At 35.2% G+C, this 51,805-nt stretch overlaps 1 protein-coding gene and 1 long non-coding RNA gene across 4 annotated transcripts; one reads left to right on the forward strand and one right to left on the reverse strand.

Moving 5' to 3' along the window:
* The first annotated feature begins 1,445 nt into the window (after window positions 1-1,445).
* LOC138693317 (zinc finger protein 665-like) lies at window positions 1,446-42,450 on the forward strand. Of its 3 annotated transcripts, none has more exons than XM_069817203.1 (5): window positions 1,446-1,978; window positions 6,805-6,902; window positions 11,379-11,516; window positions 14,155-14,237; window positions 37,988-42,450. In XM_069817203.1, the coding sequence occupies exons 2-5, from the start codon at window positions 6,810-6,812 to the stop codon at window positions 39,912-39,914; spliced, it is 2,241 nt and encodes a 746-aa protein (XP_069673304.1). In that variant the 5' UTR covers window positions 1,446-1,978; window positions 6,805-6,809; the 3' UTR covers window positions 39,915-42,450. The 3 variants fall into 3 exon arrangements, with proteins under 3 accessions (XP_069673304.1, XP_069673305.1, XP_069673307.1); XM_069817204.1 differs by lacking the exon at window positions 37,988-42,450 and adding an exon at window positions 20,086-22,394 and having other exon boundaries at window positions 1,451-1,978; XM_069817206.1 differs by lacking the exon at window positions 37,988-42,450 and adding an exon at window positions 22,403-24,320 and having other exon boundaries at window positions 1,452-1,978.
* A 4,901-nt stretch (window positions 42,451-47,351) lies between these two features.
* Window positions 47,352-50,919, reverse strand: LOC138693292 (uncharacterized). The gene is made up of 5 exons (XR_011330273.1): window positions 50,737-50,919; window positions 49,108-49,216; window positions 48,809-49,014; window positions 48,649-48,727; window positions 47,352-47,570 (listed from the first exon to the last, which is right to left on the reverse strand). It is a non-coding gene; the product is annotated as an uncharacterized lncRNA (long non-coding RNA).
* Between the last annotated feature and the right edge of the window lie 886 nt (window positions 50,920-51,805).

The following is a 51,805-nucleotide window of genomic DNA, read 5'->3' on the forward strand; positions in this document are numbered from 1 at the left end:
CCAAAGAGGATTTCAACTTGGATAACATACAGTAGCTACATTTATCGACATTCAGCAAGCTTTTGATACTGTCTGGCACACTGGTTTATTATATAAACTTCACAATCTCATCATTCCTATAAATTATATTCAACTTATCGCCAGTTACCTTACCGATAGAACTTTTCGTGTTCAAAATGGACGCTGTCTCTCCAACGCTCACGTCATAACTGCAGGAGTTCCTCAAGGATCAGTTTTAAGTCCAACCCTGTACTGTGCATATGTCCGTGATATACCAATTCATCCCAAATGTAATCTTACGCTATACGCTGATGATACTGTTATTTATACGAAACATATAAACATTCATTTTGCTTGTCTACAAATGCAGGAAGCCTTAAATATTATTACACAATGGTCCACAAAATGGCGTCTTAAGATAAATGGCTCCAAGTCGCATGCAGTTGTTTTCACACGAAGATTTCTGCGGCAAGTACAGCCCTTAACCATTCAAAATGAAAACATACCTTTCACAACTACCGTCAAATATCTTGGAGTTTTTCTTGATAAGAGACTTACTTTTAAACATCACGTCTCACATATTCGTGAGAAGGCCTTCCAACGATATATGCTTCTTTACTCAATTTCAAGAGCTATACATCTTTAAACGTCAAAACCATGTTATACAAAGTTTTAATTCGATCCTACATGCCATTCTGTTGCGAAATATGGGCTCAAGCAAATGCGCGACATCTTCAACGACTAGACGGTCTTCAACGATCCATCTGTCGAACCATCACTGGAGCGGACTACCTCATCCGAAATAGCCAACTGTACGACGATCTTGGCATACTGTACTTCTCAGCTTATATCAAAACTCTTCGTACAAAATTTCTAGCATCCCTCCACAACCATCCAAATCCACTAATAAGTAGAAATATACCGATTCCTCTTACATGACATTATCAATTTGCTCCCTCTACTGTTGGTAGAGTTACGTTGCCTTGGAATATTTAAGCTGAAACTTGCCATATGATTTCCTACACTTCTTTTAAAAGGAAAGGGTCAAATCCGACCTGGTACTTAAGAAGAAACAATCTGTTCAAAAAAAAAAAAAAAGTCAGGGGAACGCTATGCTCCTCGCATCATCAACACCATCGTTGCAATCGATATGGATACACTTAGCCGTGTGTGGGACGAATTGAACTATCGGCTTGATGTCTGCAGGGTCACAAGGGAAGCCCATATCGAGCACCTGTAAGGTATGATTAAAAACTTGGAGAGTTTCTCCATATACTGCTATATATAAAATTTTTCTACGTTGAATCGTTTGCCCACAAATAATTTTCATAATCAGGGAAGTCATTTATATTCACGCTGTAATATATATATATATATATATATATATATATATATATATATATATATATATATATATATCTCTTAGGAACCTGAGAAATGTACGACAATTTTCATATGTTGGTACGACGGTTCCAATTCCTGTATCTGGCAACCCTGGCCATCTCGAACGGTTGATGATCTTGCCCCGAGCCTCTCGTAGCAATTTCGCGTTCCCGCCACGTCTCGCCCTGATGATGACATAGGCCTAAAACAATAAAATACTCATCAATAAACCGCATAAGTAATGAATCAATAATCCGGATTGTGTAAATACCCCGATGTTTATATGTTGATCTTTTATTTATTTAATTTTAGTGTAGCTGGGTTACGTAGCATCGGCCTAATAGTTCTTGATCGATTTCTGTGATCACGGATCACTTGATTGTAATAAAAGCTGGAGGACTAACCTCCATCTAGACTCTTTTTTAAATTGAAAATGGTACCACGGCCACCTTGATCACTTTATCCTGAACATCCTGTGAAATGAATATGTAATATATTATTATCCCAATTATTATGAATATGGAACGTGGCTAATGCTGCAGATCGACAGCTGAAATAGATATAGGCTATAAAACCATCATATTCTTGCACAAAGGTAAGCATATTGTTACACTGTATTCCATATAAGCGTAAGTAACGTGAGCAATTCTTCACAACCGGACTTTCACCCAATCTAATGCTAGTTTACACGGCGAAAGTTTAGAGCGAGGGAAGGTCTAAGTATCAGGAGAGCTATCTAACGGAATGTTTACACGGTGACAGAATATAGCTTCTCTAAACCCATTAGCGAGCTCTCAAAGATTTATATAACTCTGAACTCACTCTACGGACCGTTTACATGGTGCAGACAGTTTAGAGTGAAAGAAAGTGTTGAGAGCATGTAGAGAAGAACAGGCTGGTCAGTGTGCTTACAACTATGGCAGAAACACAATGTATTGCTCATGTAAAATGTATTAAGTTTCTTTGATTATGTTGGATAAGATAGTGTGTGTGAATTGAACAACAGGAAGGTAGTGCCTGAATTTATAATATGCAATATCTTTTCATATCAAGAATGACAACCATTTAATTTAATATAATTGAGACGTAGAAGTTTTGAAATTATGTCTATTGACCATAAAATATTGTACGAAGAATTTAATACGCAACGGTGAGTCCTTTAAATGCCCCAAATATCAACGTCAGTAAGTGTTCTGCTACGAATATCTAGAACCGTACAGCGCTCTGAGCGGCGGAATTTGCGCGTGTACATTTACACGGCGAGCGTTTAGAGAAGAGAGCTAGAGATGATAGCTGAGTATAGCTCGTGCGGAACCTGGTGAAGCTTGGAGGGAGAGAGCAGTAAGAAAACGTTTAGTTTCTTAACTTAAAAATGTTAATGTGTCTCCCCTTGGTAACACGGCACATATCAAGCCTATAGTCAAGTTCCACGTAGGTACGCGGATTTTCCGATCACTAGATTCAGAGATTATGTCTGTTCACCTTACCAGAAAGTTGAAAAGTGACGTCGTCAGAAAACACCACGGAACGAATAAATTTAATCATCGTTTTCAATTAAAAACTGCATACTTGTGCAAAAAAATTTCTTCGTAGCACTTTGTCCTCTAGTTTTAGGGCTTGCAGCAACTGTAGTGGGTACGGATGAAATCGCAACCACTTGCGAAGAGTCGTGCCTTCAAATCGGTGTACCATTTACGGATTTTAGGCCCACTTGATTGATCTGGGCCAAACTTTGTTCGGTAATGCCTTTGCACATTAATAACCGACTGGTTCTGTTCTCTATAGCAGCCATTTCGCCTCAGCAATGAACAAATTTGTTTATATGCGCTATTATAAGGCAGTGTTACCAAGTGGGAAAACAATGTTAATACGACTAAACTTTTTGAGTTTCTCTTTCCGTTAGTGCTGTTTTCATGCATCTTTGATTCACAGAACGTAAATTACATGTGTGCCGACTTGAGCTATAATTTGCACATTTTTGATCAAGACTATCAACTCTGCCCTTCGTGCAATTATAGTATTCTATATGAATAAATAAATAATGACCCGCCGAACAATATTAGTAATGCAAGTGCTATGCACTGTCAGGTTACACAACTGCTGACACACTACTCAGAAGTTAAATGAGTGCATGTGTCATATAAACGCACTGACCAGTCTATTCTTCTCTAAATGCTCTCTCCCAACACTTTCTCTCACTCTAAACTGTCTGCACCATGTAAACAGTCGGGAGAGCAACATTAGAGTTTAAAGTTATATAAATCTCATGAGAGCTTGCTAATGTGTTTAGAGAAGCTATATTCTGTCACCGTGTAAACACTCCGTTAGATAATTCTCCTGGTTCTTCAGAACTTCGCTCTGAACTGTCGCCATGTAAACGTAGCATGATTATTACTTTAGACCTGTATTTCAAGAGTTATGCGCCAGCTTGTATAATCTCGTACGCAACAGTCGCGAGAGTTAACGAAAAAGTTCAACTTAGCTGAATAATTTAGAGTAGCTATAATGAGAGCTGACAGTATATGCGACTTCTCTGTCCAAGGTGTTTACACGGCGAGAGCAGTTTTGAAGGCCGCTCTATTTAGACTCTCTATTTAGATATTAGAGTCAACTAGATACCTGCTCTCACAACCGTTTACACGGTGATACTCAGCTATAATCTCTAGCTCTCTTCTCTAAACTGTCGCCGTGTAAACGTAGCATAAGAGCACTGTACAAGGCAACTTGGCATCTCTAAAATTTCTCTTATAACTCCTTGATTGAAACAGATTAATTAGACAGAGACAGCAATACCCTCACCAACAGTCTGCTTGCAGACAGGAAAGAGCCTCCAGTTTTGTATAGAGCTCACTGGCACTGACATGTACTGCCAACATAACACACCAGACATCACTATGTTTTGTCGAGCGCTGCACTCAATCGCTATCATATTAATCTTCACATACACCACCGGGATAGAGTGCCTTGACGTCTTCTATAATAGCGTAGAAAGAATCTCGGCTGAGCCGTGAGCAATCCTTCTGCCATAAGTATTCCCAGAGGCGATTACTCAGGCCATCCTTTTGCATGCCTCCCCGAGACAGACGTTGTCTACGTGCAAGCCAAGTGTTTTCGATCAGATTAGTGCATGCACCAGTCACTGGCTCTAAAGTTCAGGCTGTGATTGTCATATGACGGACTGTTTAAAAAAAACATATAGGAAATAAAAGCCTAACCTAACCTGACCTGTCACAGTTCTGTATATGCAAGGCATAATAAAAGCCTAAACTAACCTAACCTAATCTGTCACAGATTCGTGCATGCAAGGCATAACAGAAGCCAAAACTAACTTAAACTGTCACAGTTTCGTACATGCCTGGCATAACAAAAATCTAACCTAACCTAATCTGTCAGTTTCGTGCATTGCAAGGCATAACAGAAGCCAAAACTAACTTAAATTGTCACAGTTTCGTACATGACTGGCATAACAAAAGTCTAAACTAACCTAACCTGTCACAGTTTGATTTATGGAAGGTATAATAAAAGCATAACCTAACCTGTCACAGTTTCGTACATGCAAGGCATAATAAAAGCTTAAACTAACGTAACCTGTCACAGATTCGTGTATGGAAGGCATAACATAAGCCAAAAGTAACATAACCTGTCACATGTTTCGTATATACCTGACATAACAAAAGTCTTAACTAACCTAACCTGTCACAGTTTCGTTTATGCAAGGTATAATAAAGACCTAAACTTACCTAACATAACTGTCACAGTTTCGTATATGCAAGGCATAATAAAAGCCTAAAGTAACCTAACCTAACCTGTCACAGTTTCGTATATACATGGCATAATAAAAATCTACCCTGTCATAAAATCCATTTTCTTACCTGTACACAAAGTGGACACTCCATATTTGCGGAAAGCAGACCTTTCTCTTGATAGCTAGCACAGTTGTGCTTCTTTAGTTCTAATAATGCTCAGCGAAGTAAGATTAACGTAACGAACTACGGCAGTCATTTCGATAAAGCATTAACTATCAATTATCCTGCAGAAATCGTCATATTACAAGTGATTATATTTATATTTTTAAATTTCCGCTGAAAAATTGGAAACTAGGATGAAAGTTTGGTATTGTCATTTAAGTTATGTTACTATGATATGTAAGACAGTTGAAGGTGCATATCCACAGCAGGAAGGGAACTACCTCTGCACTCGCTTAACCTTCTATTGTTTTGCATTATCGTTGAATTGCTAGTATAATATACAGGGTGGACCACTCGATGTACCTAATTTCAATTGTATGTGACTGGTAGGCCTAAACAGTTGAAGATAGAAACTGCAATAACGTTTATATGAAAGGAGAACTCAACAAGTTTCGATATGCACATCACCATATATCTACGTGAGCTCCAGCTGTCACTATGACGATATCGAGGTGATGAACGATGTCTTGCCAAGCACGTTGGAGCATGTCTTCTGGAATGCTCTCTATAGCCTCTATGATGCGCTCCCGAAGATCACGAAGGTCTCTGACTGGGGTGGGGTACACTTTATTTTTGACGTAGCCCTAGAGAAAGAAATCGAGCGGTTTTAAATCCGGAGATCTCGGGGGGCCAAGCGATCGGTCCTCCCCTACCAATACAACGGCCAGGGAACACGTACAAACGTCATTGAACCAGTGTGGACAGCGCCATCTTGCTGGAAAAAGATGTTAGGCTACAGGTGTTCAGTTTGTGGAAAGAAGAACTGCTCCAGTACGTCAAGATATGTGGTACTGCACATAGTTTTCCCGTGAAGCTCTTCTTAATATCTTCCGCGGGCTTCGCTCATATGCGCATTGAACATTTGCAACCATTTCGTCGGATGTTGTACAACCACCACCATGCTTCTTCAACATCGATCCTGTAGCTAAAAATGTTTCGTGCCACTTCTTAATGCTTTTACCAGTTGGAACATCATGGTTAAACTCTCGCCGATACTCCCTTTGAACTCTGACAATTGATTTAAACTCTGCATACCACAACACAGTTTGCGCTTTCATCTGCGGTGTCGCCATTATGACAATCGATACAATCTACGAACCATCTACCATCTACCGACAGGATTCGAAACTTGTTGAGTTTTCTTTTCATATAAACATTAACTTAAAGTTCTATCTTCAACCCTTCACCAGTCACATACAATAGAAATTAGGTGCATTCGAGTGGTCCACTCTGTATTTCACTGGTTAACATCTTTCTCACAACTTCGTTCTTCAGTTCTCTGGCTTTGTTTGTAAGGTAAATACTGTAATATCTCTAGAATCAACATGGTCATCTGTGCTCGTTTATGTCTGTATTACGGAGATGTGCAGTTATTGTATCAAATGCTGTAAGTGAGTAAAGGTAGCTGACATATTCCATTTCAATTTGATTTTCTTAGTATTGTCTTTTTCAGTCGTGATGGACGTGATCAAGAAGGAACCTGAGATCGACTTTTTGGCAATAAAAAGAAGTAATAACACAGATATGGAAGACCAGAAACCTTTTTCTGAGGTATCTATCTATATTGAGATTGATTACTAATTACTATTTATTTTCTAATTACGTTGTTTATAACAATAGGCCTATAGCTTATCATGTGGCGGGAAAAGCACCCTAGAATGACTGAGCGTGACAGCCTACACAGGGAGGAAGCCGATCAGCCGACTGCTGGCCTCATGTCCGCATACCTCAGTGATGGTGCACTATTGTCCAACCAGTACAGGGATATCTTATGGTTACCATGATGTTCTGCCTTGCTGCTATTGCTGGTCCGCAGAACCACCTGTTGTATTTGCTCAAACTCATCAGAACCCTGGGTGGACTGCGGTATCATACAATGGTTAAAGCTTCATGACAAAATTTCTACCCTGGTGAAGACTCTTTGACTATTGTGCCTCGCAAATTCTATCTTAAACTGGAAGAATAGGTTATTTTTGATGGCATGCTACCAGTTTCATCAGGAAACAGATGATGCTGCTTAAAACATGGCACTCATTTATTTCTTACTGTGGCCATAGCTTTGAATCACAGTTTGAATAGCCTCCATTCGAACTTATCTGCTGTAATAATATGACGCGAAATGTCAGAGGTCGTAGATAATTGCTGCTCGAATCAAAATTTAAGGGAACGAACAGGTGAAAAATGTGGAAAAATGGAAAAAAATACAAATTTTTGTTTTTATGTTCATAATTTTATTTAAATATTCATACTTGTTTTGCTGATTTCGTGTTATTTAGGATGTTATTAAAGTTTTACACTAATTTTGTATTCAATTAGTTGTATATATTAGTGTGAATAAGTTAGTATAAGTGCATTAGGTTAGGAATCGTCACAATAACATTGAAGACCACGTGTATAACTCAACATTTAGCATTTTAGGCATAGTTTTAGTTTTCTAAACATGAATAGACTAAGTGACATTCATAATAAGGGCAAGAAACGATCAAAATATGCTAATAGGGCTAAAAATTTAGCAAATATAAGGTGGAAGAATGCCAAAACTATTGTGGAATGTGTGCAACAAGAAAATGTGTTAGGCCTAGTTGGTGATAATGAAGATCAAGTGTCAAAAGAAACAAATAATAAACAAAGTGCTAGTGAGATAAAGTTGATAAAATATGGCAACTTGCAGGAGAATTCAAATATAAGTGCCCCCCAGTGTAGTGAAGACTACACATTAGTGCATGTAAGTTTGTGGAGTGAACTGTATAAAGGAGTAAAATGTGGTGAATGTGGAATGGATAGTGCAAAAGCTGAGCTTACTGAACCATCAGGCTTTGCATTTAAAGTGATAGTGAAGTGTTATAATTGCAACACAGTGTTGAATGAAATGTATACAAGCCCTAAGGTAGGTAACACTGAGTCAACTCGACCTCCCTTCGATGTAAATAGGAGAATGGTCAACGCCTTTGTTACCATGGGAAAAGGACACTCTGCTATGGAACAACATTGTATGGCTATGGGTATGGCAGGTTTGAGCTCACCATCCTTCAACTCTCACCTGATAAAACTGACGGAAGAAAACAAACTTGTTAGACAACATGTGTTGAGAAATGCTCACTCTGCAGTTAGACGAGCTCACATGGAAGTGGACAGTTCTATTAGTGATAGTGATGTTATAAATATTGGTGTGTCATACGATGGCACATGGATGAAGCGTGGACATACATCAAAGTATGGTTTAGGTTTAATCATAGATATTTTAACAGGGCTAGTGTTAGATTTTGAAATAATGTCAAAATATTGCAGTACTTGTGAAAAGACAGAAAAAAAATGGATGTTGCAAGTGACGAATATAAACAGTGGTATCAAAGTCACAAAGATGCTGGTGTTTGTGAGAAAAATTTTGATGGATCTTCAAATGCCATGGAGATGAAAGCTGCAGAAATTCTCTGGACCCGGTCCATTAGGTTGTGTAATATGAGGTACACAACCTTATTGTCTGACGGGGATGCAAAAACACACCGTCACCTTCAGCAGCTTCAAGTTTATGGTGAAGGCATTGACATTAGAAAAGAAGAATGTGTGAACCACGTTGCTAAGAGAGTAGGTAAAGGTCTACAGAATATTGTTAGGGAATGGAGAGGGACAGATTCCTCAATCGGAGGCAAAAAAAAGGGAAGTCTGACTGCAGAAATGATACCTCGACTGCAAAATTACTACAGAAAGGCCATTATTGATAATATCCCCGATGTAAACAAGATGAAGAAAGCCATCTATGCAACACTTGACCATGCAATGTCCACGGATGACAAGCCCCTGCATTCAAGATGCCCTAGTGGTGAAAAGTCATGGTGCTTCTTCAACCGGGCCATTGCGAAGCAAGAAGCTGTTCCGAAGCATGACTTGAAAACCATGAAGACAGTGTTGCGACCTGATGTTGTGGCTAAAATCATGCCAGTGTACTGTAGACTAGCTAGTGATGAACTTCTTAGCAAGTGCACTGCAGGAAAAACTCAAAATGTGAATGAAAGTGTTCATAGTGTGATATGGCGGAAGTGCCCAAAAGAAATTTTTGTATAAAAAAAAAAAACTTGAAGTGGCTGTTACTTCTGCTGTGACTGAATTTAACATGGGTTGTACAGCAAACATTTCCATGAGAGATTTAGTGTCAACAGTGAAATTATCTCCTGCAGCATACAAAATTGGCAATAGGAGAGACAAGCGTCGACTGCAGCAAGCGGCTACTTCAACCAGTGAGAACTTCAAAACAAGCAGGAAGAAGCTACGTTTGTCAAAAAGTGTCACTGAAAGTAGGAAAAAGCAGCAGGAGGGGTCAACATATCAGGCAGGCGGGTTTTAAGCAATTTCCATAATGTGTAAGTACTCAAACATAGTGTTGTACTTTAAAACTTGATTTTCTCCCTTTTAAATTTTATTACATTTTAACATGTTCAAATTGCTCCATATGATGCATTTCTTAACCAATAGTGATGAAATTTTTACCACAAGCCCACATTACCTAAAGGAAAAAGACTGTCACATGGATTTTTAAAATATTTATTATTTGCCAAGATATAAATTGATTAAGATGCATGAAATCAATTTTTTTCTTTAAATTGGCACTCACCCAGTTTTGAATTTTTTTCTCAGTAACTAAGAAGTGCTAACTAAAAATCATGTGATAGATGTTTTATTATTGTTAGAGGAACTGTTCTATATTTTTTTTAAATTCATAATGTTAAGCGTTCATCATGCAGCATTTTTTAAATATTAATTAGTATTAATTGGTAAATAATTAATTTCTTCAAAACTAATTAAGATACATTGATGAAATTTATAGGGATGTTTTAAATACATATCAGCACTCTGTGGTAAAAATTTCAGTCCATTAGCATCACAAATGCATAATTTGAATATTTCACCTGTTCATTCCCTTAAGAGAACAACTCTGTTATTTTCCGCCACTGATTATCCTCAGATGAAACATCTCATTTTAAAACAAGTTTCACAATTCTTGGCTTACATTTTCTATAATGACTTATCAGTCATACAGAAGTGAAATGTATTTGTATGCGGGAATATAGAAGAAATTAAGCATGTACTAAAACAAAACAATTTTATATTATGGACCTATTCTTTTACATGCTGCATTATGGGCTTTTTGTACAAATTATGTCACTACTGACTCTGGATTGTGTACACGTGTGTTTGTTGACATCAGGATTTAATAATAGAGTAGAGAGGATTAAAATTAGTCACAGGTTACTCGTGAACAACTACTTATGGTAGCTCTCATAATTATACGATGAAAGAGTAATGGAACGGAGAAAAATTCTCTCCAGCACCGGGATTTGAACCTGGGTTTTCAGCTCTACGTGCTGATGCTTTATCCACTAAGCTACACCGGATACCCACCCTGGCGCTGGACAGAACTGTCTCAGTTTTAAGTTCCAACTCTTGGGTTCCCTCTAGTGGCCACCCTCTGCACTACATCATAGATGTGTATGAACGTAGGACTGAAGTCCACACATGTGGTGAGGTGCACTCGTTATGAGTGACTAGTTGGCCGGGATCCGACAGAATAAGCGCTATCTTAAATCACAAAGTGATTTACACATATCATATATATTATTTTAATGCACCGAAGTACATATGATATTTCCATGCAGATATTCATCATACGATGAAAGAGTAATGGAACGGAGAAAAATTCTCTCCGGCGCTAGGATTTGAACCTGGGTTTTCAGCTCTACGTGCTGATGCTTTATCCACTAAGCCACACTGGATACCCACCCCGGTGAACTTAAAACTGAGACGATTCTGTCCAGTAGTGCCAGGGTGGGTATCCAGTGTGGCTTAGTGGATAAAGCATCAGCACGTAGAGCTGAAAACCCAGGTTCAAATCCCGGCTCCAGAGAGAATTTTTCTCCGTTCCATTACTCTTTCATCATATGATGACGCAGAATATCTGCATGGAAATATCATATGTACTTCGGTACATTAAATTAATAAATATATCTCATAATTATGTTTTATGTGTTGCAGGAAGGAAATGTATTAGATCTGCAAGTGATTGAAATAAAAACGGAATGTGTGGACCACAGCTATGATGTAAAAACCGAGATGACATTTGATGAAACTTCTGTGCAAATTGACTTTTCTTTTGTGAAAAGTGAAGCTGAGGTGAGTGCGTTTTATGAAGCATATTGTTCGGTAATTCTTCCTGTGTTAGTTGTTGACTGATGTGGCTGCTAGAGGCAGGTGACCAAGGGTTACGGTTGTTGCTCTCATGATGTCCATTTCTGCATTCTGTAGTCCTTCGTGAATTTTTTCCGTCCAATTTGTGTTTTGTGCCTGGTGTAGGAAATACACTTACTAATTAGATTTCTTGTAAAATTTTGTCTTTAAATTCCTTTGATAACTAAAGTCCACATGATTGTTGTCTGATTCTTGGAACCAATTGGTAGTAAATAAGCATGAAGTCACAATTAACAAAGACATCATCAGAGTTTCTTTGCCGTCCTCCTCCACTCTGCAGTAGCTAACTCACTCATCTGATTGTTACATGGAGAGGAAGAATTAATCATGTAACTCGTGCGATAAACCAACAGACTGGATTGCCAACAATAATATCAAACCAGACTTTAATAGGCCATAAGTGAAGTAATTGTACATAATAGTAGGTGGGAGAGTCCCCCTGAATATTCACACGTGAGACAATTTCTTCAATAGGGATATCCTGAACTAGCACCAACAGATAGTGCACGTGTACTATGAGGGATGCGCTTTGCGTGTGCATTTGTTTTTCGGTATATAAACATTGAGGATCTATGTAGTTTATTAGTATATTAGATACTCTTAAAAACAACTAAAAATGGCAAATTTTTGTTATGTTCTTATATGTAAAAACCAGGGAAAGCTTTTTGTCTTCAATCAGGTCCCGAAATATTCTGTATATATGCTTTAAACTTTAAAAAAAATATAAGTAATAAAATTGGGCCTCGAAATAAATAAATAAAAGTAACTACTTCAAGTAAGGAATTGCTGACTATAGTTTCATTTTGGAAGAGGAAAAAGAAAAATTTATAAGAACATATGCAACCTCGACAGCGAGCTATGTTAGCTTAGATTAGTTGTAGGAGTCTCCGAATTTTGTGTCTACAGTAAACTCTCGATAAACTGGAATGTTTATTATCCAGGACGATCCCTAGTGGAATCCATTTCGTGAATAATGTTTTTAATATACTGTACCCTAATTATTAAAGCCATGTTTTAAGTTCAAATTTTCAAAATCATCCCACACAGTATTCAAAACTGCATGTCCTTAACCTACAAAACACACTAATAATCGTGATACTATTGCGATCATATTATATCATCCTATTAATAATTGCATTTGATCTTTCTGCAACTACAGAAAAAATACAAGGAATTCAATCTCGATAGTCTCTTCCCTATAAAAAAACACATTGGTGGCTGCATATCCTGTTTTTAGCATACGGTTCTTAAATATTAATTATTAAAGAGGGCAATATTCACTTTCGACTTACTTACATACTTACAAATGGCTTTTAAGGAACCCGAAGGTTCATTGCCGCCCTCACATAAGCCCGCCATCGGTCCCTATCCTGTGCAAGATTAATCCAGTCTCTATCATCATATCCCACCTCCCTGAAATCCATTTTAATATTATCCTCCCATCTACGTCTCGGCCTCCCCAAAGGTCTTTTTCCCTCCGGTCTCCCAACTAACACTCTATATGCATTTCTTGATTCGCCCACATGTGCTACATGCCCTGCCCATCTCAAACGTCTGGATTTAATGTTCCTAATTATATGTCAGGTGAAGAATGCAATGCGTGCAGTTCTGCGTTGTGTAACTTTCTCCATTCTTCTGTAACTACATCCCGCTTAGCCCCAAATATTTTCCTAAGCACCTTATTCTCAAACACCCTTAACCTATGTTCCTCTCTCAGAGTGAGAGTATTCACTTTCGACATATTTCCTATTTTTTTATTTGTGCATATTGTTCTCAAAGTTCTCGTTTAGGTTCATGAACATTCAATTTACTTGTATTTATATTCTGCATACTGCAGATTTCCCCACCCATCTCGGAGAATCGCTCAATATTATACAGGTTTACGTTATTATTTATTGTAAATTAAATTAAATTATGAGGTAGGAAAATAGTGAATTATATTAAAGTATACTAGGTTATACAAAATAACTGTAAATATAATTTTGACACGCACAGAAAACCAACAAGCGGGAAAACGTAATCATCTGTAGCATATGGAAAAACATAGCCCACAACATGTTGCCCTGCATGGAACGCTCCTGCCTTCTGACGGTAAAAGTTCGCATAAGATATCCCTATTGTAGTTTACGCTAAGGAAACTGTTTTCCCTGGATTTTCAAATTCTTTTAGAGTTTTACTAACCTTCGTTCGTTTAGATTAGTTCTATGCTTCCTATAAATCAGGAAATACCTGAAATAGTTGCACAATTCCGTGCCAGAAATTTTCCATCACCAATTTTAACATAACAGTTTCATCAACTGTCAAGTTGCTCTTCCTGAATCCTACTCGCCTGTGACCAACTCAGAATATGATTTAAGTGTCGTTTTCTAATTGACTTATCGTTTATGCAATTGTTACTTAAAATGAGATATTTCTTGGAAAATGCCATAATATTTTGTTTCTATATTTCTTAAATATCTCCATTCTACACTAATGAAGTTTGAATTGTTTACTGGATTAGGTATGATTTAAAATCAAGTCTGCTGCATTGAAGCTACCTTTCTTTTTACATAATAATTTGCAGGAGGGGGCACATGAGTTAAATACAGTGGAGGAGGAGGTCAAACTGGAAATAATGGAAGAAGAGGATGAAGTCTTAACTGAGAGGTGAGTGAAGTGTGTGGGGCTTTACTTCGTTATTGGTTTCATTGCTTTACTGAAAGAATAATGACGAAGAATAGAAATTTGTAATTAGTTTGAACACAATTGTTGTTCAAATGAAGGACTCAATAGTCTGAATTGCCATGTCTATCTGTAAATCTGTATGTATGTGTATGTATGTATGTATGTATGTATGTATGTATGTATGTATGCCTTTCTCTATGGCTCTCTGTCTCTTTGTCTCTTTATCCATCTCTTTCTGTCTTTTCATCTATTCGTCCGTTTATTTGTGTGTGTGTGTGATTATCTATGTCTCCATCCTTTCCCCTATCCATCCATACATACATTCATCCACCAAAGCATCCACCAATCTGAATATATAAGTTCACTTATGAAAGCAGTTTTTGAGGATATTAACTTCTTTGTAAACGATTTGCTCCCATTCTCCCACTTGCAGTCTCCAAATCTTAAAAGTGGATGACAGTAATGTAATCCCTTCATATCTTCACTTCAAGGTTTCATTATTTGTACATCATTATATAGTGATTCAGTTGCTGGAGCATGTGGAACTAGTCAAGTATTTCTCATTTATTGTCATGCTGGCCAATGAACAAGACAATTTCGAAGAATCTATTAACTCGAAAAACATGTCTACTAAAATAGTAGTTCTGTCACATTTCAAAGCTCGTATTCAAGTCTGTCCGGACCCATAGCTCAAGTACAAAAGCAATCCGTAAAATTACTCGTATATCTACGCTGGTTAATGATGGTAAATGAGTTGCTCCTCGAAGCATCCACTGACACTGTGGAATTTCTGGTAGTGAAACTGTGGAAATATTGGCCAGGAAAGAATATCTTACTAATCAACAGGAAAATGCAGTCTATGTAACTTATACCTGAATGGAACCAGTGCTGGTTGCTATATGAGCATTTTGCTCAGCATAAAATTTAACAAATTCAAATGGTAATCGTACCAAAATACAAGGAGTTGTAAGTTTGTCCCTCTATCTAGCTGACATTTTAAGTGTACCAAAGCATTAGGGTTACTGTGCAACTTCCTTATTTTGGAATGATTGTTGAATTCCATTTGGGATCGCTCTTCAAGCACATGATTCACTGCATGATGCTATCGTATCGATTCAGCCACAGCATCCAGTTCTGAGGAAACCATACCTCCATCTGCCTGTGATGTTCTGCAGCTCCTCAGATTGAAGGCTTCTTTTCGCAATTCATGTGCGTGAATCTGCTGCATCTTTAACCTGAGGGACATACTGCCGTAGATTCCATGACTCGCCAAGGTGGTATCTGTCCGTGGGAGCTACACTCCACCGATCTAACCATAGTCAGTTTATTGAAGCCCCTGCGGCTTCTCTGGATATGTGCAGCTTCCACAGGTAAATGCGATCTGTAGGCGAATCCTGGAACCACGTCCACTATGTACTCCTGGTCAACCTGTAATTATTAAAGATGTTTAATGAAATGATGGTAGTGAAGGCGAAATGAGCCTGAGTCCAACGTCGAAAGTTATTCAGCAATTCTACTTTGAATGGTTGAGAGAAGATCTCGGAAAAAACCGCCAACCAGGATTTGAACCCGGCCTGCTCGTTTCACAGTCACCTTGGCTAACTGTTACTCCACAGTGGTGGAAAGTTTTGGCTATTACCCGCTAGAAGAAACTGCTTCATACAATGCATGGTACTCTGTAGAGAAAATATTTGTTACAACAATAGCTAACTTATGACAGAATAATTATTCTCATGTCTTTGTGAAGTCAGTGGACTTCTAATCCTATTTTCGTTTATTATTGCCTTTTGAACATTCCTAAATGTTTCCTTGAATGCAGATATTGCGTCAGACAACTTATACTCTTGTAAAAAAAAAACATATAATTTGTAGTACAAAAGCGAATTGAACTTTATACGGCTGGGAAATATTAAAACAGGTATAGACATTCTTCCCAAAATATATATATATATATATATATATATATATATATATATATATATATATATAGTGTTACATCAAAAGGCAACTGCAGATCTTATGAAAGAATGTGTTATCGCTTCAACTAGCCATATCAGGCCTCTCAAAACTTGTAACAGGAAAAACGCAATGTTGTGTACTTCAACAAAAATTCTGGTTATGTGATCACCAAAATCACACTATAAATGAAGAGGTAACTGTCAGAACGTGTTTTGTCACATTCCTTTTAAATTCGATATATTGGTACCAACGGTTTCTTTGTCAGCAATTACATCTTGTTCAATGTTATTTGTTCGGCAAGAAACATATTGTCCCATTGAAAAATGGTAAACAAAATCAGGGTTTCAAGCAAAAGAGGTTTTGTCCTCATCTTGTTTTTTAGATCAAAGAGTGTTTTCCCAACTGACCAATGAGTGCTTCTTTTTACAGACAGCTGAGTATACAACTTAGTCAAGTGGCGTGATCAGTGTTACCACTTATCAGTGTGTGATTGTTTGAGGTTAGTTCCACAATGAAGAAGTGTTACTCAGCAAATTAATAAAAGTCTAGTGATTAATAGTCAATTGATCATTGTGTTGTTTCGAAATGGAAGAAGCAGATGGTAGTGTGAATTGGTAAAAATACCAGTGAGATTAAGGAAAGATGAAGCAAAAGTTCTTCAAAGTCCGAAGTAAAAATATTAAGGTAGTCTCAGCTTAGGTAAGCTCTAGTTTTAATTCATGTACATACAATACAAAAAGGTTTTCTTGTATTAAATTTAAACCTAAACATTTAAAACATTCCAGTGAACAGTATTATAAGAAACCTGATAAAACAAGACAGGATAACATTATCGGAAACATGATCCTCACTTACTCAGCAAAAAGACGTAGACCTAGGTCTGTTGGTTTGAGTAAAAAGAAAGAGCCAGGTGGTGAGTACCTTTTTAATGTTTGTTACTTTTTGTTACTTTTTACCAGTATCATTGTACCAATTCACAAAAAAGGGAAACCTGCTCATGATGTTAATAGTTATCGACTAATAGCACTATTAAGCATGATAGCAAAAACCATGGAGTCAATGGTCTCCAACAGATTAACTTGGTATTTAGAATCCCAAAATCTTTTATCACCAAGACAAGCCGGCTTTCGACAACTACACTCTATCAATGAACAAGTCATACGCCTCGGCCAATAAATAAAAGACAGATTTAACAAGAAAGAAGATACCATGGCAATATTTATTGACTTTCAGTTAGCATATGACTCTGTTTGGGGAAATAAATTATTACTAAAACTCCAGAAATTAGGTATCTTCAGCAATATGTTCAGATGGATATCAGAATTCCTTAGTCAACGATTCATTGCCACTAAATTCAATAACTCACTTTCTAGTTACAGACAAACATATCGAGGTCTACCTCAGGGCACTGTCCTCAGCACAACTTTATTCAATATTTATATAATTGACTTACCCTCCCTATTAGAGGAATCAAACATGAAAACAGCACTATTTGCAGATGATATAGTTTTGTGGACTTCCGGATCTTACAGACATAGAGACAAAATTCAAAATTCTGCTCTTAAAGCTCTAAATCAACTACATGAATGGAATACATCAAATTTGATGACACTCAATTTAAGAAAAAGTAACTACCAAATATTTTCTCTCGGTAAAAAAGAAAGAGAATTCAGTATCCAATACAATGGCCAACACCTTCCTAGGACTTATGAATCCAAATATCTTGGAGTTATTTTCGATAGTAAGTTAACATGGAGCAACCATTTGAAAAACATTTCTGAAAAAGCTCGTAAAAGATTCTCCCTTCTAAAATGACTAGCAGGAAAGAAATTGGGATGCTCTAGGAATACTTTGAACACTACATACAAAATGTTTATACAGCCAGTGCTGACATACTGCGGAGAAATTTTAATTACTTCACCTTTCATAAACGACATAGAATATGTTCAAAACCAAGCTCTCAGACTCATTACTGGTGGAATCAAAACAACTCCAATAGATTCTATGAGATTCCTCACTAATATTAACAGCATCAAAATGACAATAGAAGAAAAAGCACTGATTCAATATGGAAAACTTATCAGATTACCAGGAAACAATTGGCATTCATACAGTCCTCTCTGTAGATTGAAAACTCAAAAAAGTTTCATATCCATTGTTCAAGAATTAAAACAGAAAATCAATATCCCAAATTTAAAAGAAAACTTACAGATTAAACCAAACCCTTTAACTCTATTAAATTTAACAGAATAAATACTGAAATCAGAAGTAAACACTGAAATACTGAAACAATTGTCTTTAGAGACAATTAATATTAGGTACCCTCCACAAAACTGGCTTCATTTATACACCGACGGATCCTTGATCTCCAGAGAACAAGGTGCCGGTGCAGGTGTTACGTGCTGTCTCTTCTCACTTTATAGATCTCTTGGATATGGAACAACAAGTTTTGATGGTGAAATCATTGCAATAAGGGAAAGTCTCAGGAATCTTCTATGCCACATCAATAAATTTAGGAATGCAGTTGTCAGACTCCAAAGCAGCTATTCTATCAATAGTCTCTAAACACACACCTTCATCTCAAACAGCAGAAATAACTACAATGCTCTCTCAATTAATATCACTCAATAAAATAATTGTATTCCAATGGAATCCTGGGAAACGAGAATGCGGATGCTTTAGCAAAAAAGGGCAGCACTGCTACTTACAGACCTGTTACTAAATCTACATATTACTCTGTGAAAAGATTTATTAAATCTACATACTTAGGCTTCAACAAACAAAATTTGATAACACAATCCCAAGGGAAAAAATGTAACTCTCTGCATCAAAATCCACAGTTAATTTCCGATTTACCACGAAAATCGTCTGTAGCTGCATTTAGATTGGCAACAGGCCATGATTGTTTGGCCAAACACCTGCATAGAATTGGAATATATCAGTCCCCTAACTGTCCACTGTGCAACTCAAACCAAGAAATGGATTCGGAACACCTCAAAATCTGTGCTTCAGTGGCTGGTCATGATAATATCTTTGAAAAATATTGGAGTGCAAGAGGTCAAATGACTTCATTGTCAAACGCCTGGCATTAGAAAACAACAACAACTTTTTACCAGTAGAAAATAATCGTAAGATTTCCATTTGTAAAAAATGTTTTTTCTCTCAGCAACTAAGATCGGTAGATGAAAGATGTGAATTGCATATTTAAGTCAAGTTTATTTTGTAACATCTTTCTATGAAGATTCGTTTTCACTTAAAAACTTAATATCTTTTCAAGTTTATAATTTTTCATTAAGATGTCATTTAAAGTTTCAATATTAAACAATTTTGTGTTTGAGAAAAACACATTTTTCCCACAGCATTTTTCATTCAAACCACGATTTGTCCAAAACCTCTTCATTCAAACCACGTTTTGTCCATTCAGTTCATGCAAAACATGTTTTATCCAAACTCTAAATCAAAATATACAGAGACGTTTTTTGCCTTTTGTGAAAAAACACGTTTTGAAAATTACCTCCTCATATATAGTAAAATGTTAGTCCAAAATTAAAGCCACAGTCAAAATTGAATGGGAAGATTTAATATATAAAACAGTTTAAAAGAAATTCCAGATAATCTACACAAATCAGCACTCTGAAATTTCAGGCTATCTACTGTACATGACTGTCTTGGAATACTTCCTTCACCAGAATTCATTCTTTGTAAGCAATGAAGAAATGAATGAACAACCCATACAAGTGTGTGCAGGAGTTGAAAGAGAAACATCCTGGGTTACAAGTTATTGCTATGGCTTTAATGTCAAATACAACGCATTAGAAGACACACTTAATTATTTAACTGCTTTATAACACTTTTTTTTTATCTTTAACAGTTACTTCTGTACTCTTCCCTTCTTTAAGTGCAAGATATATGGCAGTGGTGCATAAGTAGTGGTAGCACTGGTAGTACAAAACAGATGATGGCTTGCTTTACAGTACCTACTGAAATCAACGCAATGACAAGTGGTAGTGGGACCCAATAGAGGTTTATATTTTTATCTTTTATGTTTCCTTGATTGTTTTCTTTTAAAATGTGTAATTTATGTTGTTAGAGGGATGGGAAAAATGAATTAACTCTTTTTTTTTTATATTTATTCGTTTATTTGTGGGAATCTGATTCATATTTGTTCGTTATGGGATTAAATTACGTTAAGGATGTCAGTGTAGTATGAAGATTATTAATTGTCACTCAAATCGCACTACTAGTTCTAGAATCAGCAGTAGCTGTCAGCTAATCTTAGCATGAACATTTGTTATTCAAGCTTTCATGCCCCAATCACGATGGAGAGGCACAATGTATGTGTAAAAAACTTCTTACCTCTAAGAAATTAATGTACAGCGACATTATGATATATGTAATTCCTATGAATACAGGAACATCGCAGAAGATTATGGGATGAAAATTATTGATGGTTATAAGAAAAATATTTGAAACTGTAAGTAGTCCAAAATTTTATTGAAAAATTGGATATCTAACTAGAAATTTTAATGTTGTGTAAAAACCTTATTAGAAGTTATAGTCTGGTTATTATTTATTTGTTCAAATTCCATCTCACAGCAGAAGTAATGTCAATAATTGGGAGCACTTATGGGTGCAATCAGTTCTTTCACAAATGAATGTCAACGACACTAGTAAAGACCACATATGGCTGATTCTCATGTAGAGTCCATTATGAGGATAGTTTCCAGTAACACTGACATTGGAAGAAATATTTCTAGAGAATATCGCAAAAATTTAGAAGGTTAACAATTTTCATGAATCAGGACAAACCCGGTTGTTTGCCTGTGCGTGTAAGAATGAAAGAGATTTGTATAATTTTACTTTGATTTTGACAAATTCGTCAATATATAAACATTCTCAAAAGGTGTCAGGATATAGTTTACAGCGTATTTATTCACGAATGAGTATGTTATTCACTTTGTGGTAATAATTGAAATTGTTTGTGTTATAATGCGAAATAATTTTTATTAAGAATTATTGTCAAGTATACCTCCAAAGAAATATTCTTTATCATGATTGCCGAATCATAATTTTTTTTACTGTGGCTATGTATAACCTAGTATTAACTTGGAAATATACATTACTGTAGTAACTTATTCCCTGTATAACGTACACACCTAACGATTTCTCCTACATACTACACACTACAAAACTCACTCAAACCACAGCACTTGCAAAGTGCAATGTGATAGACAGCAGTTCGTAACATTGTCCGTATCTTTGACATGCCTGGTTTACATTAGCAAGACTGTGAGCCAGAGACTTATGAGTAATTCCATGTCAAATCGGATAAAATCAGGCAATAATTTACCTCAGGGTCTTCAATTTTTTTAAAACTCTATTAGTGTATTCTAATGGATAAAATGTAATGCATGTATAGTTTTGTTTGGCAGAGGAAAATCACATTATCGTATTAAATCGAAGTTTTCAAAATTTTGAGCGCATTTCTTTGTATAACCAGCATATCTCTGGTTATATTTATCGTAGAGAATATTTGTATGTATTAATTTGAAGCGAAAAGTCAGCACTTTTTCCTACAATTTTATTTCTCGAATTTAAAATGAAGCATTATTATACATTGTGTTCGTGTAAAATCATATATTAACCTCATCCAATGTTTAAAAATTCTAGAAAAAAATACCATGTAATATCTTCATATCTATTACATAACACTGGAAATTATGGGATGGAATTGCTATTAGTTCTATCAGAATTAAATTATTTACTAGACCAGGTGTGCCTCGTGGAAGTGTGCATGCTGCACAGGTCGCCGGATGCACGTCACTGGCTGAGGCTGAGTCCTTGAGTCGATGTGCACGTGACTTAATGGGTAGTTAACACTTTTAATTAAATTTTACATAGTTTAGAGTTTCGCACGAACACAAATTATTCAGGAGGTTCATTATAAGTAGAATAAAAAATACACAATGGAGTAGAACACAGCACATTAATTTGTATAAATATGAACATGCTTCCCTTCATTTCCAGAAGAGTAAATGTTTGGTTAGGAGCTCTTTTTTCGATAGTGGGATAAAGGAATGGATCATTAAAGTGTCACGTACTCGTTTCATTTTCTCATATCTATTTCTGAATTTCGCCATGTTTTTTGTGTTGATTCTCAGTAAAAAATTTGAACCAAATGTTTTTAGGAATCTTCTGAGCCCAGATAAGTAGTTCTGTTCTTACTGTGATGGAATCCTGACTTAGTTGGAGACGTCTCTTAGTGCAGTGTTCCGCAACCAGTGTGCTACGGCACTAGTATGCCTTCACAAGGTGAAAGATGTGACGCGAAAATTAATTAAAATTAAATTTAAATTTAAATGGTATGGTGACAAAGCATGCCCAGTCACCGAGTGTGTTGTGTGTGGTGAAAATCTCAGGAATGCTGCTATGATTCAAAGTAAATTGAAACATTTGTTTTAACAAAACATTTATTTCTGTCGAGCAAAGATGTTAATTATTTTCGTCAGTTGTTGGAACAGAATAAAAAAACAAGTGATGCTCATGACGACGTTGGTACGTGTTTCGCAAAAAGTAGAAGAAGCTAGCTATAAGGGAGCCGAACTTATCGTAAATGTAAAAAAAAAATAATAAATAAAACACACACACAAAATAGCTGTAACATTGTTAATGCCTACCTGTAAACAAATGACGAAAATAATCCTGGGTTCAGAAGCTGCTGGTGAAATTTAAAAAAATTCCTCTTTATGTTGACACAATCAGCCACCAAGTTAATGACATCAAAGACATTATGAACGAGAAAATAAAGAACAGTTGGAATTTCTCACTTCAGATTGACGAGTCCACCGATATTAGTGGTCACGCACAACTTCTTTCCATCATTGGGTACATTGATGAGGATGTAATTGCAAGTTTTTTTTTTTCTTTTTTCATAGAACTGCCCGAAAGTGCAATCGGTGAAGAAATATTTCTCACAACTAATGAATATGTGTTCCGTAATGAATTAACGTGGAAGGATTGCGTTAGTGTTTGTACAGATGGAACTGCTTCTATGAGAGGCCAAGTATAAGAATTCGTGGTTGAAGTACGTGAAGTAAATCATAAGATACGGACCGACCATTGTCTCATTCACCGCAGAGCCATTGTTGCTAAGTCTTTGCCATATCCTCTGAATATTCTGATGGGCGAAGTAGTAAAAGTAGTGAACTTCATCAAATCGCGGCCCCTAAATACGCGGCTTTTTTCCAATTTGTGTCAGGAAATGGGATTACTCCTGCTACATACGTACAGAAGTGTGATGGTTATCACGAGGTAAAGTGTTAGCTCGAATACTTTTTACTATTAAGAGGCATAAGTATGAGGATTTATTTGCAGATGATGAATGGCTATCTAATAGGCATACCTTTCCGATATTTTCGTGCATTTGAATGAGCGTAACAGAAAAATGCAAGGTAGAAACGAAAATATCTTGACTAATATGAATAAGATTAAAGAATTTGTGAATAAGTTGAATTTGTGGATACAGATTATTGAAAATGGATCATTTGAGATGTTTCCAACTGTATGGCCCCTTGATGTGTTCATGGAAAGAACATTTAGTAATCTTGCAGCAGAAGTTCAAGAATTATTTTGGAGAGTGTTCAAGATTTTGACTGGGTTCGTGATCCATTCATTGTGGATTCAAAACATCTTCCAAACAATATACTCGTACAAGAGGAACTGGCAGATTTAAAAGCAGACAGGACATTGAAATTTAAACTTCTCGAAGTACCTTTGGAAACATTTTGATTGTCACTAGGGAGTGAATATCCGGCTATCTCCGAAATGACAGTTAATATGTTATTGTTATTTTAAACTACATATATGTGTGAAACGGGCTTCTCGATGTTAACTGAAATTAAAACATCAATGAGGGAGAGACTAAAATTTATCGATGAAGAAATGAGGCTTGCACTATTAACGATTCCGCCACGGATCAGCCTTCTGTGTGTAGCAAGACAGGGGCAAGTATCACATTGAAAGTATGAGTAGAGTTATTTACTTTAATATTAAGTGCTTTCTACATTGAATTAAAGTTCATAAATTGTTAATAAATGCAAGAGTCGATTTCTGTTTTACAATAACAACAATAATAATGATAATGATAATAATAATAATAATAATAATAATAATAATAATAATAATGATAATAATAATAATAATAATAATAATAAATTTGATTACATTATGTAATTGTATTAAGAGAGTCATATGTTTTTAAGGGAATTAACATTTTGGTCTGCCATGTTGAGTCTAGGCCTGTCTAGGGTGTGCTGTGAATAGAAGAAGATTGCAGATTGTTTTTGTGCACCTCCAATGTCACTGTCAGGACTTTTTTCTTGTTATTCATTTGAAATAGAGTTGCTTTCAATGTTATGAAATACTGTTATCTTTAAGTTTACTTTTTATTTTTTTTTTATTTTCTAACGCGGATAATGTTTTTGACTGAGTTTTCGTTTCTTGATGGGACTTGCCCCTAATGACACCAACCTTTCATTAACAATGGATATGTTGGCCCTTTTCTCAGCTTCTTTTACAGAAACCATACCAGATGAGTTTGTATCACCTTGTGCACTTTCATGGGTCTTGAGTTCATGAATATTTTGAGAGCTACTCCCCGGTACACACAGCCCACTACTGACGTGTCCAGGGTTAGGAAATTTTGAAATTTTTATCCAACAAATATCACATACTTTCAGTTGACACGACAAATCAATGTTCTCCAACTTCACTTTCACTAACATGGCATGTGTCGCACACCACAAAGACATTTTCTTTTTAAATTTGTAATTTTTTTCATTGAATGGATTAAAACGTATATCATACCGACTTCTATTTGCTTCACTCATTATGTGGCTATTTCACTGAGTTGGTCTATTCCGTATAAACCCTTCAAAGTGAGATTTAAAGTGCACGAGATTCTCCGCGAACAACACAATACTTGAAAGACTGGAGTTAGTTCCGATTCTTCATTCACTTCAGTATTCCAACAAGAGGGCTGTAAATACTGCAAGTACTATAAAACATTTTAGGAAATCATCCTCTACCCTCCCTTTTGTGGCAGGACACGAACACCAAGCTGTTTGTCAATTACATGATAAGCTTTACTTCAGAACGCAGAGTTGTGCATCTCAGATAAACATTCATTTCATATACTTCTAAAAGGAATTCTATTTTAAAACTTGGGTGGCCACCAGAACAAATAACAAGAAAAATGCTATTTTTTTTTTTTTCTTCTTCAGATTTTTAATGTATTAATCTTGGAGCAACAATAACAAATATAAATGACACTCGGGAGGAAATTAAACGCAGAATAAATATGGGAAATGCGTGTTATTATTCGGTTGAGAAGCTTTTGTCATCCAGTCTGCTGTCAAAAAATCTGAAAGTTAGAATTTATAAAACAGTTATATTACCGGTTGTTCTGTATGGCTGTGAAACTTGGACTCTCACTTTGAGAGAGGAACAGAGATTGAGGGTTTTTGAGAATAAGGTTCTTAGGAAAATATTTGGGGCTAAGAGGGATGAAGTTACAGGAGAATGGAGAAAGTTACATAACACAGAACTGCACGCATTGTATTCTTCATCTGACATAATTAGGAACATTAAATCCAGACGTTTGAGATGGGCAGGGCATCTAGCACATATGGGGGAATCCAGAAATGCATATAGAGTGTTAGTTGGGAGGCCAGAGGGGAAAAGACCTTTGGGGAGGCCGAGACGTAGATGGGAGGATAGTATTAAAATGGATTTGAGGGAGGTGGGATATGATGGTAGAGACTGGATTAATCTTGCTCAGGATAGGGACCAATGGTGGGCTTATGTGAAGGCGGCAATGAACGTCCGGGTTCCTTAAAAGTCAGTAAGTAAGTAAGTTTTTATTTTCAAAATTAATGTTAAAAACATCTGAAATTCGTTTCCTTTTAATTTCAATTGTATATGATATTATATAGCATGAAAACCACTTTTTTAACCTTTAAAATGAGCTATGAGTTAAATGTGTACAATATGCAGATTAAGAGAAACAAACATTTATATAAAAACCTTAACCAGCCAATTTCTATAAATGTGACTGTGAATGGACTTCAAAAAAATAATGTTAGATTAAAAATGACACCGTGTGGCTAGTTACTTTCCTGTAGGAAGTGTATAAAAATGTTTGAACTTTTTATAAATTTTTTTTTTTTTTTAAGTGTTCGATTTCATGTATATGCACTCATATGCTAATGTCATCTGTAGTTGAGCCATGTAACACTGTAACGTAATGTAATCATCATCATCATCATCATCATCATCCTGTCAAGTACTAGTCCCAAAAGAACTGTTACGGCCTAAAAAAGCGATTTTCTTGCCATCTTTTCATAGGTCGACCAAGTGACCGTTTCTCATTTGGACAATACTTTATTATTGCCTTAGGGATCCTAGATGAAACCATCCTTGAGACGTGTTCCTTCCAGTTTAACTGATATCTGGAGATATAGGCCAGTATTGATGATACATTAAGTTCTTGAAGGATATCTTCATTTTTCTTTCGATCCCATTTAGTGTTCAGAGCATGAATCTCATCTCGCAAGCTGTTAGTCTGCTTTCATCTTTTGTCGTTAAAGTCCACTCTTCACTCCCATAACATAAAACTGGTCGAGCTATTATTTGATAAAGACGAGTACGAGTTGATTTTTGTACTACTGAAGGTTTTAAAACTCTATTAATGATGCCCATTGATTTGTTGAATATTACAATTTTCTCTGATAAATCCAAATTTTCAACAAAAGAAAGTTAATATCCTAAATAATGAAACTCATTAACTTTTTTTTTTTTTTTTTCCAAAATTGTGTTATTTAAAGAAATTTTGCTTGGTATTGGGTATTTACCACAAAAGGCAATTATTTTTGTTTTGTTAATGGATATTTCCATTGAATATCTTTGAGCTATTAAATTTAAATTATGCTAATTTTAAATTTCTGTTAATAGTGATATATCCGCGTTTTGTTTCTCTAAAATCTTTTACACTGGCATTCATATAAACGTTAGGAGAGAGGCCACAGCCTTGTCTGACTCCTGAGTTTATTTCCGTCCAATGGGTTATTTTTTCTTTTATTTTTACTGCAATGAGGTTTGATTTATAAAGGTTATAAATATTATATATGGTCTGCTTTGAAATCTGATCCTTTGTCAAAATTTCGAATAACAAACTTCTGCTCACTTTATCAAATGCTTTTATAAAATCAATAAATGCCAAATGTGTTTCTATATTAAATTCTTGATGCTTCTCAATCAAAATTTGCATTGTAAAATATCCACCACAGCATGATCTGCCCATCCTGAGGCCATTTTGTTCTTCACTAAATATATCTTCATAATATTTACATGATTTATTCTTAATAATACTAGAATGTAATAAACCCGCCATCTGTTGACACCTGCCCTACCTACAGGCATGAGGGATCCAAAATTGTATGTCATGTGGCCTCAGACTTATTTCGGCACAGTTACAGACCTATGCTGCCACTCATTTCATTTGCAAACGTGGTGTCGAAACTATTATATGTATATTGCACACGAATGATAAGAGACCTGTAGCCAGAATTTATTTTCTGGGGTGGGGGGGGGTCCGAAATTTGGTATATTATTTTTGAAGTGGGATTAATTTCCATCAAGTACCACTTGCTTTTCTTTTTTTCTGTTTCATATGTAAGTTCAAATGAGCATAATGAAGAAAAAAATATTGTGATTACAATGGCGTTGAAAAAATATATACAGTGTGCACCAAAACAAACAGTACTGAAATTATCGCTCATCTGCTGTTCATGTTTCTCTAGCAACGAAGTATGTATTTATTGTATGCAATAATTTGACTTATTATATATTCAGTGTTGTGTTGATTTCTGCAATTATGGTTCTCATAACAGAAGAGAAGGTGTTTATTTTCGAGCATTATTTCCGGTCATATGGAGTACTGAAATTACAAACATACTCTGAAAATCGAGATGTCATTATAACATGCAAGGTGATATAAAACTGGTCCCGTACGACGAAACTTCTCGACGACAGTTAACATTGTTGTGTTATTTGGTGCTGCATTGTTAAATCGCTCCTGGTACTGCTCTTTAACATGGTGCAATTTCGGCCCATTCTGATGCCCCAATCCATATGACTGGAAGTAATGCTCGATGATATACACCTTTTCCTCTGTTCTGACAACCATTTTTCAAATCTTATGTATCAACAATACAACAATGAGTTGAGATAAACTTCACCATGGATACATTACCTACGTACATACGCAGTATGAGTGCGAGAATTTCAGTACTGTTTGTTTTGTCTCATCGTCTATTAAAAAAACGCAATACGAGATCAGTATAAAACGAGTGAAGTATAAAATAAGCAAACTAGAATTGCATATAAGTTACATGTAGATCACTGCTTCAATTCTGCTACTAGTCAAAGTTCATTTTGAATGTTCAAAAAGAGGTTTTCCTTGTTTTTTTTTTTCTCTCACTATAGTTTCACAGTGATGATGATGATGATGATGATGATTATTGACTGAACTATGTGACATCTATCTTATTTTCTACCATTAACAAATATCACATTTTTCCAAATTAAAATAACATTAAAATGCATAAAAACAATGTAAGTTATCATTATCTGGAAAAGTAAAGTTTTGTATAGGCCTACGTGAAACAAGTGAAATAAATACACATATATGTATCACTCCTTATTTTCATTCTTAATTACAAAAATTATTTGAACAATTTCACATCTTTCTTATTTTCTGTTATTAACAAATAGCTTATACAGATTTTCAAGTAATTTAAAATACTATTAACATTAAAATACACGAAAACAGTTAAATATCTAAAAAGTAGTGTCATACATGTGGCATTATGCCAAAGAGACATAAGTGAAGACAGGCAAGATTTAATAATCATTTTCAACCACATAGTCTTGCACAGATTAACAAGTGGAATAAAGACAACTGTCCAATTTGTGTTTTAATCGTAAACTTTAAGATACATTTTTTATGCACAGAATTTATGATTTATTTTCAAATTTCAGTTTATTTTTATCTGGATCATCCTTACTACACTTAAATTCCTTTGCATACAGACCCCCTCATTTATAAAATAATATATTTACAAAAGCACTGTCATGCTATTTCTACTGCTGACCATTTATCATCAACTGTAATTGTTACTGCGTGATGGGTAGACATGAGCAAATCCAGTTAGGCGTTCAATGCACGTTTTATTTCGCAGGAAACTTTTTATTCTTTTCATTGGAGAAAATGATCTTTCTAGCAGTTGAAAACAGGTAGGATTGCTGGCACACACAATAGATAATAGATACCAAGATAGAACTTTGTTTTTGTCACATTCGTTCAGAACAGTCAACAGTCCACTCGGCTTTTCATCTGCTGCTTTTCACTTTTCACACCATAAAAAATACTCAGCTGTGATGTCCTGTCTCTACTTCAACATAAGATGAAGCATTTTTGGTAGCAGGACTTCAACTGATGACAAATCTTTAATTTTTACTAAAGAATTAAATCAGTCCACAAGGAAGAATATCTAAGAAAGGTATGAAGATTGATCGCCTGTAGAATTCTTCTGCAGAATTAGTTGCATGATTGTCTCTTTCAGTTTGCTTCCCTGTTAAACGAGACACCTGAATTTCTGTGTCGAGAACCTCCTCTGCTAACCTCTGAGCTTTATTGAATATGCATTTGAATTGTTGCATTATTAGTGGAACATAAATTCTTGGGTTCTTTACTATATCTTCAGTATATTACTATTTTAAGGAGGAAACTAGATTAGGTTATGGATTTTTGGAGCTAAGTAGAGAAAGGCAATGTTAGACTGAATACATATTCACTAACCAGTATAGAAACTAAGAAGCCCCCTTTCTCTATACTGCCTAGAATTGTAGGAGCAGTGATTGAAACTGACTTGTTCATTCATTCATTCATTCATTCATTCATTCATTCATTCATTCATTCATTCATTCATTTATTTTATTCCATAGATCTTACATGAGCAATGAAGCTTTAGGATGTGGAACATGTCAACATTTTACAATATTACAATTACAATTTTTACAAATTTTTATAGTTTTACAATTTAGTAATTTTCTACAATTTTTACAATTTTGTACAATTTTTTACTTTTTTTTTTTTTTTTTTTTTTTTTTTTTTTTTTTTTTTTTTTTTTTTTTTTTCCATTTTGGCGAGATGTAGTGAGATGAGATGAGGTCCGAGGATTCGCCAAAATATTACCCGGCATTTGCCTTTTCGGTGGGGGAAACCTCGGAAAAACCCAACCAGGTAATCAAATCAAAGGGGGTAATCAAATCAAAGGGGTTGATGCCAAGGACTCGCCATAGACCATCCGGCTTCAGTCCCACGGCTGGGGAAAACCTCCGAAGAAACCAAAGTCCAAAGGGGGATCCAACCCAAGCACGAACGCAGCTCCGGATCAGCAGCCCAGCGAGTCTGCCGACTGAGCTACATCAATGGCTCTACTAAAAGTATACAATACATAGCCAATCAGATTATTAAATTTACAAACGCAAACGATCATTCATAAGTTGAGCTATATTATAATACAAAACAATTTAATTAAATTTAAGGCATAAACAATTCAACCAGTTGTGATATACAGAAATTGATAATACATATCATGCAAACTACTTCAAATTACAAACACAAACAATTTATCAGTAGAGCTATATAGATTACTATTCAATTTAAAGCATATACAATTCATCGGCCAAAACTATACAAATATATACAATACAAAGTAGCATACTTTCATTAAGCTATACAAATTTGTGCAATTAATATCAAGTAGATTAATTCAATTTATAATCATAAACAATTCATCAGTTGAGCTATACATATTACCATTCAATTTACAGTAGGTCTATATACAATTCATCAGTAGAGCTACACAGACTAGTAATCATTTTAAGAACATATACAATTCATCAGCCAAACTATACAAACATATACAATCAAATTAGTTCAATTTACAAACTTATTTTCGTTAAGCTATACAATTCATATGAAGTAGATTAATTCAATTTATAAGCTTAAACAATTCATCAGTTGACCTATGCAGTATACTATTCAATTTACAGTACATACAATTCATCAGTTATGCTAAACAAAAAATACAATACATAGTAAACAGATTAAGTCAATATAAAAACATATTTTAGTTGAGCTATATAAAATTGTACATGTCATTTAAGTAGAATAATTCAATTCGCAAGCATAAACAATTCATCAATTGTGTAGAAGGTATGAGTATGTAGAAATTTGGTTAATTCTTTTCTGAACCTTTTCTCGTTGTTCTTCAAATCTTTAAGATAATTAGGCAGTGCATTGAAGACTGTTATACATGAATAGCGAACTCCTTTTTTAAAACAGCTTAGACTAACAGAGGGTAGATGAAGATCTGATTTATGTCTTGTATTAAAATGATGAATGTCTTGATTAGTACTGAATTTATCTTGGTTCTTAATATACAGCATCATTAGGGAAAGAATGTATTCACAAGGTAAAGTCAAGATTTCTAAGTTTCGGAAAATATTTTTACATGAGGTCCTTTTATGCACACCGGCCATTATTCTTATAGCTTTCTTTTGTAAAACAAAAACGTGTTTAGCTTCAGACGAGTTACCCCAGAATATTAATCCATATTTCATTACAGAGTGAAAATATGCAAAGTATGACATTTTAAGTAAGTTTATATCACCAATAGTAGATAAGGATCTTAATGCATAACAGGCAGAGCTCAATTTACGAGTAATACATTCTATATGCATTTTCCAGTTCAAGTGATTATCCAATTCTAAACCAAGAAACTTTGTGCTTATAGATTCTTTGAGATGAGTTCCATTTAATCGAATACTGTAGGAAACCTGAGCACTATTGTGTGTACTAAATTTGACTGCACTGGTTTTATCAACATTAAGTGCTAGTTTATTTGCATGGAACCATTCATTCATTAGATTCAGCACTGTATTAGAAGTGTTTATAAAATGATCGTATTGTTTGCTTGAAATAATTACACTTGTATCATCTGCAAATAAAATTACATGGGATGAATTGTTTATGGTCAAGGCTAAATCATTAATATAAACTAGAAACAACAATGGACCTAAAATTGACCCCTGCGGAACACCATGTTTAATATTTCTAAATTCTGAATAAGTAACTTTATGACTATTTGGTACATTTATTTCTACTTTTTGTTTTCTATTTGATAAGTACGATGTAAACCAACCCAACAACTCATCTTTAATACCATAAAACTTCAATTTTTTTACTAATATACTATGGTCTACACAATCAAATGCTTTAGCCAAGTCACAAAAAATCCCACCGACATGTAGTTTCGAATTTAATGAATTTAGTATTTCATCCACCAAACTAAAAGCAGCATTCTCTGTCGATTTTTGTTTTCTAAATCCAAACTGTTCTAAAACTAATATATTGTTGGACTCCAGGTAATGATATAATCTATTATACATAACTTTCTCAAACACTTTTGAAAATGTTGTTAATAATGATATGGGTCTGTAATTAGCAATAGTACATTTATCTCCCTTTTTGTATATTGGTTTTACTATTGAATATTTGAGTCTTTCTGGAAAAATACCACACTGCATTGACAAATTGCATAGATAGCTTAATGGAGGGGATAATATTTCAGAACAAGCTTTCAGAACTTTACTTGGAATTTCATCATATCCAGAGGAATATTTTGTTTTTAGTTGTTTTATCACATGCATGATTTCTGCTGTGGTAGTGGGAATAAATTTGAGACCTAAAAACTCGGTGTTAAATGCATCAGTTAGGTAACCAAGTGCAGCATCTTCTGCACAATCTTGAATGTTTAAGTTCTGAATAATATTTATATAGAAGTCGTTAAAATGATTTGCAATTGATTTTGGGTTATCTATTTTACTATCATTGATTTTAATGCAAGTAATATTTTCACTCTTTGAATATCAATTAGTTTCATTTTAATAATATCCCAAATAGTTTTAATCTTATTATCTGAATTTTGTATTTTTTCATTCAGATACATTTTCTTTGCATCTTTTATAACTTTTGTCAAAGTTTTACAGTAATTCTTGTAGTAATTAAGAACATGAGGATCATCATTAAATATAGATTCCTTTTTCTAGCACATGATATTTTAATTCCCTGAGTTATCCACATGTTTTTACTTTTACATTTTTTCACCACCTTGACTGGAAAACATTCATTGAAATAATTCGTAAATGTAGTGAAAAATGCATTAAAGTTAGTATTAATATCAATGGTATCGGTACTATATACATTTTCCCAAGATTCATTTTGTAGACATGTATTTAAATGATGAAGAGATTCAGCATTTATAATCCTTTTTTTTATTTTTAGATTAACATTTTGGAATTTTTACAATGGTGAAGTTCTTTAAGACTGACAACTACATGTGGTAACAAACAACTCAACAGAAGTACTGGCTGTAATTTAATGACTTTTGTATCACACAAACCTAACAGTCGTTCTTTCTTTGCCTCATAAGCAATGTTCATTTTTAACAAGTTATTTGATTGAGAATTATTCTTAAAAAGATTTGAAACATCCTTCACAACACCAAGATTATTTCTCACTAAGGCTACTGTTAGGAATGGGTTACATCAGCTTCTTGTCTATGCGGATGGCGTGAATATGTTAGGAGAAAATCTACAAACGATTAGGGAAAACACGGAAATTTTACTTGAAGCAAATAAGGCAATAGATTTGGAAGTAAACCCCGAAAAGACGAAGTATACGATTATGTCTCGTGACCAGGATATTCTACAAAATGGAAATATAAAAATTGGTGATCTATCCTTCGAAGAAGTGGAAAAATTCAAATATCTTGGAGCAACAGTAACAAATATAAATGACACTCGGGAGGAAATTAAACACAGAATATATATAGGAAATGCGTGTTATTATTCGGTTGAGAAGCTTTTGTCATCTAGTCTGCTGTCAAAAAATCTGAAAGTTAGAATTTATAAAACAGTTATATTACCAGTTGTTCTGTATGATTGTGAAACTTGGACTCTCACTTTGAGAGAGGAACAGAGATTAAGGGTGTTTCAGAATAAGGTTCTTAGAAAAATATTTAGGACTAAAAGGGATGAAGTTACAGGAGAATGGACAAAGTTACACAATGCAGAACTGCACGCATTGTATTCTTCACCTGACATAATTAGGAACATTAAATCCAGACGTTTGAGATGGACAGGGCATGCAGGACGTATGGGTGAATCCCAAATGTATATAGAGTGTTAGTTGGGAGGCCGGAGGGAAAAAGACCTTTGGAGGGCCGAGACGTAGATGGGAGGATAATATTAAATTGGGATTTGAGGGAGGTGGGATATGATGATGGAGACTGGATAAATCTTGCACAGGATAGGGACTGATGGCAGGCTTATGTGAGGGCGGCAATGAACGTCCGGGTTCCTTAAAAGCCAATTGTAAGTAAGTAAATAAGGTTATTGTTAGCGAATCACTAAGAACTAAATTTAAGTGATGGATGCACAGTGCATATACATTGCCTTGGGAAGAAGTGCCCAAACATCATTTATGTGACCACTCTTATTTGCAGTGCCATCATATCCCTGTTCAGCTAATTTGTCCATATGATGAAGAATGGCTGGAGCGGAGAAAAATTCTCTCTGGCACCGGAACTCGAACCTGCGTTTCCAGCTTTATGTGCTGATGCTTTATCCAATAAGCCACATCGGATTTCAGTTCCCATCCCAGATTGAATCCTCTCAGTATAAGTTCCACCTCTTGGTTTCCCTTTAGTGGCCAACCCTCATGCACTGTGTTACAGATGTATGACAGTGACACAGTGTCCAACATACACTGTGCAGTTAGAGCTGAAAACCCTAGTTCCAGTCCCGGTGCCAGAGAGAGTTTTTCTTTGCTCCATCCAGCCTTCATCATATGGTAATGCAGAATTCCTGCACGAAAATATCATATGTGCTTCGATACATCACAATAACTTAATTTGTCCGTGTAAAGTCTCAATTTTTCACAAGTTTGAAGGACAGTTCTGCACAAAACTTGGGAGACATCTTGAACTGGCAAGAAAGAAATAAAATTCTCTCTGAATAAATTATTATCATCACTGTTTTGCACACATCTGACACAAAGTGAGAACTGTTCCTGTCCTGATATATCCAAGGTGTGATCCCCCAAAATAGCGAAACATTCTGCACTATATCTATTGAATTTACAAGTTGCTTTTGTATCAGTTGTCCACAAGCACTTATTATTGTATTCTGAATATCAGGGCTTATGTAAGATGCTTTACACCAACAGATTGTAATATGTTTTCTCAAAACTTTATCTGTGGTGGGATCGGAACCGAAGAAGTGCACGGAATTTCCCATCTTTATGCTATCACGAAAGTGATAGGGCCACTGTCATTGTCTCCTCAGAGTGGAAGCTCATTTTCCCCACACAATATAATAAAGTCTAATATTGGTTTGAAAACAGCCTTTTTTTTTTCTGCTGTTCTTTTTTTGTCCAACTGTCACATCGTCAGTTTCCCCACTATTCACTTTTAAGAAATTATATGGTGCAATTACTGGTGATTTGTGGTACTTGAAGTTTGCATGGCTTTAAAATTTTTCTACGATATTTTTCCATTTTCTAAATGGTGATATAATCAGTGATCCCCTCTTGTGGTGGGTACCCTTTCCTACGCACCCAGAAAAAGAAAACTCACTGTACTTGCAATATGCTCCATCATTGTCTTTGGAATAAGCAAGCCACTCCCATTTCTGTAGCCAATTCAATTGAAACTTTAGTTTCCTGCCTTGCACTTTGCTTAATGTTTCATCAGATACCCCTCAACACATTGGCTTTTAATTCACGTGTATTCGGACTGGCACTGCTTTACTGAATACATTAGAAGACACTGAACCTGTAGCAATACCGGTACTTGAAGATTTATAGGTTTTTTATTTTCAGTAACACTTGTATTCGGAGAACGTGGTATTCGTGCTCATTCGTGGAGGTTATGTGTAGAACCAGTGAACACGCATTATCTTTTGTGAACTCAGACTGTAATTATTCAAAATTGGCAGAGGTCATTAAAAAAATATCTATTGTTGAACTGGATAATTTTCTCTTCATTAGATTATGTCTCAGGTGATTCACCAGCAAAAATTACTTGGATCGCTCAAAACACAGCTACACATATACAGGAAAAACATTTGTGAAACGCGAAGAAAGAAACGGAAGTTAATAAATGATAAAAGTACAGTCGCCAAGCTCAATACGTAGTATATATGCAAACATTAGATAGTTGCTCACCACTAGGATCGCTAATATCGCCTTATTACAGGCAATGCAAAATAGTACCATCACAGTCTATTGTTTCTAGCACCCTCAAAACTCAAGCATCGTGACTGTATATAGTAGACTCTGGTGAAAGTACGTTGTTGGTGTGTGTTCACAAAGTCGCTAAGGTTATATTATAATAATAATAATAATAATAATAATAATAATAATAATAATAATAATAATAATAATAGTTTATTTTAACTGGCAGAGTCAAGGTTATTCGGCCTTCTCTTCCATTCAACCAGTATGATAGAAAATTACTACATTGCTATGAATATAACATAATTAATACAATACAATACAAACAATACAATACTACAATACAATATAATACAATGACAATTCTTTTTATCTTCATAACAACAATAAAATAATTATGTAATAATAATAATAATAATAATAATAATAATAATAATAATAATACCGGTAATAATAATAGTCATTACTATATTAAATTAAATTATTAAACTGGATCACAATTATAACTTCAATTTGACTGCGCCCATAAGAAATCATTTAGCCTTTTCTTGAAAGTGGTTAGTGTCTGGCAGCCCCTAATCTTCTGAGGTAGAGAATTCCATTATATAGAACTGCAATGCATGTAATCGATTAGTCTTTGGTTTTGAAAATTTAATAAAAGTGAAATTTGAGAGTTTATGAAAGATTCATATTAACCTTATTTTGGCTCTGAGAAAAACACTGTTGAATGTTTATTATTTTATTAAAATTTTCGGGGACATTTCGGGGGGGATTCGGACCCCTGGGTGGGGGTCTTCGGTCTGATTACATACATTTCATTAATCACTTTTCATATCATAGATCCTTATTCTAAACAAAAATAAAACATTGAGACAAACACAAATGTAGTAGCCATCCCTCTTAACTCAAATGCGTCAGAAGTAGATTACTGTAATGATTTCGATGTAAGAATTGATAGATTTTTAACACTGTTTATAGTCCGCAGCTGTGGAGTAACAGCACGTCTGACTATGAAACTAACAGCCACGGGTTCAAATCCTGGTTGGGAAAACTTATCAAATTTAGGTTTATTCCGGGGTTTTCCCTCAACCAATTAAGAGCAAATGCTGGGTAACTTTCGGCACTGGACTCTTTAATCATCTCGCTAGCATTATCACCGTCATCTCACTCAGATATTATATAAAACTATATGTGAGAATTTACTTGGCTAGAATTGTATACATCCAAATTCTTTTCACCATTACTTACTAGTTGCTAAGTTTGTGTGTGTGTGTTGGATTCAGTTTTGTTTTTGGTGATTTATTCTGCTTTAGTCTTTATTGCTAGAACTAGGAACAGATTTTCTTCACAGCATTGGAGTACCAGCTTCCTGCCACAGTATTACGGAAGATGAGTGCCTGGAGACAGGTGACACGACATTCAAATGTGATGTTTGTCCTAAGGCGAGGCTCAAAAGCGATGCTCTTTTACACACGTGGAAGAGCCCGTTCATTTGTCATGTTTGTGGAAAAGATTGTTCGCATAGAAAAGATTGTTCGCAGAAAGATCGTCTCAAAAGACACGGACGCGTACACACATGGGAGAAGTCAGTGAGTTCTGATTTCTGTGGAAACAAATTTTCTAAATCCAACGAACTGAAAAGATATTCACATGTGCAGACGGACGAGATGCCATTCGATTGTGATATATGTGCAAAGACATTTTCAAAATCTCGTAATCTAAAACGACATACACTCGTACACACGGGGGAGAAGGCATTCTGTTGTGATATATGTGGAAAGAAATTTTCGCAGTCAGGTAGTCTAAAAAAGCATGCAGTCATACACACAGGGGAGAAGGCATTCAGTTGTGACATATGTGGAAAGAAATTTACGGAATGTGGTAGTGTAAAAAAGCATGCAGTCGTACACACAGGGAAGAAGGCATTCAGTTGTGACATATGTGGAAAGAAATTTTCGGAATCTTGTAGTCTAAAAAAGCATGCACTCGTACACACTGGGGAGAAACCATTTAGATGTCACATATGTGGAAAGAAATTTTCCCAGTCTATTAATCTAAAAAACCATGCACTCGTACACACAGGGGAGAAAGCTTTTATTTGTGAAATATGTGGAAAGAAATTTTCGCAATCAGGTACTCTAAAAAAGCATGCAGTCGTACACACAGGGGAGAAGGCGTTCATTTGTGACATATGTGGAAATAAATTTTCTCACTCTGTTAATCTAAAAAAACATGCAGTCGTACACACAGGGGAGAAGGCATTCAGTTGTGACATATGTGGAAAGAAATTTTCGCAATCCGGTAGTCTAAAAAAGCATACACTCGTACACACAGGGGAGAAGGCATTCAGTTGTGACATATGTGGAAAGAAATTTTCAGAATCTGGTAGTCTAAAAAAGCATGCACTCGTACACACGGGGGAGAAACCATTCAGCTGTGATTTATGTGGAAAGAAATTTTCCCAGTCTGGTGGTTTAAAAAGGCATACACTCGTGCACACAGGGCAGAAGACTTTCAGTTGTGAAATATGTGGAAAGAAGTTTTCGGAATCTGATAGTCTAAAAAAGCATGCAGTCGTACACACAGGGGAGAAGGCATTCAGTTGTGATATATGTGGAAAAAAATTTTCGCAATCCTGTAATCTAAAAATGCATGCACTCGTACACACAGGTGAGAAGACATTCAGTTGTGATATATGTGGAAAGAAATTTTCGCAGTCAGGTAGTCTAAAAACGCATGTACTCGTACACACAGGGGAGAAGGCATTCAGTTGTGACATATGTGGAAAGAAATTTTCGCAATCTGGTAATCTAAAGAAACATGCACTAGTGCACAAGGGGGTGAAACCATTCAGTTGTGAATTATGTGGAAAGAAATTTTCGGAATCTGATGGTCTAAAAAAGCATGCAGTTGTACATACAGGAGTGAAGGCATTCAATTGTAATATATGTGGAAAGAAATTTTCGCAATCTTGTAATCTAAAAATGCATGCACTCGTACACACAGGGGAGAAAGCATTCAGTTGTGATATATGTGGAAAGACATTTTCGCAATCAGGTAGTCTAAAAACGCATGCACTCGTACACACAGGGGAGAAGGCATTCAGTTGTGACATATGTGGAAAGATATTTTCGCAATCTGGTAATCTGAAAAGGCATACACTCTTACACAAGGGGGAGAAACTATTCAGTTGTGGTTTATGTGGAAAGAAATTTTCCCAGTTTGGTAATTTAAAAAAGCATGCACTCGTACACAGAGCTGAAGGCTTTCAGTTGTGAAATATGTGGAAAGAAATTTTCGGAATCTGGCATTTTAAAAAGCTTGTACTTTCAACACGCAGGAGAGAAGCCATTCATTTGAGAATAAGTGGAAAGAAATTTTCGAAATTTGGTAATCTAAAAAGCATGCTTTCTTACACAAGTGAGTTCAGTTTCGAGTTTTCGCGAATTCTTGAAAAGCATGTAAGCACATGTGGCGATATTTATGAGGGACTAAGAAAACTGATGCATTGACTGTTATTATTACTATTTAATACGAGAAAAATTCGTACCGGCACCGGGAATCGAAGCCAGGACCTCTCAGCTCTGCCGGTACGAATTTTTCTCGTATTAAATAGTAATAATACATATTGGCTACTCCATAGTAGCCGTGTAATATTCAATGAGGTGGGCGAGACCTTATACAAAATGAATATGTGATGTATTGACTGATATGTTCGGGTTTTATCAGACAGTAGATCTGACTTGACGATATGTGTCAGAGGAAGAGCAATTGTTTATATACATCTTAAGTCTGATTAGTGAAATATGTTAATAGTCAGCGATGTATGCATGGAGTGGGAAATAAAGTGGCCACTCTGCTTATGGAAGGCAATATAAAAGTTCTAAAAATTCTTGTGTGTATGATACAAAGCGTCAAGAAGTTAATGGAAGAGGGATTTGGTAACAGTAGTGAATATACTGGAGAATTAGTAGTAGAAACAACAAAGTGTATCGAAACACCAAGTGCCAGATGCGCTGTATAAATGCTGTTGAAGTCTTGTAAAAGTTGAAAATAAAGATCACTCATCTCCAGCATCCTAGCCGGAATTTTAATACACAACATAGAACAGACACACATTCTAAACAAGGACAACAGCACACACGCAGACAGCATCATTTACTGACACACTATATAATACAAAGAAAACGAAAGGCAGATTGAAAACCTACACAAAATCATATGAAGATATCATCACAAAAACAACCTTTGTGAAAATTGCTATTTTTCAGGAAAACAATAAAAAATAAAAAAAATATAACACATGTCAGCTATTTCCGTTCAACAGGTGTTTTATCCTTGTGACTATTGCACTTGAGACAGGCCATTTTTTCAATCTATAAACATTTAAAATAGTAGGAATAAATAAGAATATACTGTATGAAGCTTTGACTTGAAATGATCATTATAGTTTAGTTCGCCTTAAGGAATGAAACACATTCTTAGTCTCTCATTTTAATTTCTTGTGGGTGGATTTACAGCCCTCTTGCATAGGACGTCTGAAAATAAAGTGAAACAACGACGACATAAGGCCCGTAACACACTTGCAGAGTTTTCGCCAGCGAGAAATGTGTTGCGAGAAAATTAAAAAATTGATAACATGGATTCAAATGGACGTCCACACACTGGAAGAGATTCTCGCTCAAGGCAAAAACCTCGCGCGAGTTTCTCGCTGGAATCGGTAGCTTAGGGAATTTTCTTGACACATTTATCAAAGATGTTTGACATTTATACTCTTTATGACGATTGAATGTATAAAAAGATATCACAGGTGGCGATGAATTGTATTGTTTTTATTTGAAAATGAGGAAAGATGGCTGATAATTGCAGTCAGAAACTTATCAAACTTGTACGATGTCACCCATAGGCCTATTTATATGATACACGGGATGAAAACTATAAAAACACGAAGCTTAAAGAAGAAATCTGGAGATAAATATCAGATTGTCTGAAAATAAATAGGGCTATATTTTATTTTGATGAGATTTAATAGTATTGATTAAACATTTGAAATAACGTATCTATATGTCTTAACAGTTTACATAATTTTAATCACAACATAGCAAAGAATCCTCTATCATATCATGAATGGCAAAAAACTGTGGTCAATTCAACCTGAAATAACGCCTAAACGTATCATCATTCAAATCGAAACCAGTGTCCAAAACTCGCCCTTATTTTCGTAAGATACAATGTGATTTTCAGATATTTCTGGCTTTAATTTTAGGCCTACTTTTTCTTTTCATTAACAAAATATGTTCATGTAACTCCATTTCCTCAACACCTGGTTACTCAGATTCAACATAGCGTTCGTACAGAGCCTTCTTTAGTTACAAGCCAGGGCATCGGTAGGTTTGGCAACGCAGAGTGGAGGCGGGAGATTTTAGAGTGATATTGTGTTTGCTCATTGCTTTCGTTATACGTAACGCGTATTTTTTTCAATATTACTTCATGCACAAAGGTAAGATCAAGATTCAGAGTAGTGGTGTAAATTATTACGGGTTCGAAAATAGTGTTTTATTGTAATCAATTAGCTATATTTCAGAATACGGCGTAAGTAGGCTACTTACATACAAAGGCTGCCACTTAAAATAATTACAAAAAACATGTTTTTATTGATGGTACGAAGATAAATAAATAAATAAAAAAGATATTCCTTGCACCGAAAATAATAAAATCAATAATGCAATAAAGACGTAAGTTCCTACGCAGTATTCTTAAGTTCCATTCAGTTAACAAATTTGTGGCTAGCAAATTGACAATGTTTTGCGACTTAATGGTGTTATCTGTGAAAGGTTTAGGATATATTTTAATATTATCTTATGCGATTATCTATCGTGTTTTTCTACAAATATTTCAGATGCCTAGAAAGTGCTGTGTGCCTATGTGTCGTAGCAACTACACTTATAATTAAAAAAAAATAAAAAATAAAAACATAAGAACTTACTTGTTTTTTTATTGATGGTACAGGGGAAAATAAATAAATACTTAAAGAAATGTTACTTGTACCAAAAATAAATAGAATAATGACGTACTTTCGCAATACCCTATTCCAATCAATTAACCATTATGTGGCTAGTAAATTCACAATGTTTTGCCGCTTAATGTTGTTTCACCTCTGACATGAAAGGTGTAGGATATCACATGCATTTTAATTTCATGTGATTATGTCGTGCTTTTCTATAAATATTTCAGATGTCCAGGAAGCCAGTTTTAGTTTGAACCTGACCAGTCACCATAACAATACTGTTATCCTAAATTACATGTTATAAAATTTTTTTAAATAAATATAACTACAGAAAACAAGCTAAGAATGTGAATTATGCAAATAGGCCTAAAATAAAATGTAAACAGAAGAAACTATTGACATTCCTATTATAATAAAAGTATGAGGATGTAAATACAGTTAAGCCAAGTAAAACAATCTATGAAAAAATGAAAACACATCCCTTCAACATAATACGTAACAAAATGCAACATTATCTATTAAGTACATGTATGTATCAATTAGCGTAAACTCAGTCGACTTTAAATCCTGTAAATACCAAGTGGGTGAATGTAGAGTATCCAACGCCCACTGAACGAATATTTCATTTTTATCACTGCCAATGTTGCGCTATAATCGTATATGCAAGGTAGGCTATAACAAAAACCTAAACTAACCAAACTTCTTTTTTATGTTTAATATTGGTCGACCAGCAAACTTGCTATACAGACCACTGTTAAATGATGGAATATCACATGCAGAATATCATGCTGAGGTTGGCTCTAAATGCTCCTCTAATTAAGTTAAATTAATTGATTAAACATTTTTGTGAATTATGTGAACAAAAATATGATGATTTTCTGTGTTAAATTTATGAAGAGTCGTCAGTATCACTAAGAAGGATGTCTTGAGGGAGTTTCCTTTTAAGTCGAGATGGCTGACAAGATCTTGCTCCAGTGTTATATGTCACAGCTCCAGGAACACCAGGAAGTTTGTTGAAGAAAGATTTTGACATTGAATGGATGTACTGTTTTAGTGGAAGAATTCCCAATTCTTGTTGCAGTTGTTGATTTCTTACAAACCAGGGGGCATTTGTTGCAGTACGCAGGAACTTGTTCTGGAGAACTTGTAGGCGATGCATGTGTGTCTTATTTGCTGTCCCCCACACTGGCGCTGGATAAGTTAAAAGAGGTCGTACAAGCGAGGTGTAGAGTAGCATTGAACAGTCCAATCCAATTTGTGAACGTCTATTAACCAAAGGGTATAATTTTCGAATTCTAGAAGAGGTTAGTGTAACAATGCGAGTTATATGGGCATTCCATGTAAGTTTCGTGTCTAATAATAATCCCAAATATTGGGCAGCTTCTTGACTAGAGAGCCATGTAACTTGTTCATTTAGAAGGACCAAAGGAGGTGGATTATGAATAGGCCTTAAAGAGAAGATTTTAGCTTCTGTCTTGGTAATGTTGAGTAGTAATCTCCAGTCAGAGAACCATTTAGACAGTTCCTGTAAGGATGTCTGAAGAGTGCTGATTGCAGTATTTAGGTTACTATGAGAATAAAAGAGAACTGTATCGTCAGCATACATAGCTATGTGTGACGGTTGTAAACATGGAATGTCATATGTGAAGATATTGAAGAGAAGTGGTGACAGTATAGATCCTTGTGGTACTCCGGCTAAAACTGGACGAAGCATTGATTTAATGCCATCTATACGTACTGAGAACTGACGATCAGATAAAAAACTTTTCACGATGCGTGTGAGATAGTCAGGAAAACCAATTCTATATAATTTTAGCATTAGACCATCATGCCAAACAGTATCAAATGCTTGGGCAATATCCAGAAACACAGTGGCAGTATACTGTCTTTCTTCAAAGCCTTTTATAATGGATTCAGTGACTCTTTGCAGTTGGTGTGTTATAGAATGTTTTGGACGAAAGCCAAACTGAAAATCTGGTATTATCTTGTTTTGGAACGTAAATTTACAAATGCGATGATGAATAACCTTCTCAAACAATTTCGATAGCGTGGGCAGTAAGCTAATAGGTCGATAATTTGATGGCAAGTGCTTAGGTTTTTTAGGCTTATGAAAAACAATGATTTCAGCAAGCTTCCAGGCTCTAGGAAAGTACCCAATTAAAAGGGCAGCATTGAAAATTATCGTCAAGTAAGTAAGAGCTTTGTTGGTGAGCTTCTTTAGTACAATGTTGGGTATAAGATCATGGCCTGGAGATTTTTTATTTGGAAGCCTTTGAATGAAGTGAGACAATTCTTGTGGAGTAGTATAGGAAATTTTCTCTGGCACAGTCTGTTTATTAATATTTTCTATAAGTTCTTTTTCTAATTCAGAGGTAGTCTGTTCATTTTCATTCTCGTTTGGGGTGAATACATGTTGATAATGAGATGCAAGCAAGTTACATTTCGACTCTGTGTCTGTGGCTATTTGAGAGTCTAACTGAAGTGTCGGGATGACTGTTGGCTCGTGTAGAATACGCTTTGTAGCATACCAAAGATAGAGATGATAAGTAAGACTGATATGACTGCAGGCGATGTTGTTCAAGATTTGTCTTGACTAATCATATGAGATAATTCAGCTTCTTCCACTGCTATGGTTGCCTCTCTCGTTGCCATTGTCTACGAATACGATGTTTTTCCTTAATTAATTGGAGTATGGAAAATGGTAAGTAGTAGCACATTAATGGCCGCTTGGAGTACACTGTAGAATAATTTACACATGAGCATATTGTGTCCGTAAAATGTTGAACATCATTGTCAATATCTGTTGCTGTTAGTGGATGATATTCTGTGATTAACATTGAGTCTAGAGTCAACTGAAATTTATCCCAATCAACAAAAACATTAATAAGGCGTTGCACTTTAGGTGTTACATTAGGAGATAATTGGAAAGTAATCAACACTGGACAATGATCTGAATCAAGTGCTGTTAATGATGCAATATAAGTTAACTAACCAAACCTAACCTGTCAAAGAAGCAACAAGTTATACTAAATATATGTAAAATTGGCCTATGTCTCTATAGTGGGTGGGACATAAGTAACATTGACCAAACCAACAAAGTGATTATATGCATCTACAAATTATAGATAGTTCTGACGTATAGCAGGCATTCCGAATCTTCAACAAAACTGCAACATTTATGGGGTCACAAAACAGCTGTTTACAATGACTGAAAACCAACGGCGTAACTTTATTGATATAGCAGGCGAGACCCAACAATTTGACTAGAATTCTGATACACACAAACCACAAATAAGAATATAAAGATGTGGTTATACAATATTTAATATTAATAGAATAGTCAATTACTCTGTCATCTACAACCGTAAAAATTCCCAGAGACTGCAACCATTTTATATTCATTTATTGGCTTGTTTTTTATCACCAACATGCATTTAGTTTATAATACATCAACAATTAACGTTTGGTACGACCGCAAACATAATTCAATCGACACACACTTATATTGTAACATTAATTTACATTGAAAATCGGCATTAGCACAAACACGTGTACTGTACGGTCAGCCTCCGGGTGACAGTTAATTACAGTGTTGCCGGCGTATGGCCCCGGCTTGTAACTAAAGAAGGCTCTGGTTCGTACCAATGATCGTTGGTTCGTGCATTATTTTTTTAAGTACGACAGTATACGTAAATACATAACCTATAATATTTCCCCCAACGAGTCATTACTATAATCAGATAAATGCTTTCTGCATGAAGGCAGTGCATAGATGATCATAGCGAGGTGTGATCTGTGATAGCAAGAACTCGCCAAGTGTGTGGAGGAAGGCTCTTCGCCTCTTTCTCGCTAGCGAAAACGCTTCATGTGTGTTACGGGCCTAACTCGAAGAGCTCCAACTATCTTGGCACAACATATAGTGACGTACTAAAAAATCCAAGATGGCCGTACTTCAGTCTTACCAACTTTGAACTAATATTAATTCTTTTCAATAAATTGAACAAATTGTCAGTGGAGAGCATTTAAAAATTGTGGATCAGAATAAAACAAACTCTGAAAAAAAGTAAAACAATTTATGCCACGAAAGATGGTATTATGTGCCGTAAATAAAATTTGAAGAACAATTTAAATGGTCATGTCTTAAAAAAAATTATTCTTAAAAACTACATTACATTCATCACTATTATTTTCCATTTCTTTTGCTGCACATATTCCTCTTTAATAGATATAGATACGCATGTATAAATATAATTAAAAAGTACAATGAGAAAAGTGAAATTTTATTTTTAACTAACCAAGTAGGCCTAATGAAAATTTAAAAATCATACTTACTTTTCACGACCAATCTCTATTCAAAAAAAAAAATAAATTTTAATTTTGTATAATAAGGATTTGTTTCAACCAAATGAAAGGACAACTTAAGTATTTTTATTATTTCAGGATTAATGGAGAAGGGTGATGTAATTATATATATATATATATATATATATATATATATTATATTGTTGTATAACATTATGGAATGCTGACAAGTTGATGTATTGAATCAGCATTACACAATTCTAATATCCCGACTTTTGCCTCAGGACTAAGAGAATACTTCGACAAAGGACAGATTGCAAATAACTTTATTTTATATCTTCATTATACAAATTTAACATAAAGCACAGTTAGGCAACAACAATACACAATGAACAATCAACTGTATTATTTTCTGTGTAACAGCACACTTACTTTATTTTTCTGAAAAATACAAAGTGATATAAAAAGAAAATAACTATGGTTTTGGATAGACATATTATGTTTGCTCCAGCATTTGCATCAGCCATAATTCTTAAAGTAGTCATTATATTATCAAATTTCCAGACGTCCTCTTCCTTAACCAACCTCTTGATAATGTTTGGTGGCATCATGGGATCCTTTGAGACTAAAAGAAAGACAGAATTTGATTTAACACAGAAATTGTCAATGTTGAAAGAGGATCTGTGCATGTTTAATATAAGAAAGTAATTACACATAGCCCCATTTAACAATAACTGAATTAATTTTTAGTATAATTATAGTGGACTTATGGTGACAATACTGGACTGGACAATTAATCATGTAAATATCAGTAGAAAAGGGGGGTGGGGAATTAAAACTAAAATAAAAAATATATTATGTTGTACACAGAATGAAAATTAATACTGCATAAATAACATTGTACCGGTATCTAAAATATGACATCAGGCTTTGAAACAGAAATGTTGAAAATAAGCCAAACTTTCAGTGCATTCTAGCTCAAGGATCTGGCAAGTTTTGTAGCAAAATACCACCCTCACAGAATCCTTTGCTTTTGAAGGTACACAAATCTAACTATATCATATTTCGTGAAAAAAATAGTGGTACTGATATAAGACATCATATTATCAGACACTTTCACTTTCCTCTGAATTAATGGTGGCCTCTGATATGCCTGTCTAGCTGGAAGTCATTGTGCAAAATGTTAAACCTCATGGCATGGATGTCGGAGAGGTTGTGTATCTGAGAGACCAACGAAATAAGCCTCACTGGCTTCTTGGAACATCATGATAGCTAATCCCTGGAAGGGAAACTCTATCGTTAAGTCCTAAGCAACAGAAAAAACACAACTTGAATTTATCAATGATGAGATCGTCTAGCATCCTTGTATTTGAATGTACAGCACTCTATCTGTAGACATATCATATTTTGTTAAAAAAATAGTGGGTTTTGATATGAGGTGTCTGATCATCAGAGATATTTTCACTTTTCTTAAATTAGCGGTGGCCTCTGATGCACCTGTCCTGCTGTATGTCGTGCAAAATGGTAACCCTCATGGCCTGGATGGTGGAGAGGTTGGTGTATCGAAAACCAGCCTCCTATGACACACCTTGGGCAATGATTGTGTTGATAAATTGGTCTACACAACTCGCTTCATATGGCTGAATGACAAACAATTAACCACCATTGGGGGGGGGGGGGGAAATTACTTATGAATTACTTACATTTAGAGAATCACCTTTCCAAGTATCGTTTATTCCTGTTTGCATTGTCTGGCAATGGTAACCCCAGTCTCAGTCATGTCTACAAAATTCACATTTAAACATAAATAATGCAATTTAACATCACAGTTCATTACTCAGATTCTACAGAAATTATATTTACCATTAACTGATCTCGTCTCCTTTCGTTGTGGGTTTGTATTCTGCAATTTTATTGTGGTAGAAAGCATTATCCATAACAATAATCGAAGGACCTAAATTTCTCAACCCAACAATAAGCTACCTTTCCACCCACTTCTGGATTGTATTCATGGCACCATAGTAATCTTGGCCAGTCTTCAAATTAGATGCAAAAAGTTAAATCTGCATCTATAAAAGAGACAAGATATTTAGATTCTAGATAGAACACATAATAAAAGTTACTACACTATACATAGTTTAATAGTATTGTAGTTATATTACCAGGTTCCAGCTTGTACAATGACCAGTCTTCCTTCCACAGCAGGTCGATGCATAACTCCTTGAACCTTACCACCAACGATACTGGTTTGCTCCATGAATGTGTTGCAGTCTATGAAATATACATGGAATTAATAATGTTACAACATTTATACCCTTTACTATCTTAAAATATTGTAATAAAGCCTGCCATTCATAAAAATCCACGTTTCATCCAGAAAAACAACAGACTTTGGACCCTCACTTTTCGTATTTATCACATATTCTCTTAAAATTAATATTTTTACTTTCTCTTACTAATGTGAGATTGCTCTCTTTTTTCAATTTAAACTACATTTCCTTCAAAACTGTCCTTAATGACGAACGTGATCCTTCAAATGAAGTATGTAATCATAGTTTCCTGTTACATGGCCCAGTACCAGCATAGCTGTTACTCTTTTTCCTGAACAGGAATGAAAATAGTACCGGTAGTGGTAAATAAGAAGTAATTATAAGAGTAAAGTCTACAGTCTTTTAACTTATTAAAAAAAAAAAAATGTTACTGCCATAATTTTCTTCATCTCGATTCGGTCTATCATATACAAATCTTGCAATTACTTCCTTGGAAAAATTATCTGATGCCAGTTATAGATTGTGGATATTTCTTGTTTTTCCCTGGTGTAGACAGCATATGCCTCTTTTCAGATTTGGTAATAATTATTTCTACTGCATTCTATGAATGCTGTGATAAAAGTATGGAGATTATATATTTTATTTACAGTATTTACTTACAAATGGCTTTTAAGGAACCCAGAGGTTTTTGCTGTCCTCACATAAGCCCACCATTCGTCCCTATCCTGAACAGTATTAATCCAGTCCCTAGCATCATATTCCACCTCCCTCAAAATATTATCCTCCCATCTACGTCTCGGCCTCTCCAAAGGTTTTCAAACTAACTCTATATGCATTTATGGACTCACTCATTCGTGCTACATACCCTGCCCACATCAAACGTCTGGATTTAATAATGTTAGGTGAAGACTATAATGCTTGCAATTGTGCGTTGTGTAACTTTCTCCATTTTCCTGTAACTTCATCCCTCTTAGTCCCAAATATTTTCCTAAGAACCTTACACTCTAACACCCTTAATCTCTGTTCCCCTCTCAAAGTGAGAGTCCAATTTAATGCTTTTTATACATACATGCCTGTGGTGTAACAATATCTGGAACAAGTAAACATATAATATGCTCCTTTTTAATTATTCCTATAGCCTTAAAGATTATGGTAATACATTGAAGTACTTGGGACAATAATAAAAATATTCTTCTGCGTTATTGAATACGTATTTTTTTTTTACTTAATTTCTAACACGAATATTTTTATACATACGAAAGTTTATCAGTGATGGGATTTTACTTTATTTGGGACTTGTATTTCTAAGTAAGCTTAAATTTTTTCAAAATTCAGTTGCATGTAAACTCAACCACATGCACTAGTTTATCATGAAGTTGCATTAGATTAGGTTACAGAAAAGTCTTCGTATGTTAAATTATGTGTAAATATTTTTTGACACACTATCATGGATGCATCCTTATGGAATAAGATCTGTACTGATCCCGTCAAATATCCATAAAAACAGGTAGGCCTACTTACAAGGGATTTGCAATTCTTGCCATTAGAACCGCTTTGGTTTGACAGATATCTTCATATTCTGCTTCAGCCTTCAATTGTCTGTACATATTAACCACTGCTTATTGTAAGCTGCTCTGTAACGAAAGTATTTTCTTTCTTGATGTAGGCCTATAAGTTCTTCAGACTCTTTCCTTCTGGACATGTTATAACGGTAATTTCCTAGAAGACGGGCAAAATCCAACATGGCTGACGAAAACTGCCAAAGACGTTCTGCCAACTATGAAGTCCAAATGTCACCAAACATCGCAAAATCAAAGATGAAAAATCAAATATATATTCATATTTTTAAAGAAGAACAAGCCCTCCAAAAAAAATGAAAATATATTTAATTTTTCGCCTTTGATTTTTTTTGAGTTTCGTGGCATTCGAACTTCATAGTTGGTAGTACTTTTCTGGCAGTTTTCGTCCGCACTTTACCCCCAAAAATCACTAAAACACAAAACATAATAATTTATTACCTTATTAAATAAAATTCAATTCTCATTGACGTCTTCAATGACAACCACTTCACTTCCAGTATATGACACAGGCTTTAAGGCAATCTAACCTTAAACCATGCAGGCAACAAGGAATTAAACCAACACTTTGTCGTACAGTCAACTGTGCGTAAATAAACCACGTGTTTACACTAAATGAAATTCTCTTTGAACACTTATTACACCTTAACATCTACAGAAAATTCAGTAAATAGTTCTTCTAAACCACAGAAAAACAGTTTTCTCCTCAACATTCAACACAATCCTTATTCACCAGCGAAAGAACTAAATCAAAATTGTCACAAAATTTAATACATGATTTCAGAACACGGATTCCTTCCTTTCCCTCTTACTTCAAAATTCCAACCTTGTGCACACAAAATAAATTATTGACACTGAAAAGTGACTTTTCGTAAGCATGATGATGCGCATTCGACAAATGCAGACAAATCTACAATGTAACATCACTCACGTCAAACAACCAGGAACTGACGTCATTATCCATTCAAAATTAATGAAAATTCTAGAACAAATGACAACTATAACCAATCAAA

This window comes from Periplaneta americana, chromosome 17, assembly GCF_040183065.1.
Source record: "Periplaneta americana isolate PAMFEO1 chromosome 17, P.americana_PAMFEO1_priV1, whole genome shotgun sequence".
NCBI classification, from domain to species: domain Eukaryota; kingdom Metazoa; phylum Arthropoda; class Insecta; order Blattodea; family Blattidae; genus Periplaneta; species Periplaneta americana.

Coding starts and splice junctions, on each gene's coding strand:
- LOC138693317 (XM_069817203.1), top strand. CDS start 6,810: ATGGACGTGATCAAGAAGGAACCTGAGATCGACTTTTTGGCAATAAAA. Junction 11,517..14,154: donor TTGTGAAAAGTGAAGCTGAG/GTGAGTGCGTTT, acceptor AATAATTTGCAG/GAGGGGGCACATGAGTTAAA. Junction 14,238..37,987: donor GATGAAGTCTTAACTGAGAG/GTGAGTGAAGTG, acceptor TTTTCTTCACAG/CATTGGAGTACCAGCTTCCT.